The sequence below is a fragment of the Ochotona curzoniae genome, unplaced genomic scaffold (assembly GCF_017591425.1).
Source record: "Ochotona curzoniae isolate NIBS_2020 unplaced genomic scaffold, NIBS_Ocur_1.0 contig_2754, whole genome shotgun sequence".
NCBI classification, from domain to species: Eukaryota; Metazoa; Chordata; class Mammalia; order Lagomorpha; family Ochotonidae; genus Ochotona; species Ochotona curzoniae.
In genome coordinates, this window is record NW_024465582.1 from 27,623,517 (window position 1) to 27,695,272 (window position 71,756).

Here is a 71,756-nt window from a genome sequence, read left to right on the forward strand (position 1 = left end):
ATAGCAAAGCACATATTATAAATCTGAGAAGTCATGCAAGCTTACACCATGAGACTCAAAATGCAAGAAATTTTTTTTTTTATCATTCTGCTCATCAAAATCAAGATAGATTCTAGGTTTTCATACCCAGCTATTAGTGACTCAATCTTTTACAGGTGTTACCGTCATTTGTTTAACAAAGATTGAATATACCCTTGTACACATGGTCAAAGACTTGGGAAATACCCAAAAACAAATTCCTCATATTTGTTTTCTTAAAAAGAGATTTATTCTCATTTGAAAGGTAGGTTTCAAAGAGAGAGAAAAACTTCTTCCACCTGTTTCTTCATTCTCCAAATGGCTGCAACAGCCAGAGCTGAGCCAATGTGAAGGTGGGGACCTGGAGTTGCTTCTAGGTTTCCCCTGTAGGTGCAGGGGCCCAAGGGCTTGACTTACCCTCTGCTTTCTCACGCCATAAGCAAAGGGCTGGATTGGAAGCAGAGCAACCAAGATACAAAGCTCTGTCCATAAATACATTCCCCACATTTGTGGTTTCTATCCGTAAAGATGCAAAGTTTGTAACAATTATATGCAAAAATGTAAAACTAGAGCTATTTTATCTGTCCCAAATCATAAATATCAAAACATTAGCAGTCTTAAGCACTAAGCTCTCTTCACAGACCACTATTTTCCTGAAAGTGGGATAATTAAACAGAAAAAAAATAATTTGTATAATTTGTGTCTTAGGTCATTCAGAGTTCAGAATAACAGGATGAACAGCTTTACTGTACACCTGTCAAAGAATAACTCCCAACAAAAGAGAAAATCTTGTCATATCTGCCTCTTGGATGAGTTTGAAAGGTGGCACTACACCAGAGCTGGGTTCACCATGCATCAGTGAAAATAAAATGACTTATTTACAAAGTATTTCCTACCACTGGCATATTGCTCTAGGACTGCCAGCGGCAGTGGAAGTGTTTAGGCAAGTTTTAGCTGAGTAATGCATTTAGGTGGTGGTGTATTATAATGCACGGTTTTGCCCATATGAAGGTAAACTTCCTGTACTTATTCACAATAACAGAAGTATATTTACACAAGATTACTCTGGCTTTCAGCTCCAAGCCACAGGAGTTTTAATGAACTGCTCCAGAGAGAACTTTATGTCAATATCACAGGAGGCTATATACACTAGCAAGAGTGACATTTTTCTCTTAATTTTTTCTTTTCTCAAGCTAGGCTCATTCTATGATTTTAATATGGATCTAGAAGACTCCCTAGAAACTATGATTAGGAAAAATGGAAGACCTCACTTAGCATACTGCAGTACTTAATGCCATGCCAAACACCACCACGAATCCATTATCCATCATCAAAGAAGGTCATGAGGTGACAATGTGTTACATTAAAGACGGGAGACCATTGTTTCCGCTTTTTCATTCTCTTTATTGCCAACAGTTTAAAATGATCAACATAAAAAAAAGAACATTTCGATAATAAATACTGCTCTTTGGGCTGTAATAAATAAGTTTATTAACAAGGAATGCACTTTTTCCAGCCACAAATGTCTTAAAAAAAAAATGGACGACGACAATGACAAAAAAAAAAAAATTCATATATGGCCATAGTTCACAGTTAAGCAGCCAAAAGCTGCTCTGCTTACAGCCTTTAAACAACAATGGGAGCTTCCTCCCTTCTGCCTCCTCTTCAGGAAGTATATTCACAGTTCCAAGTCCTCTGGCTGAAACGCTCTCAACAGAGAGAAGAGTCAACGCGCCTTTCTGCGAAACTGCCTTGTCCAAACAGGTTATCTCAAGAAAAACTGCATTTTGGTTCACTCCTGGGATTGTCCAAAGTCGAGAACTGTGTGCCTCAGCCTGGTCTGGTTCCACTCAGCCCAGAAGGCCACAGAGCAATTGTTTTCGTACCACCACCTGTCCGTCTCCTTCAGCATGCTCTAGAGCATTCCACCGGCTTCCCTGGAGAGCTCACAGTGGCAACGAGGAGTCCCATAGGGTCCATTCACAAAGTCTTTCAGTTACATCTCTGTAACAGCATGTTCAGGGCATACTCCATCCGATGCTTCAATTCTAAGGAACAACCCGACATCAGCAGAGTTGTTAGTCTGAAAGTTGTAGATATCCTCTCCTCGTTGATGTAAGTGAGAAGGTATTCTTCATTTTGACTACAGATGATTATTTTTGTATGATCATGGTAGAAATTCACCTTTTAAAAAAAAAAAAAGACATGGATATTAGATATTCAATCTTTCTAAATACTAAGAAAGGTTCGATCAGTAATTCCACTGGCTAAATAAAAATAGTGCTTTTAGGACCTAAACTTGCATGAAAAGTCTGGTTACCTGAAAGGTGCCATCATTAAAGAGCATCATTAAGGCCTTATCAGATTTTAGCCACTGAAGGAGGTAGAGCCGAGGTCTTCGGACATCAGTAACGCTGGGGAGATCACCGCCCTGCAAGAGGTCAGGAGACAGACTCAGTGCCTATAAAGATGGTAGAGTGTGTACCCTAATAAGATGCTGCTCAAAGGCGGTAGTCATCAGAATGGCCCGCAGATCCCTGCTCCCACCTCCCATGGCGGAGCTAAAGGAGGATGTGAGAACTCTGCACTTCTAACAAGCTGCCGAGTGATGCAGACGCTGCTGGTCTGTGGACTGCACTCCACACACCAGTGCTATAAAGCCATGTCACTTACGTCCATGAGGTTCTCCTCCATGTAATGAGAGAAGTATTTCAGCACCGTCACTTGACTGATGAATTGTTCAGGGGCATCTGTTGCTGGGAAAACAGAACACTGGCCAAGCTCTGCATAATAGTGGACCGTTCTAGAAAAGAGGAATGAGAGAAGAGAGGGAAAAAATAGAGAAGGGTCAGTCATTGTGTTTACACGACTAGGCAAGCAACTCTACTGCATTCATTGAACATACTTACTTTTTGTCTGGAAGGAGGCTCATGTGGGCACCATTGTTGAAGAGCACCCCAACAGTGTGGTCTGAGAGCTGGTACCCGAAGCCGTATTTGTTAGAATAATCGACCCATTTGGTGACCCACTGAAAGGATGTGGTCAGCTGCTCCTTGGGGAGGCAGTCAGCCTCCGGCATGTTCTCCAGACATCCCCGAAGCACCCTGGCCACAGTGTCTGCAACACTTCCCATGGTACTGTCTTCAAGGCCTGGGAAGTCAGAGAGAAACGCAAACTATAAAATACAGAAATCATAAAAATGGAGGACTCAGTTTGTAGCTGTTCCATTTCCCTTCACTAATGCCAAAGACAAAAGAATTTTAGAATCGGCCCTTGTCCTTTTCCAATTCTCCTAATTTGCTTTTTCTGTATTACATGAACTACGACACAGGTGGACTCTGGTGCCCTAGTACTAGGCTAGCAGTCACTTACATTCGCTGCTGCTGCTGCAGCTGCCCAGGGTCCCTCTGACAATCATCCGGATGGCATCTCCCATCTGCTGCTTGCTATCTGTTGCAGGTGTTCCAGTTCTGGCAACCGTGGTGGCAGGTGGCTGGAGTTCCTTGGAAGGGAGAAGAGCCATGCATTGAGTGAAGTATCTCAACTCATGTAAGGTTCAAATTCCAACTTAAGGTGTGATTGTGGCAAGTGCCAGGAAAGCTTATCAAAAAGCCATGGATGGTAGCCAAGCAAAAGCCATTGCAGTAATCTAATTGCATGCATTCTTAAGCTAAAAGATGACATCGTTCCTTTCAGAGAGTTGAAAGAAAATCATTAAGAAAATACAACCAGCCTGAACCATTATAATGATAGTCCAAGTGCTACTTGACATAGAATGGAAATGATTTCAAGTGTTTATAACCGTGAACTATGTTATTGTTTCCCAACATACCTCATCTGGCCTATGTTTGCTGGGCTGTTGAGTTATTGAAGTCTTTTTCAAGTCATGCCTAAGCTTGTAAATTTCTTCATCTTCTTTAGACACTCTATCTGTAAATCAAGGGAAAGAATGAAGAGCATTAGTATCCCTCAATGAGGTAGGGATGAACTGGCCATCATTTCCTCCTTTTGCATTATTAACTAGCTTGTGAACCACCAAAGCAAAAACAGTATTTTATCACTGCCATCAGCTGCAATTATACATTTTAATGTTTATAAAGCAAAAAGCTATCCATCGCAATGTGAAGTGCAGATGATGCCATAAATGTTAAGGTCAGCCGCATGCCAATGTCCTAAAAGTTATACAGAATTCTCTATAGTTTTTTTTTTTTATCAACTTTAAGTCTGTCATGTCGGATACAGGAGGAAGGGAAGAAATCTCATGAGACTTACTATGTGTGTCAATATATCTTGCTTTGTCTTTTTTGCCACCAAAAAGAGCAGCAGCCGCCTTCTTAAAGAAATTCTTAGCTGGGCTTGATAAGTGGAAATCTGGTACTGTATGACAACAGCTGGAGGAAAGTCTGTCCGGAGTAAAGCCCTGTGGAGTACCAGCAAAGAGCTTCAGGGATCTGTCGGGTAACTGGGAACATTATGCAGTAGGAAAGACATGAGGTGCGCGAACCTGCAAGAAGAAGTCATGCCGTATGATGTCATCCAAACTGGGCCGATCCTCCGGGTTTTTGGACAACATGCTGGCTATTAAGTGCTTTGCGGGGGCCACCAAAGACGACGGCATGGTATACCTCGCTTCCCTTATACACCTGTAGGTTTCTTTCAGATTTGTAGTTTCAAACGGGGGCCTTCCTAGTAACATGGTGTACCTGTGGTGCAGAGAAAGCAACATCTTCAGGAATGGTCATTGAACTGAGCGGCTCTTTCTGAGAATCAAAGAGCCGACCAGATCTGCTTTTGAATCATTCTGGCACAGGTACTTACATTACACAGCCTAATGCCCAGATGTCTGATTCACAGCCATGCCCTTGTTTGTTGAGGACCTCAGGAGAGAGATAATTTGGGGTACCACATATTGTTCTGCAAAGACAAAAGGCCAACATCTCATTAGGCACCATTCTACTGGTTAACCTCAGCTATCTAGATGTGATTTGGGATATCAATTTTTAAAGAGATTTTATTGAATTTCTGTTGAGAAGCATTTGACTTTGGGTATTTGAACAACTGCCAATTGAGTGACTTCTGGTAGCTTTTTTTTTTTTTTTTCTTTAATGCATGTGCAATTTTTTTCCCCTTAGGTCCAGATGACATGGTGTTTTTAACCACTTGAGACCAGGGACACTGTGGCATTTTGATGCTTTTCAGGCAAATAGAAAGGGTTCTCTGACTGCCTTAATAGTCAACTTAGGGGCACCCTGTCTCATTTATGGTGGACACATAGCAAGTGTTTAACGTTGTAGAGCATAGATTTTAGCATCAAGTGGCCATCTCCAAAACATGAACTGGGGACTATTTCAAAACCCCTAGCAGGTCACATCTAGTTCTTACCTTCTTCTGTGCTCCAAGGGTTCCAGCCTGGCTGCCAACCCGAAGTCCCCCACTTTCAGTTCCATGGCCTCATTAATAAAGAAGTTGCCTAGATGAGAAACCAAACCAAACCAAAGGTAAATCCCTTTGAAGAGGCTTCCAATTATACACACAGCCACGACAGAGGCAGGCGGTCAGCTGTGCACGTCGCCCACTCAGCAGAAAGACTGTTCAAGGCCAGATGCCAAGGAAGGTTAGCAGGGTGAAAAGCAGGGTAGAGAAGCACCCCTCACCCCCAAACAGCTGGCATGCAGCCACCCAGACTCACCTAGTTTGAGATCTCTGTGCAGGATCTCTTGCTCATGAAGGTACTTGAGTCCAGACACAATCTGCCTGAGGTAGTATCGGACTTCCGGCTCCGTCAACACCTTTCTTGCTTTCAGGATGTGCGCCATCGACTAAGGAAGAGGAAAAGGGCAAAAGAGTTAGCTAAAACCATCAGTGAATTCCCTTCACAGGACAAGTACCGAAGGTTCTTGTCAAACAGTGCCGCAGCTCAGACCCCAGGGCAAGAGCCAGCCGTCTGCAGGGCACGTCCAAGTGGAGGGGACTCGGGGGGGTGGGGAGGGTGGGGGGGGCGGTTCAGTAAACGTGCTCAAATAGGAAAGAGTTAACACTCACCCTTCGGCTGCAATATTCCAGGAGAATGTAAATGTTTTCTTTGTCCTCGAAGTAGTGGTAAAACTGCACCACGTGTTTGTGATGAAGGATCCTGTGAAGCTCTATTTCTTTGTCGATCTAAAAGTGGGGGGATTTGGGGGGGAGGGAGGTGTGAGGGTTGGCGGGCTAAGGCTCATTAGCCTCATCATCTCCGAAGAGCCGGTAGGCGCTTACACACGCAGCAGACATCCTCCTCCCAGGGAAGGGCCAGCCGCGCGCACAAAGAAAATACTTTACTCAACAGTCACACACACCTTTTCCCTTTGATGAGGTTTGGCTACTCTGCTGTGAGGGATGATTTTTGCAGCGTAGACTTTGTTGTTTGTCAGATCTGTCATCTCATAACATTTTGCAAAGCCACCCTGAAAGGAACAAAGCCAAGGTAGGGACTGAGTATGGCGAGGGGGAAAAAAAAATGGATGGCTAGCTTATTACATATGATAAATGACCAAATAATTCCAAGCAAAGAATAAAACAAACCAAAAAACAAAAAAAACAAAAACAAAACCCGGGGTGGGATTGCGGGGTGGTGGGTGGGGAGGGTGAGGGGTGAGGAGGAGTGTGGACCACGGATGCCATCGTCTCAGTAAAAACACCTCGACGGCAAAGGGAGATGCATTCCTGAAAAGTCCCAAGTTCAAACGGTGTTTCTTCTCCCTTTCACAAAAGGCAGCTTGGTGACAGGGTTTTTAGGGTGGGCAGGATTCAAAAAAGCCACGTCTGAACAGATTTTTGTCAGTAACAGTCTGCAGAGCAGGTGCTAGCGGGAGCCGGGGCCAGGGTGGGAAGCCCTAGTTTCTGAATTTCGCACAAACGTCCCTGGGGTTCCCTGAGATCCCCGTGCTTTAGCTAAAGGATGGAAGACCGATCCCATCCCCTCCCCCCCACGCCCCCGACCCTTCCTCGGCGCCACCAGGGCACAGAAGCCCGTAGGTGAGGGACCCAACGCCGGTCGGACCAGCTCCCCTCCACCGAGAGGCCGAGAAGTGGATGGGAGCTGCCCGGGCAGCCCTCCCGCCCCGTCCGCTCGCCCGCCTGGACGCTCTCCCCGGCTCAGTCACCTTCCCCAGCACTTTGCCCCGGCAGTAGCGCTTCCCCGTCGTGGGATCGACGATAATCCGTGAGATCTCGGGTCCCGAGTGCGAATGGTGGTGATGGTGGTGCGGGGCCGCCGGCGGCACCTGCACCTGCGGCTCCTCGGGGGGCTGCTGCGGTCGCTTCTTCTTCGAGTCCCCGGCGCCAGCCTTGCCCAGCGCCTGCTCGCACATCTTGGTGCTGGCGGCCGGCTGGTAGGTGATAGTCCTCAAGAGTTCCATGCTCGTCGCCTCGTCCCCCCTGCCCTCCACGCGCTCTGCCTGGGCTGCCCGGCTGCAGCGCGCGTGGACACGCGTCCGTGCTCGTCCCGACCCCCCGAGCCCCAGCCACCTCCTACGCCGCCCACCCTTCGCCCGTCACCCGCTCCGCTTGTGCGAGTGCGAACGCTCTGCCCGCTCTTATATACCGGCCGGGAGGGGAGAGGGGCGGAGACTCGCTGCGGAGTGTGACGTCACGGGCGGCCCCGCCCACCGGCCGCCCGGGCGCGTGCGGGTCGGCGAGGGCGGCCCTGAGGGGCGGCCGGCGTGAAGGACGAACCGTGAGGGGCGAGACCGCGGCGGGCGCCCCCGGGACGCGCAGCTTTATCCCCCGCCATGGCCCCGCACGCTCCTCGGTCCCCTCGACGCCCGCGGGCCGACGCCCATGGCCCCCCGGCGCGCGCGAGGCCTCCACGGCCAGCCGGGCGACCGGAGCCTCGGTGAGGAGGCCGAGCTCGCGTCCGTTCCTGGTGGAGGGTGGGCCGGGGAAAGGAAGGGCCGGCGGAACCGCTTGGGAGCCGGGCGGCCCTGCGAGCGGGGACCCCAACCCCGGCCGGCCACCTTCCAGCGACCTCGGTCGGAGGTTCGGGTCCCGGGGCGCCTCCGGGCCAGAGGTGGGGGGGGGGGGACACTCGGAAGGCAACGGCGCCCTCGTGTGGAATCTTCTGGAAGTTCGGCTAACGGTTGTGGGTAACGACAACCTGGCATTTGACTGTGTTGTATCGGGGCTGGCTGAGACAGCACCACGGGCGGACGCGGTGCAGCCTGGGGTCAGGACCCCTGTGTCCCACATCTGAGGACCCCACGCCCGCTTCCTGCTGGGTGCACCCCGGGAAGGCGGCACACGGTGGCTCAGGTCAGGGGTCCCTGAGAGACCTGGTGGGGTGCCCCCCTCCTGGCTTCCCCTGGGAGTGAAACCGGGGCGTGCGCAGTGTGTCCCAGTCCACAGCTCATGTTTGCAGAAGCAATGAAGATCCATTGCTAACTCTTGTTCGTGCGCGTGTCCAGACTTAGACATATGTGATCGCTACTTTTGTGGTCTAGAAAAACATGTCATGAATTTCAGATATGTGAATTTCACGAAGCCCAAGGACACAATGATAGTGCCTCCCCCTCCCCCTCTCCTCTATTTGTTTAAAATTTGGGGGGGATAACCTACTTCCGATTTAGAATCACAGGCTCTAAATAAAGCGCTTTACAAGTGAAAGGACGCAAGGTAGCAGCTGATGTACGTTTGGGGGGGTGAGGTTTGTCTTTTTGGGTCTGGCTTAGGCCTGATGGGTTGTTCAAAATGCTTTGTCCGAGTCTTTGTATGTGGAGTGGGAGGCATTGGTGCCTCGATGGGACAAAGCTGTGTGAGCTGAAAGATGGCTCAATTTTGTATTTCCAGGCGTTAGTGTTCCGTTTGGTTCTCCTAGGAACATAGTTTTTCTGTATTCCAATGGTAGTATTGCGTGTTTAGCAACTGTTCAATAGTTTGAAATGCCTTCTTTAATACCACAACGGCTCTGAGTGGGGAAATATGATTCTTGTAGGGAATTCTTGTAAAGTTTTTTTTTTCCTGCCCTCTTAAATTCTGGCTGGAGTCTTGGAAAAAAAAAAACAGTTGGAGAGGGAACAAGAAACAAGGTGATTAAAGGAGTTACTCAAAGAAATGGATTCTACTGTGGGCCCATGTGTGAACTTTGGCTAAGCGTGGGGAAGGCAAGTGACAGGAAGGCGCCCTGGACGCTAGGAGATGGCTGGGCAGTTGTCCACTGGCCGAGTCTTGTGTCCAGAACACCCGACACAGCCCTACTGATGGATAATTCTTTTAATAACTGGAAGGGTCCCTTAATAACGAGAAACGTGTCATTTTCAGAGCTTCTCTTATATCTGCTATTGTTCAAAATAGCAACATAAAACAAACAACAACCACAAGCACGTTATCCTAGATGTATATTTGGATGAACACAATCTGGTCTCCTACAGTCAGATTTTGAGGTGTGATATTCTGGTTTCACGTTAGTATTGTCATCTACAAGGAGGAAAGGGGAGAGAGAGGGTGAGCAAATTTACATAGCTACTCTCACTATATTTTTTAGACCAAGTTATAATATTTACAACGCATGTAAATCTCTTTGGATGTGATACGATAGTTTTTTGTAACTAGGTTCACAAGATTTTTTAGAATGCCAGATCCATAAACCTCCAGCAGACAGTCAACAGTGTGAAGGGTTTGCCCCAGGCCACCAGCGGGTTTAGGGTAGGATCCCAGTTAATGAGACATTTACAAAAGTGCTTCTTCCAAATGAGTGTTCTGCAGGAAAGAGGCTTCCTCCACAAAGTCCTTTCTGTCGAAAGGGAAAGTCCTTTCTGTCACTTTCACTTGGGAGTGTTCAAGTTTCAGGCATGCCCAGGCATGTGGCTCGTTAATGATTACCGTGATTACCGCATGCCCGAGTGGCGGTGGCAAGAATTACAAAATCTTTGTAGCTGTAGGAGTGACCTTTGCCCTTCAGATTGATGCAGATCTGTTCTCCGCCCAGTGCGGAAAGGATTTGCTGGGATATTTTTTAAAAATACCTTTATACATTGTCTTTGTTGCTTTAAAAAAAAAAAACAGCGTTTGTGTGTTTATGTTAATGGCCTTCCAGGAAAGAACTGTATGTCCGGGATTTGTTCATTTTAGATATTTCTTAATTATACTATGTTATTGAATTGATTTTTAACCAAATATTGCTTTGTATTGGATAAGCTATTGAATAGCCCACGTAAATTAAGATCTATCTCCCAAATTGTAAGAGGACATTTAACAAAATATTAACTCTTAGCACATCTGTTGCTTTCAACTATGAAAATATGATTTTTCAGATTGTGGTGCCATCATGTGGACAGAGGCAGAACTGTAACATATACAGCAACAAATTAAGCAGCAGGACTGGAGTTTGTAGGAAAATAACTTATTTTGATGCAAAGAAAACTTTTGAAAGCAATGCTTAGCCTTTTCATGATGCCTGTGTTCCCTAAACTTTTCAAAGACAACTCACATCTTCAAAAGTTTTTGTACCAGGCCCCGTGTGATAGCGTAGTGGTTAAAGTCCTCACCTGGAATGCACCCCTGGAATCCCATATGGGCGCCGGTTCTAATCCCAGCAACTCTGCTTCCCATCCAGCTCCCTGCTTGTGGCCTGGGAAAGCAGTCAAGGACAGCCCAAAGCCTTGGGACACTGCACCCACGTGAGAGACCCAGAAGAAGCTCCAGGCTCCTGGCTTAGGATTGGCTCAGCTGCAGCCATTGCGGGCCGCTTTGGGAGTGAACCATCGGATGGAAGATCTTCCTCTCTGTCTCTCCTCCTCTCTGTATATCCACCTTTCCAATAAAAATGAATAGATTTCTAAAATGCTTTTGTACCAAAATTTTCTTTTTAATTTCATTTTCCATAAGCAATTTGAAATATGCCCATCAATATAATGTTCTCTATTTCTCTTGTGGGAAGTATTGCGTGGCTCAGCAGGTAAAGGATGCCCTTAGAATGCCAGCAAGTCTGCTGCCAGTCCAGCTCCCTGGCTAAGAGCCTGGAAAGGCAGCAGACGATGACCCGATGGCTCACGCTCCTGGTCCCCTGCCGTCCCTGTGGCAGACCTGTACTGAGTTCTGAACTGCTGGCTCTCACCTGGGCCAGCCCCACTGGTGGCATTTTGCAGAATGAACCAAAGACTTCTGAATGAATAAATTCTAAAGACATTTCTCTCTAAATCTATAGGGTTCATGCAAATACGGTCAAAATCCCAACGAAAATTTTAATGAAAAATAAGCAGATGACAAAATGCGTATGAGATTGCAAGGCATCAAAAATGCCAAAATTATTTTAAAGAACAAAAGAGATTTTTCTTTACCAGCCAACTGGCCTTATTATAAGCCATAGCAATGAAGAATGGCCACATTCTGACCAAAGGACTAGCATAAAGAATTAAGAAGTAGATCCGCATCTTATTGATAGGTAGATCTGTATGGAAGGAACTTTTTGCTCCATGGCAGAAGTATGGTAATTAGTATGAGAAAAGGGCTAGTTCGTGAATCAAACATTTTTCACACAAAAGCACAACACACATCACAGAGCATACTAATTTGCTGATCAAGATAACAATGTGGCTGCCTTAAATATTTTCTCATAATTATGGAGGCTGTGAATTGAAGATGAAGGTATAAATACCAATTTTTCTTCTCCAGAAATCTCTTTTCTTGGCTTGCAGGTGGCTACTGTCTCCTGTCATTACATGGTCTTGGGTGGCCATGCGCCTTAGCACTGGCGTGTCTGGATCACAGTGTATGGGGACAGCACAGGCTGTGTATGACACCCTCTAACCTCTGCAGGCCTTGTCTTCAACAGTTAAATTCTGAGTATTAGATGTTAGGGTTTTAGCATGAATATCAGAGAAACACAGTTCAGTCCATAACACACACCATCTATAATAAACACCATATACAATCTTCAGCTGGAGTAATGAATTAAATATCAAGAGTAAACCTTGAAAGTATTAATAGAAGAAACAAGCAACTAAGTTTTTTTTTTTTAGCATAAGGTAGATAAAGATTTCTTAAGCTCATAAGAAATACTAATCCTATAATAAAACAGTGCTAAATGAACTAAAAATTCAAAAGATACAAACTAAAATGACCAAAGGTCAGTGATAGGTTGGTACAAGGTATTTATGTAGTATTAAAAGATATATTAGGGCCCGGCACGATAGCGCAGTGGTTAAAGTCCTCGCCTTGAACGCACTGGGATCCCATATGGGCGCTGGTTCTAATCCCAGCAACTCTGCTTCTCATCCAGCTCCCTGCTTGTGGCCTGGGAAAGCAGTCAAGGACGGCCCAAAGCCTTGGGACCCTGCACCTGTGTGGGAGAACCAGAAGAGGCTCCTGGCTCCTGGCTTAGGATTGGCTCAGCTGCAGCCATCGCGGGCCACTTGGGGAGTAAACCATCGGATGAAAGATCTTCCTCTCTGTCTCTTCTCCTCTCTGTATAATCACCTTTCCAATAAAAATAAATAAATCTTAAAAAAAAAGATATATTAAAAGTTTAAAAAGTATATCTGAACATTCAGAAATTCCTGAGGTAGTCAGAGAGCAGCCCACCCTTCTGCTGATGGGAACAGAGAACAAACGATTGCTTGGCCTAAGTGAAAACCCATCCATTTCAGGTTGGTTGGTTTCCGACTGATAAAGGCTCCCTCTAGGAATGAGTGAAAGTTTCTGATGGGCTAGACTTAAACTTTATTGTTTGCACTGAGCTGTAGCCTATGCAGGAATCCAAAGCCCTGGAGTCAGCTCAACCTGAGGTCCTCCTGTTAAATGTTAAACCCTCTGTGTGCTCAGCAATGAGCTAACGCAAAAACATGTAAGAGGATCCTGCAAACTGGTGAGAAAAGCAACACAACAGGAAAATGATTGAAAGTATTAATATGAATTTCATATATAAGGAACTACTTCAGCCAATAAATAGCATCCTTAATAAAAGGAAGTCAAAATCATTTAAACTCATTTAATTGGTAAAATTGGGAAATCTAACCCTTAAGTGTTAGAAAAGATGCAGACTAGCTATTTTAAAAATCATACTTATTAAACGATAATTTGCATTCTACAAACCAAGCAAGAGAAAGACTTGTGCATATACACCCGGTTATGGCAACACTTTTAGCACTGCTACAACCAGACAGGCACAATATGATTGCTTGCCAGTCAACAGATACCTAAGCAAACCATGGCACACACACACGCTGGGATATTATGTAAAAATCCAGGAGTTACAGAACCCATAGCAATGTGAAAGGACAATAGCTTTGAGTTAAAAAGAAAAAGTTGTTGTTTCATAAAATTTTTAAGAGCCACATTTTAGGTATGCATGTATGTCTTATTTTAAGTACCATCTAAAGTAGCAAAATTCAGGATATTTTTGCCTGCTTTCAGGTGATATATGAGAGGAAGATCATACATGTATGTGGCTGTCAGTGACTGGTCCTGGGGCTGTGTAACAGAAGCATTCAATAGAGATGTTCATGCAGACACCAATGGCCACATGCCAAGGCTTATCCTTAGTCCAGTTATGTGTACCTTACATCTGTTTGGTTCTGTTTTTTAATGCATTACGGCGTGGTGCGTCGAGCCCCAGATGCTTTGCTTGCAGTGCTTTCTGATGAAGCATCAGGAGGATGGTCCAGGTTCTTGGGTTCCTGCCACCCGTGTGGGAGACTTAGAGTTCTGAGCTTCTGGCTTTGGCCCGGTCCAGCCCTGGCTGTGGGAGGCGTCTCACGAATGAACAGGTCCAATGAAGAACTCTTTCTGCCTTTGAGTAGGTACAAAATCAGTTTAAAAAATAATGGTTTCTGATGCACACATGATGTGAGGAACCTTGTCCAATGAGAGGAACATTGTGGTATCAGAGCAGCACCTGGAGGCTGAGGATGAGTTCAAGTATCACACATCTTGGTGTCTTTGTTGCTGCTCCAATGATAAATACATCATAGACCGGGTAACTTATAAATAACAGAAATGCAATGCCCACGCTCCTGGGCTGGGAGAGAAAGATCGAGGTGCCAGCAGATGAAGCATCTGGTCTAGACGGCGGTGTCTCTCTGAGCCTTCACCTGGCGGGGAAGGCTCACAAGCCACCTGCCCTCAGCACCATCTGTGCCTTTGGGCATTGAGATTTCATATCTAACTCTTCAAAAGCCCAATAAATATAAAATATTGGGTTAGTTTTAGGATTTAAGTATTACATGTTAAATGTTTCATGTGATGTTTATTTTAACTTACTAGCATTTTGAAAAAAAAATAGCAAATCCTGCCAGTAATCTTCGATAAAGGGTTAGATTATACATGTAGTCATGAACACATTTTACTAGGATCTTCTACTAGTTTTATCTGATTATCCAGCAGTCTAACTTTCCACTGATCTGTTTCCCAGAGTTGGTGGTAACCAAGTCCCCTTCTGCCCCATTCACCATTGAAAAAGCTGCCGGTATTGTAGTGGTCTTGGGGCTCCCTCTGCTGGTACAAACAGGTAACGCCAGTCAATCCCATGAAAGTTTTAAGGTGATTTGAATACATCTATTTCTTATATTCAAAGCCACCGTGTTACTGTGTATTCATCAGTAGCGAGACTTCATTCACTTTCTGAATATCTGCTAAAGTGCACAAAAAAATCTGAGTTTATTTAAATTCTGCAATCCCCCAAAAAAAGTATATAGTGAGTAAAATACAAAAAGAAGGTAAACGGTTTCAGCGTCTCCTTATCCTTGAACGTGGAAACCTAAGCATTAACATGAGAAACCTGTCTGACACCTTTTAAAAAGCTAGCTTTAAATAAAATCATTCCTCGCTTCCTTTTGGATTTTAATGTTTTTTTTTCTTTTTTCCAGATTTCCAGATTTCTTCTACATTTAAGATCATTTCTTCAAACGTGCGCTTTCAAAGGCAGAGGAGCCGTTTCTTCGCCGATGACGCAGTCTGCTGGAAAGTGGGTCACGGTGTTTGCCAAGAAATTCCGCTGACCTTTTGTGTGGAGGTCAGCGTCGACTTTACCACCTTCAAACTTCTTGAAAAAAGCAGTCTGTTATTTTTAATAGCTTTGTTGAGACCCTGTTTTCTTACTTGAAGACAATCGAAAGGACTGATCAATTGTTGCTCACTTACCTTACAAAATTATTTTGCTGGAAATCTCTGGGCACTTCAAATGTCAAATCAAAAACCAGGGCGGAGGACAGAGGGTGGTGACGGAGATTCGGCTGCATTTAGTTTAACCTCCTGTTAAAGCCTTTGATAGGACACAGAGCTACAAGTGGAAATCACTGTGCAGTATTGCAAGACTCAACTGCAAATACAGAACTAGAGTGTTTAAACTCACAAAATATAGCGTAATCATCAAGTTCAAGCTTGACAAAGGATAGCAAGTACACAATAAGGAAGAGTACCCGGGGCCCAGCGCGGTGGCCTAGCAGCTAAAGTCCTCACCTTGAACGTGCCAGGATCCCATATGGGCGCCGGTTCTAATCCTGGCAGTCCACTTCCCATCCAGCTCCCTGCTTGTAGCCTGGGAAAGCAGTCGAGGACGGCCCAAAGCCTTGGAACCCTGCACCCACACAGGAGACCCAGAGGAAGTTCTGGGCTCCTGGCTTCGGATCGGCACAGCTCCAGCCATTGCAGGCCGCTTGAGGAGTTTATCAGCGAATGGAAGATCTTCCTCTCTGTCTCTCCTCCTCTCTGTATATCTGACTTTCCAGTAAATCTTAAAAATAAAACACTGTGCAGTGGTGGTAAAAGAATGCTGCTTAAGACTACCGTCCGGCAGGATTGTAGGGGGCAGGCCTGCTTCTACCAAAAGGACTGGTTCAGGATGCTGGGCCATAAACCACGCATAGGCGTCTCATCTGGAAGGGACTCCACCCACTGGTTCACTCCCTCAGATGCCTGCAATGACGGGCTGGGCCAATCCCGGCCAAGTTTAGGGGCTGAAAACACAAAAACACAACCCTGGCCTCCCAGGTGGTGGCAGGAATCTAACTGGCTGAGCAGAAACAGGAAGGAAGCTATAAAAAAAGGGGGTGGGCAGAACCGGGATTTCAACCCAGTCACCCTGATCAGGGGGTTCCAAGCAGTGTCTTAAACCCGGACACCCAAATCCAGCCTCTCCTAAGACTCTTTAAGTGTAATATTCTCAATACTATCACCGGTAAGATTTCTATGCATTTTCAAGTACCTAATAGTGAACCAAAAAAAAAAAAAAAACCAAGACTTTTTTTTTAAATTCTAAAATGGAGAATTAAAAAATATCAACGGAGGTGCAGGTGAGCATTATGAGCAAGCTCTCAGCGCTGTAAGGGAAGAACTGAGACGTCCATGGGCAGCAATTCCTGTTCTGCAGTCCTTAGAAAGATGCCCTCCTCGGCGGTGGCTGGACACTCCAAGCAGCCGACGCACAGCTGAGAAAACCAGTACCACCGTCAGGGACATAACCTTGCTCAAGTCGGGCCGGCTCAGGGTATGAGGGTTTCTCATGAACAGTGGCATAGAAGGCTGTAACTGCGTTGAATAATGAAGAGGGTGGTAAACTGGGCATGGCTGCCAACATTGCCTGCGAGTTAGGAGAGGGGGGAAAAATGTTGCCAGACCAGTGTAGCCGGTAGAGGGCAGCCGTGTCCAGGTTTTCAGTTTTATAGTCTTAGCGCCGGAAACACCAGCACTTCACTGCTGGGAACGGGAAGGAGCAGGGCAAGAGAAAGCATTAACGCAAAGTGGGAGGAAACGGAACTGATCCTGATGACACCTGTCTTAAGTTTGCCAGCGCCGCTGAGTGAAGCCAGGCTCCCAGTCTCCCATAGAAGCTGAGAGGCAGGGGCTTGTCTTTTGGGGCTGGCTGAAAAAACCAAATTCCTTTGGCAATCTGAGTTTTTTGGTTTGTTTTTGTTTTTGTTTGTTTGTTTTTCCAGGGAGGGACTTTAAGAAGAGTGGCTTGGAACTGTTAGAAATTGTGTTGGTGCCCGTTCAATTCCTGTGCCTAGAGTGTTGTTGGTGGAGATGAGGAGTCACAGGAGAGAATCTTCAAGATAAGACAGGGAGTTGACACTGCCTGCTTCTAGAAGCAGGACGAGGTTGGTGCTTCTTGGTGACTTGCTGACGCTATTTTTGTCTTGAAACTGTTTTGGGGTCTTCAAAGAATTTGTAAGACAAAAACAAAATTAAAACATGTTTTCAAAACGTGCATATAGAGAAAAAAAAACTATGTATGGATTTTACTTTTTTTCTCACTAAAAAGAAGCTCATCTTTTGGCTCCATTGCCCATGAACTGTTTGGCATGCCTTATGACTGTCTTGAAGGAGCTGTTTATTCCCATCCCGTTAGAGAGTCACGTATGTTCCTCCTGCCCCGTTTTCACCCTTCTGATCGGAACCTGACGCTCTGTCACTTTGGTAACTGAGCACCACAGAGGCGGTGAGTTAGCTCATTTTTACTTCAGAGAAAAGAGGGGAAGCTTGTGCAATCTAGCCTCACTCATTGGAGCAGCACAGCCTTCTGCCACACGGGCTGCTCCAGCGGCCCTTTGGATCCTGACGTGCCCCACGGTCCATGCCGGGGCCTCTGGAACTGTAGAGCTGCCTGCTCAGCGCGTGCGGCCTGACTGCACAGGGCACGCCCGCCTGCAGACGGCCTGCAGAGGAAAGGTGCCAAATCAAGGGGAGAAACTGAGATGTGACTGTGCTTGTCCATCTCCTCTCCACCTGCCACTTCTTAAGCGGGGTGCTGAAGTCACCTGACTAGTTATTTGAGAAATATTCTACCAGCTTTGAGGTTAAAATATTATGGGCTGGGCCCGGCACGATAGCAAAGTGGTTAAGGTCCTCACCTTGTACACTCCGGCATCCCATATGGTTGCTGATTCTAATCCTGGCAGTCCTGCTTTCCATCCAGCTCTCTGCTTGTGGCCTGGGAAAGCAGTCGAGGATGACCCAAAGCCTTGGGACCCTGCACCCACGTGGTGGGAGACCTGGAAGAGCTCCTGGTTCCTGGCTTCAGATCTATGCAGCATCCGCCATTGTGGTCGCTTGGGGAGTGAATCATCGGCCGGAAGATTTTCCTTTCTGTCTCTCCTCCTCTCTGTATATTCGCCTTTCAATAAAAATAAATAAATGTTAAAAAAAGAAACAGGGTGATTTAGGGAGGTTGCCTTTAAGAGATTACATAGAAGATAGGACCTGAGTGACAGAAGAACCAGGAAATTTTAAAAAGTATTGTGTGTGGGCTGGCAGGGTAATAAGACAGGAAGGCCAACTTACAGTTGCACTTATTCCAGGAAGGGGATGATAAGAGTAGGAACATGTCCTTCTATACATTGGAAATGGGGCGGCTCATTGCCATCAGAGCAGGAAGTGAGGTCATCCCCGCATTTCTGCAGCATGGAACAAGGGTGGACACACCCCGGGCCGTTCCAAGTACATCAGTCTCCACCCAGGAACGGGACTCAGGGCGTCTTCATGCGCATCGCCGCTTACTCTCTTGCTTTGCTTTCCCTCTGCTTATTTGTTGAAACCCTTCATACTTCCTGAAAACCCACCAACTTTCCACCATCCAGACCATGATCTCGCACTTGACATCAACCAGGATTCAGCGTTGCCCGGGAAGAATAAAGACGTCATCGTAGATAGTTGGGTACACATAGAGTGTAAATCAAAGCATCGTGCTGTTTAAAAGCATGAACTGCAGATTCAAGTGAGTGCGTTCTGTGTTTGAGTTCAGGCTCCAAGCTCCGCTGTGCGGCATTGCGTGGGCAATTCACCTTGCTTAAGCCCGTTTCTACATCTTCAAACGAATATACGCCATCAGTGGGGTTTAAAAAACAAAACCCACCTCAAGAAATTAAGACATGTCTGACGCACGCTCAAGCCCTCAGGAGATCTGAGTTACCAGGGCATCCTCAGGCAGCATGCCTGTCCCTGGGGCCTTTTAGCAGCACAAGCTACTCCCGGTAAACCCTGAGCACTTTGCACATCACGGGCTGCTCTTGCCACACTGTCTCCTGAGTTCCCTCTTCGTAGTGAAGAAAATCGAGGTAAAGATGAAGGCGTTTACTTACGATGGGCCCACGCCCCGGCACAGGGGATGAGTTCAGCAAGACTCCGAGCGTCCATGATCCACCTGTAGGGGACTTTTAAGATCGCTGGGAAACTTCTGAAAACACACTCACGCGAGAAGGAGCCTCTCAGAGAGCTGACTTCAATTTTTTTGTGGCCGGAACCTAAGCATCGATATTTTTTAAAATCTCTTCAGGAAACATTAACAAAACCACTAGAGTCAAAAATCTGCCCCGATGAAAACCCAATGTACAGATGGAAAATTGAGGTGCTGGGTGATTGAATGACCCAAATTAGTTAATGTACAGATTCTGAGGGCAATGAACAGATTTACGGCAATCTTGAAAAATTGGCTAATAAAAGCATTATATCTGGTCTGTTAGAAGAAAGAATGACGTGACTTTAGCCTAATCTACTGCTAGTCTTGTTTCCAGGGAAAGTGGTGATGCCCAGGGAAGCACAGACATGGGCTTAGCAGGAGCTAGCCTGGCTCACCTGGCACCATGCCCCTTACGTATCCACACTCATACCTTTGAGTTCTGATTTTATGTTCACCAGTGTGCACCTGAAGGGGAATGGGTTTCCAAGGTATGCCTCCCACAGAGGGAAAAAAAAGGAAGCCTGCTTTTCAGGGCCCACTCAGACAGGACCCCGGCCCCACTCGCCCTGTTCAGGTCTGGTTTTGCTGTGTCCTTCACTTTCCTCTGCTCCTTGTGGAGGTGGAGTTAGTCGGGGCGCCACCCTGGTTGGTAGGAGAAGGCCAACAGCAGTTGCTACCTGGTGCCTGCCTGAAGTTGTCCCTGAGCACCTGCAGGGCCTTGGAGGAGGAGCCCTGCGGAGCCTTTCAATGCACTAGCTTCCGCCGGGTTTGAACTGGTTATAACGACTGACAACGGTGCGTGGGGGCATCAAACCCGTGAGTGCAGCACATCTCACACCCAACCACGTGCGACGTTCGCAATCTGCCCATTTTCTTGTTATGATATGTCATACGGTGCTTCTTAACATCAACAGAAGAAGCTGACGGATCAAGCAATGAAGGATTGGAAGCTTCTAGCAAACACTAGCCTCCTCCTCAAATGAGCGCTGTATCTGTTAAGATAGTTGCTAACTTCTCTGACTTGTGAAATTGCATGTGCAGTCTGAAGATGAATACCCTGATGAATTCTTGGGGCCAGCGCTGTGGCATAGCAGCCCAAGCCTCTACCTGTGGTACCAACATCCCATACAGGTGCCAGTTCAAATCCTGCCTGCTCTACTTCCATTCCAGCTCCCTGCTAATGGCCTGAGAAAAGAGCAGAAATTGGCTCAAGTCCTTGGGCCCCTGAACTCACGTGAGAGGTCTGGAAGAAGCTCTGGTTTCAGATTTTCACTGCTCTGGTCTGCGCAGCTATTTGAGGAGTGAACCAGAGGATGGAAGATCTTTCTCATTCCCTGTCTCTCCTTCCCTCTGTATAACTCTGCCTTTCAGATAAAAATAAGTCTTTTTAAAAAATGCCGAATTGTGCAGCATTATTTGATTCATAGAAAAAAAAAACCAAAAAAATTGACCTCTTTACACATTCGGTGGTTACTCAAATTATATAAGTTTTATCTAAAAACTATATTTCTGTCAAAAAATAATAAAATGGGGAAGGATGAGGGCAGACAAGGGAGTGTGGCTCCACTTACACTGAAGCAAGCTTTGTACCATGTTATCTGATCTGTATAGTAATTAGGAAAGACTAATGATGAAGAAAGGAAGTTGAACTAAAAGGAAGTAAAGCTAAACAGAAACACTGACTTCAAGCAGCCTCTTCTGCCTGTGATAATGGCCATTTTCATTGCGATCTTTAGTATCTAGTAGGCAAAAAGAAGCAAATTCAGAATCTTCAAGATGCTAAACAAAATTAAGTTCAGTTGCTTCAACTCTATGCATTCTTAGGTTGCACATGATTTTGTTGGAAACACAGCTCCTGAATAAGTGTGTATACCTCACGTGTGTCAATGTGAAACAGTATTCATGATCTCAGACAGTTGAAAAATCCCCACTTAGGCTGAAGCTTGGGATAGATGAATAATTCTATTTTCCTTGTTGGAATTAGCTCACCGATCTCCAGGCTCAGAAAACCAGACAAAATTAAAATTGTCTTGCTCAAAATCTACCAGCAATTTAGCAAAATATTCCTCTGTCCAAATACTTTAGCTTACCAAGGATGATAAACTTAACAGATAAAATATAGCTAATTGTCTTGATTTTTATGACTTTACTTCTCACTATTTATTTCAAAAATATTTTAAAGTAAATTCGGGTTGGTATTTTGAGCCAACAACTTGAGACACTAAAATGCCTGTGACCCATACTGAAAAATTTTGGGGTTGAACTCCAATTCCTAGCTGACCATGGATGCAGACCATGCAAGTCCCAGTGAAGGCTCAAATTACTGGTTCTTGCCAACCCCTGTGGGAGATCCATATTAAGTTTCCAGCTTCCAGTTGAATTCCAGCCAAGCCCTGGCTGTTGTGGGCATTTGAGAAATCAGTGAATGAGTGTGCTCTTGCTCTAATACTAACAATAACAATAGTACAGGCTACATCAAACACATACATCATTGGTGTTTCACTTCATGAATAGTTCAATGTAAATGCATTTTATAACCTCCACATTGATCAAGATATACAACACACTCTTCCAAACACTTCCATCATAGATTCATAAGTGTGCTTGACGTGATTTTTATCTTGTACAAATGGAATCATACCATATCATATGCAGTCTTTTGTATGTGGCTTTTTAATTCTACATCATGTGTGTGAGATTCATACAGAATCCCATACATATTATAGTTTGCCCTTTTTCGTTGTTGTATAATGTTGCTTTGTGTTACTTCACCATACTTTATTTAGCACTTCCTTGCTGATAGACCTTTGGATTATTTCAAGAGCCTTGGGACATTTTCACTAAGCTAGTGTTTTTATTAGAAGTAGCACTCATTTCTAGTGAGTATCTAACTGGGAGTGGAATCCCGAGATCTTTCATTTTGTTTTCCTTTTGGTAGCCTCTTCTCTTTCAGCACTGGTCCATAATCTAAATTTCCTACATTGTTAGAAGAACTACAGAAACATGTGTTGTTTCAGTTCCAGGAAGGACGAAGTAGGTAATAGATTTCATAACTTAAATGACTTGCCTAAAAGGTAGCATCTTTCTTGGTGTAACCCTCATAGCACTTCTGATGGATTTTGCTCTTTCTTTTTGTTTTCCATTATATCGATAGCCAGAGTATAGATACAGATATGGATACAGAAATAGATACAGATATAAATATAGACATAGATATAGATGGGTATGGATATGGATATAAATGACATTCTGACAATGAGGTAGAGGGGGACAAAAATGATCAAGTGTTGGAAGGGACAGCTGAGGACTGCCTTCCCCTCTGTCCCTCTGGGGCAGTGCTGTGGGTACAGTGCACATCAGCTTCTGGATACGAAGTTGTGGTTGGAGCAGCAAACAGTCAACAATTGTAGCTGGCTGGAGGGCCGGGACACCCACGACAACAACCTGACCACCTCCAAGGGCCCCTGAGGTGGCAGATTCTTGGGCTTTGCTCTCCTGGGCAGCAGGGGAGTGTTCCTTATCTTGGGCTCGTCTCTTGACTTGCCAATAATATTTTATGCTCCTCTCCATCCCCACGAAAAGAAGGGGACATAGAAGGGCATTTCAAATGTGCCTTGCTCAGTCAACAACTGGGAAGCAGGAAAACATTGAATTCCACGTAATAATTCTGTTTTAAATATATCCAACATTTCTCTGATTAAAGATTTCCTTTTTAAGGAAAATTTTCAGGAATGACACTCTATTTCATTCGTTTGTAGTAGACCTACTGAAGTGTAAGGGGTTAAAAAACTTTTCCTTGTTACGTATACCCAGTTGTCCTGACTTCTAGAGTAGACCGCCCCAGTTTACACAAATAGTCTCCCTGTTACTTTATGTACAGGTCCGGTGCATGCACGTATTTGAATAGAGACACGTGCACCTGATATCAGAAGAAGTGATATCATTGTCATGAGACCGTGGAGCACATTGTATTTGTGGTTTTAAAACTTCATAATCTCCTTTACTGTGGGGTCTTAGTCGAAAGCAGTGCTATTTTGCCCTCCTGTTGCATAAGACATAACACCTCCCTACCACTCTGGACTGTGTAGCTCTTTTCCTTAGACCCACTTTATTGACTCTTTATCACCTTGATATGAAATGATTGCAGATATAGCAACGTTTCCCACTAGGCTTCATGCATTAGAGGGCGTTCATTCATGATTTCAGTCCCATTATTTAGCTCACTATTAATCATCTTCATAGTCAGTATACACACACACTAATGTCAGGGGCAGACCAACACGGAGCACAGAGCCAGGACCTTGCTTTTTGTCTCACAAGCAAAGGAAACTTTCCACGTGGATGATTTCAGGCAACAAATTTAGATTTAGTAAAGATAGAAACTTTCTGCCCCTGCACCAAGAGGGAGCTTCGAGTGAAGAAAGACTTAAGCAAATGTTGGAAGTGGAGTCTTGTAAGCACGATGTAGGTGACCAGAGCCATTAGCAAGAAGGTGGGGACAAAATGCAGCAGACGGCTAGATTCCTGTCTACCTTGCTCATGATAAAGCAAAATCTATCAAAATCTTATGACTTCATAGGATAAGCTGAAAACTCAGAAGAGCTAGCACTTCTGTCTTGTTAAAAGCACCTTCTGGGCAAAAGCAAGCATCTTGTAAAAAAATTTTTTTTAAGATTTGTTTTTATCGGAAAGTCAGATACACAGAGTGAGGAAAGACAGAGAGGAAGATCGTCCATCAGCTGGTTCACTCACCAAGTGGCTGCAAAAGGCCAGATCTGAGCCGATTGAAAGCCAGGAGCCAAGAACCTCTTCCGGGTGTCCCATGTGGGTTCAGGGTCCCAAGACATTGGGCCATCCTCTGCTGCTTTCCCAGGCCACATGTAGGAAGTTGGATGGGAAGTGGGACTGTTGGCACACAAACCAGTGCCCGTATGGGATCGCAGTGCATGCAACGCAAAGACTTTTGGCCAATAGGACCCATCTTGTACACGTTTTTTTCTTTTCTTATTCCAACAGGGATGGGACCCCAATCTTCCATTAGCCCATCTAACTGCCACATTATGAAAAATAATCTTTACATGGATTTCAAAATTTCTTGTACCAAGATAAACTTTTTTTTTTTAAGATTTATTTTTGTTGCTAAGTCAGATATATAGAGAAGAGGATCTTCTGACCATCAATTCACTCCCCAAGTGACCGCAATGTCTGGAGCTGAGCCAATCCGAAGCCAGGAACCAGGGGTTTCTTCTGGGTTTCCCACGCGGGTGCAGGGTCCCAAAGCTTTAGGCCATCCTTGACTGCTTTCCCAGGCCACAAGCAGGGAGCTGGATGGGAAACAGGGTTGCTGGGGTCAAAATTGGCACCCATATGGGATCCCGGTGCGTTCAAGATGAGGACTTTAGGTGCTAGGCCACCGCACCGGGCCCAGATAAACTTATTTTTAAATTCCATTTCCCCATGAATTTTTTGGATGTACTCTTCCATTTAGGGAAGTTCCTATTTCACAAAAATAAAAGAACATTAACACTTTCCACTAAAATTGGGACATGTTTGACAATTGATTTTAGTTTGGGGCATTGGGCATAGCATTTGAAACAAAAAAGGTTGCAAGGTGGGATAGAGAGGGAGGTTGGCTAGGATCAACTCTTACGTCTAAGTCTGGATGGCAAAAGATAAAAAATGTACTCGTTTTATGTAATGTCAAAAAAACAAATTGAGAACTGTTCTAACAATTACACAATCAAGCCAACGAAACTTATGTTGCTACGCTTAGAAACCTTTCTGTTTTGAAAAATATTGTCATGCAAATAAATGTAAATGATTTTCGTTGCTTCTAAACCAGGGAGTGTGCACATCAGTCAATAAAAAATGATTGTTTTCTGATGCAGTTGCTAAAGATGACTTCCTTCTTTCCAAGGCCGATGATTTATCTTCATTCTAATGTAACTGATAAGAACTTCCTCTAGAATCAGGAAACTTTGCAAGAATTAAATAACCAGACAGGAGGAGGTAAAGAAGGAAGTAGCTGACCAAAGTGAAAAAGAGGAAGGGGTTGGAAACCAAAGGAGGCTTCAGACACAACCAGAAAGAATAACAAGAGAGCGAGCACACCAACACCTGAGGTAAGAACCTGAGTTAAAGCGTGTGGATGCTGAAAGATTATAAGAAAAACCGTTGACTTTTATTTATCAAATGATTTCTATGCTATCATCACAGTGGTTAGAGAAGTCCAGTAGCCATGGGGAAAGACTCGCTTCCAAACCTGAAAGCAATGTGAACGCTGCTAAGTGGGCATGCGTGCTCCCGAGCACAGGACTGCGCCTCGCTGGCGGTTTGCTTTCAACCAGCACTCTGGCTGCAAAGCCCAGAACTTTATCATGAATTTGTCCTTATTTTTTTCTTCAAAGAAAAGGATAGGTATCAGGTAGCCTGTTGGAACAGCTTTCAAAAGGTGACAGTCTTCTTTCAGACTGGGCAAAGTGGAAGCTATGTAGGTTTGGGGTTAAACCATATTTGAAAAGCTCTTAAAATACCACTTTCATAGCAGTCGGTCTTCAGGGATGTAACACAGGGGATTTCCTATGGAGTTATTTGGAACAAAGGAAAGCAACGCTTTCCTGTAGAAATTCCTGTTTTTAATCTCAGGGAATATCTTGTATACTTCTTTTTTAAAGATTTGTTTGTTTTTATTGGAAAGACGATATGGAATAATGTAGGTGGCAAAAATAAAATCTCCCCTTAGAAAGTGAGGGCAATTGATTGATTGCTCTTATTGAAGACACAGCAATTAACTTTCCTGAAACCCCGCCCAGACTTTACTGGCAGGCCTTCTCCCTTTTTAAAAGCTTATTAATTTAATCACATGCTTAAAATTGATTCATTTGAACCAATAGCTGAAATTTATCTTGTAAATTTCTTTCAATAGATTGTTAAATAGATGGATAACAAAGAGCTATTTAAATAAGTAATAATTTACAAAATATCTCACATTAGATTGGCTCACATCTGTTTTAGAGATGAAATGGGCTCCTTAGAGTCAGTCGTTTTTCAAACTTTAACCCTTTAACACAAGGGTTATGGGTCCCTGTAGATTGTAATTTTATAAGATCTGTCGTATGGTTGAATTTCAACATATTCCCCAAAGTTCCAAGGAGATTCAAAGATGAGGCTTCTGCCCCTACAAATATTTTGTTCTTAGATTTTTACCAAAAAAAAAAAAATCTCAAAAGTTAACCACATATCATATTCAATTTTATTATATAAAATGATATTTTGAAAATGTGTACACGAATATATTCTAAACTTGAAAATTTTATAAAACTTCTCTATAGCACCTGGGGACTTTCCACGATCAGAGCATTGTTACACTGTAAGCTTTTTGTCTTGTTCACTATTGTTATTATTCCATAAGAAGGTTGTTCCAGGCTTTGGTAAATATTAATAAATTATCTGGTCTGTGACCAGCGCTTCTGATAACAGTTGTAATGGTGAATAAGAAAGAGATGGTTCCCACCCTTAAAGGAACTCAGCGCTAACCAAACCCTACAAATGTGACGATGGGAACATTTGAGAACCATGGAAGAACATTTGATAAGAATAATGCCTGGAAGAAAATTCCACTTAAATCCAGATCCAATCACTTCTTAGTTATTCATGGAGTTAGTCAATGGTTTAATTCTTGCTTTTCTTATATATAAAATAGGGATAAAAATAGTATCCACTTTAGTGTTTACAGCCTTTGACTATATTTTTGAGAAACAGAGTTTTTTCCCTTCTACCTGCTATTTGTTGAATTCCTTACCTAATGGAGTGTTAAGCCCATGACTGTGAACCCTAGTGCCCACCGAAAGAGGAGTAAAGAAACTGTGGTGTATCTATTCCATGGGATAGTATAGGATCAAGATGGTCCCAACTGGAGACCATTATGCTCAGTGACATTAGCCAAGCCAGTAGCAAAAGAGCAAATATCATATGTTCTTTCTGATATAAGACCACCTTCATGCAAACCACAAAACAGAAACATAGGTAAACACATATATACATATATTCTCATAGAGGAACTGCACAATGGAAACTAGCGTCTTGGGGGTGAAGATACGCTGCAGTATGCATCTTCTGAATAAAAGGAAGGACTCCCAGTGAAACTGTTAAATATACCTTAATAATAGGACGCTGGATTTTCTACCTTTGCCTATACCTATCATGTCACGATACACTTAAATAGCAGAATGCCGGACTTGTAACTGTTGCTGAAGGACTATAATATTGCAATAATATGAAAGAAAATGGGGAGGTGGTGGAGATGGGGAGGGAAGAAAGGGAAGTGGAGGGGTGGAAACCTATTCCCACAAAACTATATCATGGGGAAAAAAAGGAATAAGGAGGGATGAGGTTCGGTGAGGAGCATGGCGGGGGGTGGGTGGAGTGTGGTTGTCTTCCTGGACTTGTAAAATGTACAATATTTTGTTCAACTTATATAAATAAAATACATTTTTAGGAACCTATAGTATCCACCTTTATGGTAGCTGAAAAATTAAATGAGATAATGCATGTCAAAGTATTTAAAAAGGTACCCAAAATAAGCTCTCAAATATTGTGGATGATGACAATCAATAAATGATGGTTATGATCCTCAAGTGTTCTTAAAAATACTGAAAAGTATTACTTCCGGTAGGCAGAAGACTAACATTAGTAAAGGTCTCTAGATAAAATTAAAAACACAGCTCAGTTCAACATTTCCCATTCCTCTCTGTAACCAAAGCAACAACCTTCCAAAACGATCTTGATTGTAAGGAGTTATTCGAATGTCCCACCCTGCGCCCGGCGCCATTTCCTCTTCCTCACAGCTCACGCAATTCGCGCCAGTCCAGCCGTCCACCCATCAGCCATTTCACCTGAGAATCCCACCCCCCCAGCTCCCAGCGCCCTCCCCAACTCTGCCCACTGACCAATCATTCCTAGGCAATCACCTGTGACAGTCTCAGGCACCAATCGCCTGGGGCCCTCAGTCCCTCCCAATCCCCGCCCCGCACCTTGCAGGCTCACCTGAGTGACCGCCTCCACCCCGTTCCTGCCCCGCTGGAATAAACCTCCTTAGATACCCCGTTGGGTCTGGTGTTTTCGGCTCACGGTAAAGAACCAGGCTGCGGGAATTAGCTGCGTGTAATAACATAAAACTAGAACATTCGTTGTTTTAAATAACTAACATTAATAGAATAAAATTTACTTGTGAGAAGATATAAGGATGCTGGTGATAGGTGAAATTTCAAAAATATTTTCTCTTACCTGAAAAGCTCCCTTTGTATGTTTTATGTATGACTCTTTGGGAGAAATACCTTGAGTTTTAAACCATCAGCTCAAGCCATTAGATGATGGAATCTGGAATGATTTTTAATGTGATCCTTCATTCAATAAATACTGATTGAATGTGTTTTCTACTCTGGGTGTTCTGCCATTTTCTGAGAACATACACGTGAAAAGAACTGATGCCTGCCCAGCATTCCGCCACTTGGGGGAGTACACCGCAGTTCCTTGCTAGCTGGGTTATGTCCCAGTTTGGACTCATCAGTGTGGGATTACAGGAAGAGAATGAAGAATGATTTGGGGAAAGACTCGGCCCCTGCTTGCTTTAAAGGGTCAGGCTTCACGCAGGAGGTGGTGTTGTACCCAGATTTTGAGATCCCCAGAAAATCATCCGAAGTCTAAAATCCATGCAAACGCATAAGGGCAGTTTATTCAAACTGACCTGGGCTCCCAGCCAGCCCAGCAGGACTGAGGAAGGGGTGGCACCTGAAGCAGCAGCAGAAAGGGTAGAAGAAGGGGCAGGAAAAAGGGATCGAGGTTGAATAGCATAGTGTTTTTGTGCATTTCAGGCCAAATCCACACAATTATACAGTCATGATTGGTCAGTTTGTTAACTTGTAAAAAGTTGGTGGGATTGAAGCAAGCAACTTTCGAAAAGTACAAACTGGTGGGCCATAGGGCAGTGAGGAGTCTTATCTAACAGCAGGGGCCTCCTTGAGGAGTGCTCTGCCTACGTGACCTGCCGGGTGGGTGTCCCATAGACTGCCAGGCCTGGAGTTCACAGAGTTCCCCAGCCAGGCAGGTAAGGCAGAATCACAAAGGCAGAAAACACTTAGGTTCTTCAGTGGTAGAGAACGGACTAATTTCAACAGAATGTTCTCGTGTCTTTTTAAATTTGTAACAGGCTTGTTCAGCTTTTGTTGAGTTTTTGATACCCTGTGATTATTTGCACTCATTTATGCTTCAATTTTGTGATTTATTGACAGAAAAGAAAGAGGAATGGAATAAGATCTGCCTGATACGGCGCAATGGCTTATCAGCTCTTGCAATGCGAGGGGCATTATTGACAACCAAAGCTGTCTTCCAAAACTAAGCTAGCTTCACCTCTCTCATCATCGCATCAGGCGTTTTGACAGAGGGAGGTGCTTCACAACCGATGAAGAAACGCTGGAAAAAGTCTAGGAAGCCATCAGTGAACAACACCAGGCTACAAAAAAAGATCTCATCAGGCTGTTCCTGTGAAATCATTAAGGACGCAGAACTGCCCAACGATACCGTGCAGAAATGCTGCGATGTTGTGGGAATCCTTCGGTGGCCATTTCTGTTGGAATTGCTCTGCTTTTACTCCTGGTGGTCTGTGGAATTGGCTGTGTCTGGCACTGGAAACCCGCAGGATTTACCTTACCCAAGTTTCTGCAAAGGAGAAGCAGCAGAAAAAAAGACCGTAAGAAAAAGTTTTCCTTGAGTCCCCACATTGTGACTGCATGGCATAAAATCTCAGGTGAAATTCAAGACCACAAATCTGCTGATAGGAGAACCAACCCGCACAGTAACTACGAAAATGTGGAAGCGAGTTGTTCCAACCCGAGGAAAGACACCGGCAATGAACTCTACGAAAATACACGGCGGTGTGATTTTGAGGAACATGTCTACAAAAATGAGAACTTCCCTGAGTATTGTAACTTCCAGAAGCCTGCTGCTTCCAAAGTAACTCAAGAGGAAGACATATATATCCTCCCAGATTAATGTTAGCTTTTCAAAATCCTGAGTTGCATTCCTGGAAGATAAACAATCCCTGGGACTTTTATTGTACTGATATCATTGTTAATCAAGTTCTGATGAAACGCAGTGGTCTCGCCTCTCTCTCCATCTGGAATCCACCCTTTGTATCACTGTAGATAAATTCCAGCTAGCTTGTTTGCCCTTCTTGTCCCGCATTAAGTCTTTATTACTTGCTACTGAATCTAGTTTTCCACATGAGCCCATGCTATCTCTACTTCTCCCTGTTTCAAGTTTTTCTGGCTTATAGTTATTGTCATGGTTGGTCTTTCTAAGTTTATACCCTGACATAATTTATCATCTGGAGCTTTTTCCCGTGGGCCCATAATTCCTTTGTTTAAAATTACTTAATGCCCCATCTTCGCAAAAGACACACTCCACATCATCCCCAAAACACACGCTCTTCCACAGTTCATTCCAATCAGTTTGTCCATTGACTTCTTACGACTCAGCATCAGCTGCTCTACTTCTATCAGAATTCTCCCAAACCTGTCCTACCCTGTCCCCAACAGTCCTGCCCATCTATGCTGCTGCTAAAGCCTAACTCAGCTCACAACTTCTCCACAGGCTTCTCTTTGGTTTTCATTTTTATTTTTGAAATTTGTCATACAATTCTGTATGGTCTGGGATTTCCCATCCCCCCCTCCAATTGATTTTTCCCATCGTGTCACACTCTTCGTAAGGAGTTACAAGTCCTTCAGTCTGCTATTTCAGAGTGCCCCGACATTGCTGGTACAGGCAATGTCAGACAGTCCAGCATCCCACTGTCTAGATATGTCCAACACTTTCACTGGGAGTCCATCTTTCCTTTGGAAGCAGAGATGCATGTTGCATTGTGTCTTTGCTTCTGGATATGGTAGTCTCCATTATTCCACCACTAGAATTATTATTGCAACTTGCATTATCTCCAAAGGCTCCTGAATCATTCCAAAACCACATTTAACTTTGGTCTAACACTCAGGACGTTTTACTTCCTATTTAATTCTCTGAATATTGGAATGTATGAGTATCTGCTATGGCATTTCATAACTTAAAGTCAAATGAAAATATTTCACACTTCAAGGTAAATTGAGAGGAACTGCATCATTCATGTGTTTAGCCCCAGCAGCTAGATGACCGTGTGAGGCACTGTATATAACGCATGTCCAACTGGCAAGAATTGGGTTGTACATTTGCTAAGTAGTTTGAGACAAATGCAATAAATGAGTTCATTTTTCATCTATCCAAGGACTTTAGTGTTTTCTCCCTACTTATTATTGTCAGCACATGGAAAACAAGGAAGAAGTTGTTGCACCATTACAAGGAGGATCATGAGTCATAGTTGGAAATAAAAGGCATTAAACAAATGAAAACTACATTCATTAAAGCTATCATATCCCATTTCAGGTTTGTTTGGTTTTTTTTTTTTTTTAGATTTATTTCTTTTTATTGGAAAGGCAGATGTACAGAGAGGAGGAGAGAGAGAGAGGAAGATCTTCCATCTGATGATTCACTCCCCAAGTGGCCGCAACGGCTGGTGCTGCACCGTTCCGAAGCCAGGAACCAAGAGCTTCCTCCAGGTCTCCGACGCGGATGCAGGATCCCAAGGCTTTGGGCCATCCTGGACTGCTTTCCCAGGCCACAAGCAGGGAGCTGGATGGGAAATGGAGCTGCTGGGATTAGAACCAGCGCCCATATAGGATCCCAGAGAGCTCAAGGCAAGAACCTTAACCACTACGCTCTTGCACCGGGCCCATATCTCATTTCTTAAGACTTATTTATTTGGAACCCAGAGTTAGAAAGACATCTTCAACATGCTGGTTCACTCCCCAATTAATTACTACAGCCAAGTCTGGGCTAAGCCAATACAAATATCTTTTTCCAGGTCTCCCATGTGGATGCAGAGGCCCAAGCACTTGGACCATCTTCTGCTGCTTTAGCAGGAACATTAGTAAGGAACTGGATCTGAAGTGGAGCAGCTGGGATTCAAACCATCACCCATATTGGATGCCAGCAATGGCTTGACCCTTTATGCCACAAGGCTGGCTCCAGCGGTATCTCATTTCTAAACACACTTTTTATATATCACTCTGCATGTCTTTGTTTCACGGGAAAAGGCTAAAACCGAGAATGGAAAGAAATAGAAAAATCTAGAATTGTTACTTTTTTAAAAACTGGAGCAACTGGTCAATTGTAAAATGTTTTACCGAGAAGAGGAACATGTAGACAAAAATTGGGTTTAATGTTTTATTATTTAGGAGTAAGTTTGGTTTTCTCTACTGGAAAGCCAAACACTGGCTTATGTACTGATGGTTTCCTGTATTTCGCACACCAAGTAGAATGCGGCTGGCATTCAGTGCCTCACATATCAGCTCAGTGTTGTTATAGAGACCTAGACACTCTTCATATAGCATTTTCTCTTTACCATCTTTAGTATTTTGTGTATTGTTTTTATAATTCTTGCCTCATGGTACCACAGGGCAGCTAAACCTGGAGGCATTTTATTTGTATTTGAGCCATAGGGAAAGAATAAGGGAGAAAAATAAAATCATAAATTATCTATCACCTCCTAATCCACAACTGTGTCAGGCAGATATCTCCCGACACAGGCGTGTTTGGAAAATTAAGCTTTGGCCTCCCACACGAGGAAGAAAGTAGGATTTAAATTGATTTACTCACAACACTTGTCAGTGGTGCAAAACTGTTTGAGACATGTTTATTATGATATCTTGAGACTCAAAGGGGGATATATCCCAGCTGAAGGCACCCATTTAGATTTTTACGGAGCAGTTATAGCTGAAATACAAACCTGGGAGTTTAAGTATTTAAATGGTATTTATAAGAGTAGCAATGGGTGTGATCACACGGGAAGAGACTGCACAAAACAAAACAGGGTATCAAGAAAAGAAGAAAGGAGGAATCCAGAAGTTTCTCCCAAATTCCAACAGTTTGAGTTGCAGGCAAACGAGACCAGAAAAGAAGGAGGCAAATTCCCAGGAATGATGGCCAGATGGACACTTATCCATAACAACTAATATCCCAAAGACAAAATTTCCACTGAGTTGAAAGATCTGATTGACTTGTGTTAGCAACACATGCATTTAGAAAGAAACCTTGTAAAGATGCAGACCGGTATTCTGCTGGGCCTGGCGGGACAAGTCTGTTTTTCGTTGTTGTTCGTTTCTTTAGTTTTTAAAGCAGCTAGAATAGGAAGGAGGAAATCATGCAATACAAAAAAAGAAGAGTGGTTAACAGTGAGTTCCTTAGAAGAGTTTAAAAGGGAGACCTCATTCTCCTGCTGGTGGTTTAGAGAAAGTTGATCTGCATGTATCAACAGGAGCAGTTTGTATTTATATCGTTTTATTAACAAAAAATACCACATGCCCCACGGCTAAAAGAGGAAGGATGTCATTGGGTGGGGACAGAGGGGCGGTAGCATTTTACACCATCAATCTGACTTTGTTCTGTGCTCACAGCACTTTAGGTATGCTCACTTCCTTTTACGTAGTGCTAGCATTTGTATCACTCTGTGGCCAGCATTCAATAACAATGAGAGCCTGGTGCTGGGCTTTGCTGTCAGCTTGCAGCTTCAAATATTTTACTGCAATTTGCTTTACACTTCATTTTGCAGTGTGTTATTGATCTCATGGAGTCTTAGCGTTGCTTAACAAACTCCCAGCTGCTGCTCAGGCTGGTTGGGATAAGCACAGTTCAGCAGAGAGATTAGGACATTGGGCTCCATGGAGGGGAGATCAGAGGAAGAGATCACGAAGGTGGTGAAGCCTCTGGCCACACTACGTGGACCAGATGTTTACGGCTTATTCCTCCCCAGTGGCTTATGTTGAAGCTCTTCTCAGTATGCTAGTGCTTGGAGATGAACAACTTTAGAGAAGATCATGCAATTCGGCTCATCCTGATACAACTGTACCCTTAATGAGGATAGAATGAAAGTTCCCTAGAACAGCAGCACCACCCTCTTGTGAGGATGCAATCAGAACGTGATCATCTGCAAGCCAGAAGGAGACTTCTCACCGAGAACGAATCCATTAACACCTTGATCTTAAGCTTCTCAGCCTCAAGAAGTGTGAAAAACAAATGTTTGTTGTTTTTGCCCCCCGTGTCTACAGAATCTTGTGATAATAGCTCAAGCAGACACATTTTTAGCTGCTATAGAATCTTGTTATAATAGCCCAAGCAGACACATTTTTAGCTGCTATAGAATCTTGTTATAATAGCCCAAGCAGACACATTTTTAGCTGCTATTCGAAGCCAAAACAACTGGCTGGTTTTCAAACTCAAGGGTGTTGAGTCTCACATCTAGCGTTCATTGTTTGCCTTGTATGAACGCCTGGTTGCTTTGCACTCTTGGTCCCTCTTCCCTTAGCAGTCCTGAAACTCCCTCCCCTCTGGCACAGTCACCAGAGTAGCAATTCTCCGTGACCTTTTCCTATCACTCTTTGCGTGACCTGGATATTTCTATGTGAACTCTCTTGATCCAATATTTTTTGAAGCATTTGACCATAGAGCTTAGCTCCTACTGATAATCTCTGCCTGATGTCCTTCAGACACCTACGTTCAGCAGGGGCCAAACTAATGGATTGGGGTCACGTCGGGCTATCATTCAGCAACAGAAATGGAGTTAGTGGTAGCGTATGAGACAGAGATGAAGGGGAGGAAACGCTGGCACAGGTTACTTGCTAATAATGTTTAAAGCTAGTGATTCAAAATGTCTCAAGAGTATTTCAGGAACTGGAGCAATAGCTCTGTTGGCTAATCCTTCACCTCTGAGCACCAGCATCCCATATGCATGATGATTCATGTGCCAGCTGTTCCACTTTCCATCCACATCCCTGATTGTGGCCTTGGAATGCAGTTGAGGATGATCCATATCCTTGGGATCCTGCACCCACATGGAAGAACAAGGAGAGGCTCCTGATCCTAGCTTTGGATTGGTTTAGCTCCAGTCAGTGGCTGGAGGAGATTTCTCTCTGTCTCTCCTCTATAAATTTGTCTTTCCAATGTATGCCTGGCTCAGGTTGTCCCTATAATCCCCTTTGAAACCAGGTGGTGTTACACTCATAAAGCAGGATCCCTCTCATGCCCTTCCTTGCTTTATGAAGGATGATCTCAGACGCAACACAATCTGAACCAGCAAACACGAGCCCAGAACATGCCAGGCAGAAGACTACAGAATCAACATGGTAACTACAGGCAGTTGGTTTAGTGGAACACTTATTTAATTCAACGCTTTTTAAAAAAACATTCTGATTTACTTTAAAGCAGAGAATGATAGCAGAAAATGACATTGAATAAGACCTGAAGGATAATTAGAATACAGGGAGATAGAGAACAAGGTATTGAAGTCTCAAAAAGAGAAGACAGCAAGTGAAGGTCCAGAGGGTATGAAATGTTCAAGAATCTGAAAGAAGAGAAATACTGTTTCAGTCTAGATTATAACAGGAGAGGAAAGCAGTATCTGGAACAAGTCAAATGACGCGCAGGGCTTTGCACGATCAATTTGTACCTTATCTCAACTTTTAATGTCATTGTATAAGAATTTAGTTCTAGAAGATAGAACTATAGGAAATGAATTTTAAGCTGCAAGAGAATATAGGAAGAAGATTACAGAGTTGAAGATCCGGGACTTGAGTTCAAGAAGCACATGATCAGTTATGAGACAAACAGTGCTTCCTCGCATTTTACCAAAGTCTCCTCAGCTTTTAATCTAAATTCAGCTCCTGTAGCTTTGCATCCTTCCCACGGAGACAGGAGTTAAGCAAATGAGAGCGGCTCAGACAAAAGGAAGCACAGAAGATGGTAAATTACCGAACACAATCAAAGCTGTTGAAGGTGTGAGCACAGCTATTGACCTGTGCTGTTGCTATGGAAACCAAAGCTCAGAGGTTCTGGAAGACTTTCCCTTTTGAAGGACAGATTGGCTGACACGGATGCTTAAAGGGGCAAACTGTGGAAGTTGTATGATTTGTTACCACATAGATTCTAAATTCTTGTCAGTAAAGAGACAATGGCTTCCTGGGTCTGAGACAAACTCCTTTGAAAGGCCAGGGGATGTCATAGCCACCAGATGCTTGGAAAAAGGCAGAGTTTAGCTGCTTACGTCATCTGCCCAGTTTCATTGTTTCCCTGACTGCCCTATGAACTGTTAGGATCGGAATTGGGAAGGAAAAATGGCATTAACTGGATTCTATCTGTTAACATAGGATTTTTAGAAATATTGTTTTAGGACATATGAAATCCCTTTTAAAGGGAAGCAAATGCTTGGGTTTGTTCCCCAGGTATTTCTCAGAAGATAATGGCCTGCCACAAGTGCCCAGTGCTGGAGTGCTAGTGTGAGTTCCAACAACCATGTTGAAGCCATAAGTGAGATAGCCATGACAGCTCTTTGGGGGAGTGAATCAGTGGGTAGAAGACTTCTTTACGTCTCTCCTTCTTTCTCTCTTTGCTGCTCTCTGTTAATCTGCCCTTCAAGTAAATAAAATATTTTAAAAATACACGAATGAATAGAAACAGTATTTGAATTCAGTCATTCTGAAGGAAGCAGTTGGCTCAAGTTATTTTATATAAAATTGTTCATGGGTAATAATATCTTCGAGCTTTGTGTCTTAGAACTTAGACCTAGAAAATAATTGGCTGCTTTGCTCATTTTTTAAATGAGAAGCAATGAACTTCCCAAATTGTATGTAACTTCCTTTGGGTCTCACAATGAATTTAAAGGACCAAAATACAGGGCTCCTGGGTCCCTGGTAAATGATACCATGACTTTCTGCCTGTCTATTGACTGTAAAATAGGATATTTTGGGGTTTTTTTTTGGGGGGGGGCGTGGAGGGCTTTTTAAATCCCAGCCTTTTTCATAGCGTCCTGCTAAGCCTTCTCTTGGGATCTTTGCTTTTATTTATTTCTTTATTTTGCACTCTATTTTAGTCAGACATTCTCTTCTCTGCTTGTAGAAATTATGCAAATAGAAGCTGTGATTAGTCCTAAAAGAGCAAGATATACAGAATTCTCCATGTATGTGTTTTTTGTATAGTTGGAGCAATGTAATGAAGACAGTCAGGAGTGGCACGGTATACAATATGTCCCCTTCCGGTCATTGTTTGTTAGAATGGACTCTTTTATTATCTCATATGGCAGAATTTGTCTAGACTACATGCACTTTTAACTCAATTATCTGATAAGAGAAAAATATAGGCAACTAAAGAAAAGCTTTGTGGGTGAGAGGAAGGGGCCATGAGTCTACCTGTGATGAGGGCATTGCGATGTGCAGTCTGAGCACGTATTTGAATCAATAGCTAATGATGAAGTAGATGCCCTCTCTGGGTTGGCATGCACACATGGCCAGGAGCTCTCTGATCTTTTTGTTGCAGCACAAGGTCTAGGAGAATATTGTGAAGCACCCAGAAGAGGAAAATCCCAACATGATATTTAAGAGAGAGTCTCCTTTAAAAATCAAAAGATGCAAAAGAAATAGCAAAGCTTGAGATGATGACATTTTATTTGCTAGGTCAGCCAATTAATGCATGTAGCAGAAGTTTGTAAATTGGGGGAACAACATAGCAAGTAAAACTGCTGGTTGGTGTCTCACTTGCTCTATTGCCCATCTACCTTCTAGCTAACGGTTTGGGAAAAGTAGTGGAAGATGGCCAAGTGTCTGGGCTCCTGGTATCCATGTGCGAGACCCAGATGAAGCTCCTTTTTCCTGCCTTCCCCCTTGCTCGGCTCTTTGCCACGGCAGCCATTTGCAGAGGGAACCACTGAATGGATGGTCTCTTTCTGTTCCTCTTGGTCTCTCCCTTTCTTTTGGTTCTCCCATTCTCTGTAATTCTGATTTTCAAATAAATAAATAAATAAATAGATAAATAAATACATCTTTTTTAAAAATAGAAAGTTTGATAAAGGACCAAAAAATGCATGAGAGGGAACAAATTTAGAAAAAAACAAGGAATAAAGGGATGAATCAAGAAAGATTTGATGGAATTAAAACGGAAAGCTTCAGTGTCGACAATGGCAAGCAGGGGGTTGCAGGTGTGAATCAAGCCCACATGGGAAGGTAGAGGCGATGATTCCTATATGCTGTGAAATAAAACAGCTGTCCAGATTTTATTTTATTTTTTTTCATTTTGGATATTAGAGCCAAATGGTACTGAAACAAAGAAAGATGTCTCTTAGTTCTAATTCAAGGTGTAATTTTCTGCATTATGCAAGTGTGCAGAAACAATAAACAGGACCTTCAATTTACCTTTTACCGAAAGTCATTTCTTAAGAAACTAGAAATAGGTGTTCCAGGATATGTAAAATGAAGGGAAAGCAGAAGGGAAGGGAAACAGTTCATTGAAGAATATTTTTCATTTCCTCTTAATTAACTTTGTTGCTTATTTTACCGAGACCATCTTCTCCCATGTATGTGCTGAGAACGACTGTGAGATTTAATGTAAGATGTATTTTCTTGATTACACGTGGGAAAAAATAGAAACCGCAATCAAGGTTTGATGTTTTCAACGTGCGAAATGGAATCTCACTCTTGCCTCCACCTCGAAGAGTGGATTCTGTCCCACCCTGTTTATGAAGGCTTGCTCAGCAACAGCAGTTTCTAGACAGCTTGTCGCTCACTCTTTATCCATCCGTCTATCTAACCCACCACTCAACTACTAACTACAAGTGCTTACTCACTGTCGGACATTATAATTGGAACTGAGGACTCGATGCTTAATAAAGACATAAAATCATGCTTGCCTTCTAGATGAAATTACAACAACAAAGCCACTCTCTCCCACACACAAATAAATGCATAGAGGCTAAATGAATGCGTTGATAAAAAATACATGATGGTAGAAAACTCTTAGCATAAGCACTTGAACTTGAGTTATTCCAGCAGTCAGGGCAGGTTGTTTATTCTGAATTGCTAAGGTATTAATTATATAAGCAGAGTTTACCAAGAAAGAAAACGTGAATTAGTGACGGCCTTGTTACAAAGGATCCTCATTATTATCGAACACAATCATTTGTGTAGCTCATTTGCTGAAAAGAAAGGGCAAAATGTGAAATTACTTGGAAGGGTTTATAAACTGCTACTAAAAACAATTTCAAACATTTTTTGGTTTTTGTTTTTTGCAAAGTGAGAAATATAGAGAGGAGGAGAGACAGAGAGGAAGATCTTCCATCCAGTGATTCACTCCGCAGGTGACCGCAATGTCCGGTGCTGTGCCGATCTGAAGCCAGGAGCCAGGAAGCTCCTCCAGGTCTTCTACATGGGTGCAGGGTCCCAAGGCTTTGGACCGTCCTCTATTTCTTTCCCAGGCCACAAGCAGGGAGCTGGATGGGAAGTGGAGCTGTCGGGATTAGACCCGGCACCCATATGGGATCCTAGCACATCCAAGGCGAGGACTTTAGCTGCTAGGCCATGGTGCTAGGCCCTAGTAAAAACAAATTTAAAACAACCTGAAAATATTGGTTGAGAAATTTTTCTATATTTTTCTAAATTTTTCTCTCTGTAGAGATTTTGCATGAAAATAGTCATTTCTAGGCAATTGAATAGAATGGAAAATGCTAAACCTAGTAAGCACACACAGTTTTGGATCTTAGCTCTGATAAATATTAGCTATGTGGCCTTATAAAAGTAATTTACCCTCTCTGAACCAGGAAATACACAATTGAGAAATAGCAATAACAAGAATTCTTCAAGTTGACTGTGAAAATCAAATGAGAGAGTATGTGAAAATGCCGCTGACATTAAAGTTATTCAGCAACTAAGACACACAAAAGGCACGGAATCCCCTGAATCCCTTGTACCCATTGCGTTACCTACCTAGTGTTGGATTTTTTTCACCAGTGTCCCTGTCTCTCACAATCTTATTCTTCAAAGACCTCTTGATTTCGAATATGTTGCTCCCATTAAACAAACCTGAATTTTTATATAATAATTTCCTTCAAAATTTTCAACAATAATCCATTTGTAATTAAAAGTCAGGACTTTTCATCAGCACATGGTACAGACTTTCAAATTAAAAATAAAAGCTACCAGGCCTGGTGCCGTGGCCTAGTGGTTAAAGTCCTCACCTTGAACACACCAGGATCCCATATGGGTACCGGTTCTAATCCCGGCAGCTCTGCTTCCCATCCACCTCCCTGGGAAAGCAGTTCTAGGATGGCTCAAAGCCTCGGGCCCTGCAACCGCGTGGGAGACCTGGAGGAAGTTCCTGGCTCCTGGCTTCAGCTCAGCTCAGCTCAGCTCTGCCCGTTGCGCTCACTTGGGGAGTGAATCATCAAACAGAAGATCTTCCTCTCTGTCTCTCCTCTCTGTATATCTATCTGACTTTGCAATAAAAGTGAATAATCTTTAAAAAATAATTTAAAAATATGGCCTACTTGCACTGTTTTGTTTTGTTTTGTTTTTATGAATCATTCCTTCAAAGCAATGCATGTATAAATGTCTCTCCAGGAAAATCAGGACCATGAATGCTGAACCAAGAGAAAAGTGAAGGGATTGGAAAGGTGAAAGGATTTGGGGCTGTAGTAGATGAGCCACGTGTTCTTCCAGCAGCTTCCAGGGCTTTTGTTGGGTTCCAGCACATGCAAATAGAGACCTAGCTAAATCCCTAGTTTCAAATTTGTCTCAAGGAAGCAAGTAATGTATATGTGAACTCAAAACCAAATTCTTGGGCCTAGAGCAATAGCCTACTGCCTAAATTCTCACCTTGAATCTGCCAGGTTCCCATATTGGTGCTGGTTCATGTCCTGGCTGCTCCACTTCTCAACTGTCACCTGGGAAAGGAGTGGAGGATGGTTTGGGGCTCTGCACTCACTTGGGAGACCCGAAAGAAGCTCCTTCTTCCTGTCTCCAGGTCAGTTCAGCTCCAGCCACTTGTGGCCACTTGGGGAGTGAACCAGCAGACAGAAGATCTTTCTCTCTGTTTCTCCTTTCTGTTTATCTGCCTTTCCAATAAAAATAAATAAATCCTTTAAAAAAGCATATTCTTTATTACTTTTCAGGTTTCTGCTGTTGTTTTTATTCTGGTTGATTAAACTGGTCAGAATCTCTTTTAGTAGCAAGATCAGAGATTCTGGAACTTGGTGTACATTGCTTAATGAATTCTAATACCAAAAAAAAAAAAAAAAAGAGAGAGAGAGAGAGAAGGAGAGAGAAAGAAAGAAAGAAAGAAACAAAGGAAGAAAGAAACCCACAGTCCACCCTACATTTCTACCCAAATGCCTCTGACTTGCTTTCCTTACCTAAAACATTTGGCGAGCTGATTTCCTTTAAGCTCTGCAGTGCCTCAGATTCTCATGGTGGATACAAAAGTCCTATATAAAGAGCAAATGAGCTTAAACATCGTCTGCCCTCGTTTAAGCTGCACCTGAAGTTATTTCCCTCACCCCGTCTTTCTCGGGTGTGCACTTGCCTGTGGATAAGTCTGGCATAGCAGGTTGATACCTGAATGTAGATAATTTAATGTCAGAAGCCCCGCAAACCCATTCCTCCCGATTGTTACAGGGTCTGAAACTGACACCACCGTGGAACTGCCCCTGCTGCTGTACATTTCTAGGAATTCTTGGTCTAGATAGACTTGTCCTTATAGGATTTTTTTTTAAATAATATGCTTGTAAACAACTTTCCAATCCTTAATTATTTTAAGAACTAACATTTCAGGGGCAGATGACTGCCATAGTAGCAAAAACACCCTTGGGATGCCAACATCTCATGCAGAAGTCAGCTTCCTGCTTCCCCGAGAGGCAGCAGGTCATTGCTTAGAGATGTGGGGTCCCTGTCAATAACGCGAGAGACCTGGGTTAGGTTCCTAGCTCCCAGTGTCAGCTTGTTACAGCTCTGGATTTTATGGACATTTTGGTGGTATACTAGTGGGTGGAAAGTTTCTCTCTTTCCCTCTCTCTCTATGTGTGTCTTTCTCTGCCTTTTAAATCAACATTAAATTTTAAGTGCTTACAAAAGGATTTAATGCTTCAGTTAAGTGGTGGGGATTAGCGTTAGAGACGCCAAACATGCAAGTTACTTATGACATGCTTTCTTCTAGCTAAGTGATAACGTCCTGCGGATTCCAGTAGTCCAAGGTAGAAGGATCTTAAGCCGGTTCAAATAGCTTTGTGTAAAAAGACTCCATTGAGGGAATGTCAAAAAATGTGCTCATATTGCTTTTATATCCCTACCTGGTTTTCTTTGTCCTCTCTAACGTCTGACCATGCCTACTTAATAGGCAGCATTCACTTTGATGTTTCCAGGAATTAGCTCTTGAAATACCTCCACACAACATTAAGCTGAGAATACAGATGTGACAAGGTCAAGGCTGTGCCCTTGAGGGTTTTGCAGTTGACTGAACTTCAACAAGTTCTACCTTTAGCAGAAGTGCAAATCTGTAGCTGTGGGAGTGAAGATGAGGAAGTCCAAGTCCTGCCGCCAAGGTAAACTGTGTCTTACAAAGAAAGTCCTATTATGCTGGATTTAGAGGACGGTGTAATACTTTATCATCTTGGGAGTCCTTGGAAATATTGGACACAAGATAAATATATTTTGGAATGAGAGGTGACCTAGGGAACCTCATGAATAAGTTCTGAGCAACCAGAGATCAGAGAAGGTTTCAATGTTTGGAGAACACTAAAAGGGAGAGAAAGAGACTCCAGAGGGAGAAGTGGAAAAGAGAATGAAACCTCACTTAGTAGCTTGTAGAAAATGTACGTGGGAGTATACGTGAGCACTTGACGCAGAGGGGTTTTAATCAAGGCATCATTACAGAGGTGTTAGAAAACTCAGGCCACAAAACAGAAAATGTACGCTGACTCAAAAGGTCAGTGACTGGGGGGACTCACTCCCTCTGGACAGCTGGGGTGATTCAGGCAGGATGGAATCGCATGGAGCCCCAGGATCATCACCCTGACTGCTGCTGCTGACATCCAGCCGTGTGAGCAGAAAGCCAGCAGGCCACCCTCAGCCACCACGGCACGAGATGCCACCAAAATGCAGAACTTGTGGCTGCTGACTTCATGCCACCTTCCACTCTAACCAAAAGCAACCGGCAAGGAGTTTGAGAAAGAGCCTGTAGGCCACATCGCCAGGGCTCTCACTCCTAGCTGGGTGGTAAGACACATTAGCTAGGGCCCAGTGCGATGGCTCAGTGGTTAAGGTCTTCGCCTTGCACGCCCGGGATCCCATATGGGCGCCGGTTCTAATCCTGGCAGCCCCGCTTCCCATCCAGCTCCCAATTTGTGGCCCGGGAAAGCAGTCAAGGACGGCCCAAAGCTTTGGGACCCTGCACCCCTGGTGGGAGACCCGGAAGAGACTCCTGGCTTCAGATTGGCTCAGCTCCAGCCATTGCGGCAGCCTGAGGAGTGAATCATCGGACGGAAGATCTTCCTCTCTGTCTCTCCTCTCTGTATATCCACCTTTCCAATAAAAATAAAATAAATCTTGAAAAAGAAAAGACACATTCGCTAGCAATCATTTATCATAGCAAATGGGTCCCATCCTGCTCCTCCCCATTCCTCCTCCAACTCCTCCTCGCCCACAGATCTATCCACAAAGAATGAAAGATTGATATCATACACATATATTTGTTTTCATTCTCATGATGACCTACACACATATATCATATCTGCTGGTGAGAAAAAGGAATTCGGTTTGAATATGTACTGGAATACGTGAGAGTAGGCTTGAACATATAAGACAAATACAGATTAAGTAGTAAACCTTTGAGAGAGAGAGAGAAATGGCTATGGGCCCAAGGCAGTAGCCTAGCAGCTGAAGTCCTCACCTTAAACACGCCGGTATCCCATATGGGTACCGGTTGTATCTTGGTAGCCCCGCTTCTCATCCAGCTCCCTGCTTGTGGCCTGGGAAAGCAATAAAGGGTGGCCCAAATCCTTGGGACCCTGCACCCACGTGGGAGACCCGGAAGAGACTCCTGGCTTCGGATTGGCTCAGCTCCAGCTGTTGCGGCCACCTGGGGAGTGAACCATAGGATGGAAGATCTTCCTGTCTCTCCTCCTCTCTGTATATTTGACTTTGCAATAAAAATAAATAAATCTCTTAAAAAAGAGAGAGATGGCTGGCAAAAATTCTCTCAGAAAAATGATAATCTCTTCCATTCCCCATCTCATCTTCATCTACATGAAATTAAAAAAAAACCTGTTCACTTATAATTGTATGCTCACTCAATTTTTAGCTCATCATATGTGCATAAATCGCTTCACAAAATGTTTACATAGAAAATAACTTTGCATTTTTCCAACCAAATAGTCCCTGTTAATGAAATGTGACAAGCTCAACCTTAATCATTGGCTATTCAGGATATTCAAATAGGCTCTATTGTGTATATCTGAGTAGAAAAATAAAATGTCTGTTTCTAAATAAGATTAAATGGCTAAAGATTAGATAACAATAAGAGCTCTAAATCAGTTGAGGAACAAAAGTAGTTATATAGTTCATGAAGGAAATTGTGGCTTTCAATTCATTCTGTGAGCCAATTGCATTTAAGAATAAATAATTGCATTTATTGCTCTTTAAGTGATAAAAAAAAGTAAAAATAAATTGCAACTTTGATTTTTACAGTCTATTTACTTGTCATGGCCTTATTCATGGATTAATCCATTTTTATTTAAAATATATACATATAGACAGAAATAGATGGTTACAGAGAGCAGTTTCTGATTTGCTGGGTTACATCCCAAAGGGCCGGTTCAAGACCAGTAGCCAGAAACCTAATCTTGATGTTGCATGTGGGTGACAAAGACCTATATTACTTGAGCCTTTAATCTTTTTTAAAGATTTATTATTTTTTTAATTGGAAAGTCAAATTGACAGAGGGAAGAAGAGACAGAGAGAAAGATCTTCCGTCCGCTGGTTCACTCTCCAAGTAGCCACTATAGCTGGGGCTGAGCCTATCTGAAGCCAGGAGCCAGGAACTTCTGGGTCTGTCAAGTGGGTGCCAAGGCCTTGGGCCATCTTCCACTGCTTTTCCATGCCACAAGCAGGGAGCTGGATGAGAAGTGGAGCAGCCAGGATATGAACCAGTGCCCATATGGGATCCCAGCGCATGCAAGTTGAGGACTTTAGCCAGCAGGCTACCGTGTCTGCCTGGGCCATTAATATTTTAAAGGCAGAGCGTTGGTGCCACTCAATGGAAAGCTTATTTTGAAAATTCAGGTAATTGAAAGGGTTTAGAGCATAAAGTGAAATTGTCTTCCTTACAAGCACTTTGCAATGCTATAAAAGCATTCTACAACTACAAGACCTGCAAAGCAGCCACATTTCAGCAGTACTAGGAACCTCTCCACAATTCCATCTCTAACTGTGACTTCACACCTGAAGAATCGTGTCTTTCTGACCTGCTCTTTAGTTCTTTTCCATTTCTGGAGTACTCTGTCCCTAATTAGATGATTCCATTACTTCCATCAAGGCCAGTGGCCAATTAATTGTCTTCAGTATCTTACTTTTACGTAACTGACTCTTCATATAACAGCATGAGTCATAAGGCATCAGCTAACAGATGTACTTCTAATAGAATTTTCAAAGTTTAATTGTTGTATGTTTATTTGGCTCAAAATTAAAATATTACAAGAGAGTGCATGGTAGAGCTCTTTATAGAATCATCTCACACTCCACATATTTACCTCTTGGCATCAGCAAAGTCAGGAAATTCGGAGAATGTAGCTTTCACATTAATGAGCATAACAATAGTAGGAGATTAAGTTTACAGGTCGTTCTCTTACAAAAATACGAAGGGTTCATATTATTATTATGTGCTTCTATGACATGTTATGCAAATTAATGGACTGTGATATTTCATTTTCTCTGTCATAAGTCTAATTCTATCAAAGAAATCTCAGTAACACCAACATGTTTCATTGTGATGGAGCAGAAGCATTGTCGTTTCGGGAAATGGTGATTGATAGTATGTTTTGAAAGGATAAAAGAGAGACTACAGACAGAACCCTCATCAGTTGCTTCACTGATCCAATACACTCAATGGCCAGGCAGTGAGGCGCCAGGGATTCAGTGTAGGTCTGTCACGTGGTGGCGTTAACACAATTACTCACATCATTACTGCTCTCTTAGAATCAGGAGCCAGAGGCAGGGCGATCACCCAGGCACTCCGCTCTGGGGTGCAGGCAAGCCCATCAACGCGTTCATTGCTACACGATGCATTCCCCCACCTCTCACCCTGATCAATCCCTTAATATCTGAGGAGCGCACCCAACAGAAAGGAATACTAATGGCCATTTGTATCTGGTTGGCTGGTCAGTTTATGAAATTTACACATGTAAGAATTTTCATCAATGTTTAAGCATAAATCATACTTAAATACTTTCGCTTTCTTTCCAATTAGGTGGAAAATGTAAGTGTACTAGGACTACTTATTCCTTGTACTTCAATCCCCTAAGAAGATAAAATTCACACATGTACTCACACACATACACACACCAAGTGAACACGATTAATCTATTTGGCGTGGCATTAGTAATTCATTGAATTTCCTAGCAAACCTTGTTCACATTAATTGCATTGTACGGTTATTATACTAGCTATTAAGATTTCTCTGGCTACAACCTAATCAATAAAATCCCTTTAAGGATTATTTTCCTGTCTATACTGACCTGTGTTGCGGTTTTTAAAGAACTGGGTGCTAGGACTACAAGAGGGGTGGGTGGTGGATGGGATTATTTCTTCCAATGATTCACTTTCATCAGTTACACAGGTAAAATGTGTGTGTGGATGTATGTATGTGTATGTGGCTCCGTGTGTGTGCATACATCCATTTTTGACTTCACACTGGTTTTTCCAATGTAAACATATCCTATTCCACCACCGACAGTTTCTTTTCCATACATGAAAAGGGAATTTTGGTGACCCTTATAATTGGTGGAGGAAATTCTTAGACTAAAAATAATGCTCAACATTTCGCACTGTGTCTTCTAAGTGATTAAGTCTGACCTGAGTCCCTGAAGCAATTCAATTTTTGAAGCTGATGACTTCATTGACAAAAGAATGTCATTGACTGGGAGATCGTAGATTCCCCTGGTACAGCTGAGCCAGGTGTTTAGCTCAAAAGAGCCCTGCACTTGTTTTAAAACTGACTTTCGCTGTTCTGAAAGTCTTAATTATTTTTGAGCAAGTGGTTCTACACATTACACCCCCGTTTTTCCCATGGAACCTGAGTTCTTAGATTAGAATGCAAGGTCTTTTTTTCCCCTTCATCCTTTTATTCTTTTATTTTTTAAGATTTATTTTATTTTTATTGCAAAGTTAGATATATCAGAGGAGAGAGACAGAGAGGAAGGTCTTCCGTCAGATGATTCACTCCCTAAGTGAGCGCAATTGCTCATGCTGCATTAGTCCAAAGCCAGGAGCCAGGAGCCAGGAGCCAGGAGCTCTTCCAGGTCTCCCAAGTGGGGGCAGGGTCCCAAGGCTTTGGCCTGTCCTCAACTGCTTTCCCAGGCCACAGGCAGAGAGCTGGATGGGAAGTGGAGCATCTGGGATTAGAACAAGCGTCCATATGGGATCCTGGTGCATTGAAGGCAAGGACTTTAGCCATTAGGTTATGGTGTCCCGCCCCACCTTTTTTTTTTTTAAGATTTATTTATTTTTATTGTTATTAACATTGTATTATGTGATACAGTTTTATAGGCACTGGGGATTCTCCCCACCCCTCCTATACCCCTCCCCCCATAGTGGATTCCTCCACCTTGCTGCATAACCACAGTTCAAGTTCAGTTGAGATTCCTTCATTGCAAGCATATACCTTTTTGTTGGAAAGGCAGATATGCAGGGAGAAGAGACAGATAGGAAGATCTTCCGTTTGAAGAATCACTCCCCAAGCGGCCACAATGGGCTGGAGCTGAGCCAATCCTTAGCAGGGTCCCAAAGATTTGGGGTCCTCCTTGACTGCCCTCCCAGGCCACAGGCAGGGAGCTGGATGGGAAGCAAGGCCTCCGGGATTAGAACCGGCGCCCATATGGGATCCCTTCGCGTTCATTCTCCATGTGTGAATCACATCCTGTACAAAATATCCCACCAGAGACCGAGGCACAGCACAATGAATAAATATTTGGCAGGCCAAATGACTTGACATCACTGGGATACCTTAAACCATTGACTTTCTCAGGCCAAATTCTAATCTTTAGGGCTGGAACAGAAAAATCTGCATCTTCAAAAAGCTCTAGTTTTGCATGTTTTTCACTGTTTTTAGACCATGAAGCACAAGACTCCACAAGGCTACTGAAATTCATGAAGTAATACATTTGTGTTATTAAATTTAGGTGCCTATTATGTATAAATCTGATCAAATTTCTGCCTGTTTGAAATCCGCTCGTAGCCTACCCAGTGGGAGGTGACTAACAGCCTCTATGCTTCTGACCGTCCCAATCATGCTTCGCTAACACTTCTAGGAAACTATTGCCCCAACCAGTCTTTTCTCGTTTCTCCTTTTATACCCACCCGCCACCCCCCGCCCCGGCTCGGTTTGTTTCTGTGTGCTGTGTGGTAACCACGAGGGCTCTTCTCCTTGTGTCTTATTCCCCTTTCTCCTTCCTGATTCTGTTGAGGATGACAGCTGTTGCTTCCTTCAGCTGAGCCAGGGCATTTCTGTGGGAGGAGGAGGGCAGCAGACAGAGACACCAGAAGCACCTGTGTTGTCGTCATGGCAACACCTGGGCGGGGCGGTTGCTGGGGTCTCTACAGACATGGGCCGTGCATCCTCACCACAAAAGGGTGGCATCCTTTTCCTCTTGCACTTTTACTTAGGGCCTGAGAACTTTTAAAGGAACCAGGAAAAGAAGATGTAGACTACAACATCGAAATTAGCACTTACCAAATGTCGTAGTTACTTAAATATTATTTTTAACAATTGCAAAAAAAGTCTGTTGCATTTGAAAATAACTTGAAGGTTAACTTTTCCTCACTTTACAAGAATTCCTGATAGACAGGGATGGTTGCTGAGAAGTTATAGCCAAATGTCAACTAAAGACATTACCCACAATTTCAAAGAGAAAATTATTACAATTTCATTAAAAATTTTTTTAAAAATATATTTGTTCTATTTGAAAGGCAGAATGGCAGAAAGACAGAAAAACTGGTAGCTCTCCAACCTTTGAATTTTTTAATGCAGAAAATATGTTTATGACACATGTAGCTGCTGACCAAAAAACTCTTAATGGCCCCAACTGGAATAATTTGAGCAAAAACATTAAGTAGTATTATATTATAACCTAAAGTATAAAAAAAAATCTACATGTCTATGCCAATGTCAATAACTGGATTAAAAACTTCAACATCTCTAATGTGACATGAGGATAATTTTCATCTATTTAGGATAATATATGAACACCCTCAAAATTATGATTGCTAGAAGTCCACTAAGATCTGAGAACAAGCCCATTGGCTCATACAGCTTGCAGGTGTTATCAGCACCTTAACACATGTTTGGAAATTCCTATTACTGGTATTCTAGGAATCAATTAGCACACCTACTTATGCTGTAATAATTTCAAACTTTTACTGAATCATATTCCTATTCAGGACTCCGATACTAAATATATGTAAGTGGATGGATAGATCAATAGATAGAAGGGAGAAGTGAGGAAGGAAAGGAAGGAAGGTAGGAAAGGAAGGAAGGAAGGAAGGAAGGAAGGAAGGAAGGGAGGGGGGAGGAAGAAAGGAGTGAAGAGAGGGAGGGAGTAGAGAGAGGAAGGGAGGTGAGGAGAGGGAAGAAGAGAGATGAGGAAAGGAAAGGAATTGGAAAATTGATACAGGGAGAAGAGGAGGGAAGGAGGGAAGAAAGCAGAACTTCTGTTTTAACCATGTCAGCAGCCCTAGGCAGCTCTTCAAAAACTCTGATGCCCTGGGAAACTCAGTATGTAATTTTTTGATACAGAGAGAAATGCTACACTTTTGAAGGCAAAGCTACCGAGTTGGAGAAAATAATTGCAAAACATCTGTCTGAAACAGGGCAGTATCTAGAATTTGTCATGAGCCCTTAGGATTCAGTCAGAAGATAAATATCTCAACAGTAAAATAGCAAAAGATGGGAGAAATGTTCGTCAGAGGAGATATAAAAATAATAAATAGGCAAATGAAAAGTTTGTTAATATTATTAGTCACTTAAGAAATGCAAGTTAAAATGAATATCACTAGGCACCAATCAGCATAGATAACATCTAAAATGACTGCCAGGACAGTCATTTAGCCTACTGGTGAAGTTGTTACTTAACAAGCCCCTGCACCCTCCAGCTTCCTGCTCGTGCACACCCTGGGATACAGCAGTCAAGGCTCTAATATTTGGGTTCCTGTCATTCACAGCAAAGCCTTGGATTGCACGCCCAGCTCTCGGCATCAGACTTGACCCAGTATAAATAGTTAGCAGGCAGTTGGAGAGGTGAGCCAGTGTATGGGAGTTCTCCTTGTCACTTTTCCCAACACACTCTCAAACAAGTGAAGTGAAATAAAATAAACCAAAAAAGATGATCTTATTAAAGAGGGTAAGGAGTGGTCCTAAGTGCTGGTCAGAGTGCTGAACCATCGGAGCCCTCCTACGCTGCAGAGATGCCAGTGGTACAGAAGACAGCTTGGGACAGAAGACGTTAGAAGACAGGCTGGCAGTTCTCAGGAAGCAAAACATTGTTTCATGAATACATGTGTACCCAAAGACTCGTATGTGAGCCCTGACAGCAGCTGCGTGACATCCCAAGTCAAGCACTGCAGACATCCCAAACAGCCAAACTGCGATGTGTCCATCTCAGGATACTATTCAGCAACAACATGGAACAAATTGTTGGCTCATCCAACAGGGATGGATCTCGAAAGCATTATGTGACATGTGAAAAAAAAAAAACCTCATTGTTCCTGACCACATATATGATGCCCTGAAAAGCAAAAACAAATAAATAAAAAGAAACAGAAATGATTCCAGGGGTTGAGAGGACCCAGGACAGGCGCAAGGAATTTGCTGCCAAGAAAAACAAAAACTTTAAAATGTAACAAAACCGGAGCGCGTTCCGCCCGGAGGGCTAGAGCGGCCGGGCCGGGAAGCGCAGCCGCGAGCAGAACGGGCGGAAGTGACGTCATGCCGGAGCCTGGGAGCGGGCGGAAGTGACGCCATGGCAGAGGCCTGCGGGGCGGGCATGGCAGCAAAGACGCCTGACATCACAACCCCCAGGAAGCCTGTCTTATCGGTCAGCGCAAGGAGGCTGAAAGACAATGCAGACGACTGGCACAGCCTGATCCTGAAATGGGAAAGCCCCAGTGACGCTGGCTTTGCAACCGCCAGCAGCATCGCCAACCTGAGACTCGGCTTGCTGAATAAAGATAAGATAGAACTGAAGAGCAGCAGCCCAGCACGGAGTGAGGATGAAAACAAGGTGCATGTGGAATATAACAAGGAACTTGAGAGTCTCTGTGAGGACCTACAGGCTATCCTGGATGGCTTGACCAAAGTACACATGAAAATGGAAACGTCTTCAACTACCAAAGGAATTTGTGAACTAGCAAATTACCATTATGGGGAAGAGTCAGCGGCCTCCTCTGTTTCACACATGGCCTACAGCCCATTTCTACGAAGTCTCCCGCAGGCTGGCCGACCTGCTCTTGAAGCGCACCGTGGCACAGGAGCTGGCACACAGCGCTGACCGTGACCTCTCCCTGAGCTACTGGTCCATGTGGCTGCACCAGGCCTACGTGGAGAGGGACAGCAAGCTGCTTCTGGAAAGCATCCTGCTTGAAACGGGGCACCGAGCACTGTGACCTCCTGGCATGGTGGCGTGGTGTCAGTGAACGCCGCCTCCGGGCCTGGGTAGAGCCTGACCATGCCCGCGACTGTGGTGCAGCACCTCCCTGCTTTCCTCCGTGGGCCTTCCTGGGAACCCGTCCCATGTGAGTGCTTCCAAGTTCCTAAACACAATGCCTGGCCTGGTTGTGTAAATTAGATGTCCTTTACGTATTACATGTGCATAGCAAATCCCTGGTTTCATATTTGTATCTTATACCTAAAAAAAAAAAAAAAAAAGAAGTAACAAAACTGCTCAACATCTTTATTTTGTTGAGGGTTGGTAACGATGTTAAACTGCACAATTGATAATGAAAGGTGACAAGTACTAAGTATAAATTGCACCTCAATATATCTGACCCTATCCATGTGAGAGAATGCCTAAGAAATTTTCATTTCTCATAAGAACATTTTAAATAAATCTTTCTAAACTAGCATAGTTTTATGTAAATGAAGAGTCCTACTTTATTCTTGTTATCAGTTTGTTTCTAGCTTCCCCCTTTGTACATTTACTTCGAGATAGAATCATAAATTTAAAATCTATTATTATGTATTTATTAGTAGGAAAAATCCAGTTTATTCTTGGGGGGAGATCAGATTCTAATTTTGTATTTTTGACAAAAGAAAACAGGCAAAACTCTCTCTGAATGTTTATTTAATTCCTTAGAGGAATATACACTTAAAAGTAAATAGCAAAATTAGACTCAAAATTCTGAATTGACTATAGAACGTTGCCTAAAAATCAAATACTTCTGGGTCCCGGCGCAGTGGCCTAGCAGCTAAAGTCCTCGCCTTGAATGTGCCAGGATCCCATATGGGCGCTGGTTCTAATCCTGGGGGTTCTGCTTCCCATCCCGCTCCCTTCTTGTAGCCTGGGAAAGCAGTCGAGGACAGTCCAAAGCCTTGGATTCCTACACCCGTATGGGAGACCCAGATGAAGCTCCTGGCTCCTGGCTTTGGCTTGGCTCAGCTCTGGCTGTTGCAGTTGCTTGGGGAGTGAATCATCTGATGGAAAACCTTCCTCTCTGTCTCTCCTCCTCTCTGTATATCTAACTTTGAATAAATAATAAAATAAATCTTTTAAAAAATCAAATACTTCTTTGGAAAAAGTCATTCTTACATGCGCCTTAGGCTTTTTTTTTTTTTTTTTAAAGATTTTATTTCTTTTTATTGAAAGGTCAGATATACAGAGAGGAAGATCTTCCATCCGATGGTTCACTCCCCAAGTGGCCACAATCAGCGCCCATATGGGATCTCGGCACATGCAAAGCAACTTAGGCTTTTAAGCGTCACAGATTTATGGATTAACGTGTTCCGGGAGCTAAGTAATGATGGCTGATTCGATGTATATTTTCTTAAAACACATAGATGCTGGAACTTATTTCTTCAAATTTCATTAATTCTAGATCTATCTGGAGCTGTACAAGAATACATATTTTAATACTTTTTACTGCTTTTTTCAGATTGTTGCATTTATATTGATAAATGACTACATGAGCTATGTGTTAAAGGATAATGGATTTCTGCCTACCCTTGACACCAAGAGAGAACGATAGTGCATAGCCTTTAAGAGATAGTTTTCTAACAAAATTTATATTTAAACTCTCTATGTAGAGAGTCCCTGTTAGCATTTTCTTACAGTGGAATTGCTAAATCATTTGCTACACACTCATATTTTCTGCCCTCTACATCCTCTGCTGGAATAAGAAATACTTCCATGGTTCCTTTGGGATGCATACTTTTGCATCTTTGAATTGAGATATGGAAATCATTTAGTTATGAAAGTTGCTTGATAGTCCTCTAGAAATCTTAATTGAACCACTCGACGTCTGTAAGCTTGCATTCCAGCATTGCTGCCCTCATTCTCCCCACTGTGTGTTGTATATTTCTCCCACCTAGCTCTGTGATGGTCAATGTTTCCAATCCCTTATCAGTGCCTTTAAAGTGATTAAGAAGAGGGAATGCCCGCTCTTTCACAGCTGCATCCAGACACACAGGCCAAAATCATGAAAGGAAGCAAGCAATTTTCTATATAACATTGCTCTTCTTTGCTCAACGCTGCCACTTTTCCCTGCCTCAGCGCTTGTGTTGGTACCGTATCCCATTGCTTTTTCTAATTCTTTGGTGCAGTGGCCAATTCCTGCTTGTAAGTAAATGTGTTTGCTTACCATCAACAGAAAGAAAAAAAAAATCTGCGTCAACAGGAATTCAGCCATTAATTACAGAATGTGAACGTTTGGTGTTTTTACAAGGACCTAAGGGATGAGAAAAGGAAAAAAAAAAATTTATACTTTCTATCCCAGTTAAACTTTATAGATGAGCTGATTAACCAATGCATTAGGCTTGACTTACGCCTTGCTAGATTCACCAGAGAAGCCATTATGGTCATTAGCATCATAAGAAGGTGGCTAGAGCACAGTATCAAAAGGTTTAATGTAAAAGCTCATCATTTAATTCAAATAATGCTAAAAAATCTTGCTTGGAAAAAGTTGATGACACTGTGTTGTTATCATGATTTGTTTCTTGTAGGTTTCTTTTACTTTTCAGAGTAAACTCAAACTAGAAATATTTTTATATTGCCACTGGGTTCCTTCTACACTTGCAAAGTTCCATAAGAGGAAATTGCCACCTCAAAAATTTTGTGAAAAATGTTATTGAAAAATAAATTTATTTTGGTGCAAAAAGATTTGAAACGGTTGCCTTAAAGGAGTCTGCAAGAAGTTTGTGAAAATTGATGCTGTGAGAAAAAAGCTGTATACTCATTTAAAATCATTTGTCACCCAAAGAAGTTTAATTTTGAATTCAATTTCCATAAACTTTCTGAAGTATCTCATACCTCTCTCTGTATTTTCTTCTAATCCATGCTGTTTTTACTTGTGTCCTAAGATTCTGGTATAATAAATTAAACGTGGGGCAATGAGGTGGTACAGAGAGTTAAGCTGATGACTGTGATGCCAGCATCCTATATGAACACCAGTTTAAATCCTGCCTTCTCCTTTTCTGGTCCAGCTCACGGCTAAAACTTGGGACCCCATTAGGCATTGGCCCTTAGCACCTATAAAGGAGGGCCAGATATAGAGTCCAGGTTCCAGGCTTCACCCTGGCTCAGCCCTGGCCATTGCTGAAGTTTGTGGAGTGAACCATTGGGTGACAAAATTCTCTTTCTCTCCCTCTGTCTGCATTGTTCTGACTTTAAATAATAAATAATTTTAAAAAATAAATTAAGCTCTTTTTTTCACAATAATAAAAAATGAGTTGAATATTTAAGTGCACTTGTCTGCATTCCCATCAACAGTGCAGCAGGGAAGCTTTGCCCCACATCCTCATCAGCAGTTGGTGTTAGTTGATTTTTGCATGTAGGCCATTCTCACTGGAGTTACATATCACCTCAGTGTGCTTTTTAGTTGCATTTCGCTAATAGCTAGGAAGCCTGAGTACTTTTTCATAAGTCTATTAGCCATGTGAATTTGTTCCTTTGAAAAATGCCTGCTCATTCCCTTTGACTGTTTACTAACAGTGTTGTTTGTTTTGCTGTTGTTGAGTTTCTGAAGCTCTTTGTAAATCACTTATCTGTTGTGAACCGTGCAAAGATTTTCTCCCATTCTTATGGTTGCCTCTTCACCTTGTTAATCATTTCCTTTGCTGTACAGAAGCTTCTTTTCGACTCCATAGCTGAGAAAAATCCAGTAAGAACAGTCCCATGCAAAATTGCAGAGAGGAACCTTAAATACCGTAGAAAACACCCAACCAAAGACGTGGAAGACCTGTATAATGAAAATTACAAAAGACTAAAAAAGGAAATATAAGACATTAACAGGTGGAGAAATTTACCATGTTGCTTTATCAGTAAAATCAGTACCATCAGAATGTTTACATTATTGAAAGTAATATACAGATTCAAGGCAATCCCAATCAAAACCACAACGACATTCTTTTCATAAACAGAAGAAGTGATAGAAAAATTCATCTGGAAACACAAGAGACCATGAATAGTCAAAGCTATTTTGAAGACTAAAAACGAAGCTGGAGGAATCACGATTCCAGATTTCAAGTATGTGGCAAAGCAGTGGTGCTCAACACCATCTGATGCTGGTACGAAAGCAGAGAAGAACAGTGGAACAGAAGAGAAATCCCATGAGGGAGCCCACACACCTAAACCAACTAAGCTTCGACAAGAGAACTGAAAGGAATCCAGGGAACAAGTCTGGTCTCTTCAACAAGTGCCGTTGGGACAATTGACTAAACACTTGCAGAAGTAAGAAACAAGACCCATCACCTTTCACCTTACAGAAATCAGCTCTAAATGGACCAAGGACCTAAACCTGCACCCAGAAACCATCAAACTATTAGAGAAAAGCACAGGAAGCACTCTGCAAGAAAGAAGTCTAGAAAAGTCACCTTAGGCACTATGGTCAATGCCTTACTTCATCTCACTATGTGATTTTTTTTTTTAACCTCATTAAGCCTTGGTTTTCTCTTCTGTAGATCTACGCAGTACCATCATTCTCACAAGTTCATAATTGTTGGCTATGATAGTTTTCAGCAATGCCAAGACAATTTCAAATCACTAACTAAATCTCAAGAATCTTCCTGAGGGCAGGAGTCCCTCTGATCTTCTCAGTGCCTAGTTGTCTCCAAATCTCCAGACTTCTCCTTCTCGTCTTTACAACGTGTGGATTTTCTGTCTAGGATTCTTATGGCCACAAAAAGGCAATAGCAGAAATGGCAGATGAACGGTGTGAATGACAGGGAGTTCTGGGGCCTAAAAGTGAATAAAACAAGGTTGACACTGTTTAAATATTTTTAATTGTGGTTGTTGAATGATGTGGTAAATATGTGTGTGTATATGTGTCCACATACACCAGAATATCTCAAATAAAGAACACAATAACATGTATGCATATGTATGTATGTGCACAGAAACATATATTTTATGTGTCTGTATGGTTGGTTGCATGTGTACCCATCAGTAGAGGCAGTACAGAATTAGGACAAATTAGATCATCTCTTAATGGACAACCAGTCTTTAGCTAATTCTACAGTTAGCACAACCTTGATGCCTGAAGGTGCCAATCATGCTGCTTCATCTTGTTTGCCTTTGGAGAGAGATGGCTGGTGTGTTTTGAGGGGGCCAAGTAAATACCAGTGTCTTTCATTGTCCAAGTTCTGAATTGATTTTAAGTCAGGAGAATAAGGAAGATGGAAAGCAAGGCTGATCATTTATAACTTGATATTGATCAGCTGAGAGAAGTGATTTCAGGTTTACTAGGCAAGTGGGTTTATGGATATTGAACTCATAAATTAGAAGATTTATATACCCAGTCACAAGCACAACCAACTTCATATTTACCACCCTTCTTTGTAGGAGCTCACCCTCTAAATAATGATCTTATAGCAAAGTAAAATGTGTTAGTCCCAGTGAACATAAGGGTCTCCAAAGAGTAAAGATAAAGAAAGGGCTTAAAAATTTCATGCCTAGTTTCTCTGTTCCCACATATCAGTATCTCTGGAGGAGAGAAAGGAAGGTTGGTTGGAAGGCGCTAAAGAGTGTCCACAACACGGAAACAAACATGAGAGGGATATGAGCACCTGGATTTGTGAGCAATAGCAAATGTTACTAAGAAGGTCCATAAAAAGTAACTGCTACAGCTCCACATAGTAGTTAGGCATTGGGTTTATTATAGCTATTTTTGAAAACTTGTCTCTTAATTCCAAGAAAGATGCCTTGAATACCAAGGTTTTGTTTAATATCACAATTGCACTCTGTGGCTTACAGAAACTGTTAGATTTGAAAAATGAAGATGCCACTGCAATATATTTTTCTTGGACCTGATTAGAAACCAGATTCAATATTTGGTTCAAAAAGAATGACTTGATGCTTTAGATGAAAATTGTTTCTATTATATTGATCGTGTTTTTTTTCAAAGAGTACTTGTAGTTCCAAAAGATATTCCTGGCATGGGATTTTTTTTTCTTTATTTTTGACATTCTTGACATAGTTAATTAGAGCAAAAAGGTTCAAGGGCTACAGGAAAGTGGGTAACACTAATATTTCCACATTGATTTTGTCATGTATCTGGGATAAAGCGAGAGATAAAGGGAGAAGCCCCACCCAGTCTCCCACCCATCCCAGGTCCCGGATGTGGGGCATGCTCTGAGGATCTTGCTGAAGTGGTTTTGATAGTTCAACAGTTATAAATTGGTGCCAATCTTGCCACTTCAAGCACGATGAGGTCGCTGAAGAATCCACTGATTGACATAGTCCATCTTAGAGTATCCTTTTGCTCAGTTTTTCACTGTCAACACATGGCTTAGGTTGTTGACTGACTTGTTCTGTACTGTCTTTTCCTGGTTAGGATTCTGAGTCTGGCAGTTCTATTGGCAAGATCCCCAAAGAAAGTTTGTCTGGGTGTTCCCAGACCAGATTCTTGTATGTACTCGCAAGTACAGGGCCTGGTACAGTCCAGCGCCCCGATCAGCTGGTGATTGCGATTGCTGGGTCGGTTCTGTTTCCGGCCCTGTCTTCCTCATGAACCAACGGGTGTTGCTGGTTTTGCTCAGCACACACTCGGCCCTCACATAAACCAGTGGGAGCTGCAGCCTAGTAGGAGCAACCCACAAGTATCCCCACCAGGCCTGCCTTCTATCCTGGTTTGCCAGTATGTGCAGCAGGACTAATCCAGTCTGACCCACATCCCATTCAGCTCTCATACATGTCAATGGGCACTGAAGCCTAGTTCAACCCAACCAGCCCGATTATCCAGTCCACACACATGCTGTTGGGTACCTTTCTGTCTAGCCACTCCAGTCCCAGTCCTGGTTTTCATGCCCTCCAGTGGGAGTGGTAACCCAGGAGTTGGGGGAGCCCACTATTTCCCTCCCAGGCCACTCCCACTCCTGGAGTATGCACTCTCCAGGTGGTTCTGCAATGTAACTTGACAGAAATTAGCCCCCAGTGCCAACTTCTGCCAGCTGATGCTGCGGCTAAGCCCAACCAACCCTCACCCACTCTAATTTTTGTTTGCACCAGTAGGAACAATCAGCCCAGTCTAGCTTTTCCCTGATCTAGTCCACATGAGACCCACAGGTGTGGTATCCCTGCTTAGTCAGATCTGCCCCCATCCTAGCTCAAGCTCTCCAGTGGGAGTAGCTGACCAGCTGGGCCCCCTACACATACATTCCCCCTGCTGACTGCGCCCCCTTCCTCCCTGTTTCTTTTCAAAATGATTTATCATATTGGTATTTGACTTTAAAATTCCTTCAATTATTCTATAGCCACAGTTAAAAACTGATGAATACACTTTTTTTTTTTTTACCCAGATGCCTGACCATTATATACCTATATTGTTCTGTGATGTCTGCTTGAGTTTAGAACCTCAGTCATGTTGAATGCTCATCACAGGAGGTGATATTTTTCTTTGAACTCTTATAGTCCTGTATCTGTACCTCTTGTAATGTTTATTCCATACAGAGCCCCATTCTTATTAATTATGCAAAATAGCAAATTCCTAAAGAGCTGAGATTATGTGTAGATAAAGCTTTTATCATCATGGATCCTGGAACAAAGAACTTCATAAATGTTTCTGGATATGTTGGTAACAAATAGAATTTCTTAACTTTTTTCCATGTATATTTTTGCTGTTTGCCTCATACTAGTCTTTCCTATACAAATACCTGGGCCAAAGAAGGTTCTTTGTTTTTTTTTGTTTTTTTGTTTTTTGTTTTTAAAGATTTATTTTTATTATTTTTTCACTGGAAAGGCGGATATACAGAGAGGAGAGACAGAGAGGAAGATCTTCCGTCCGATGATTCACTCCCTAAGTGAGCGCAACGGGCCAATACTATGCCGATCTGAAGCCAGGAGCCTCTTCCGGGTCTCCCACGTGGGTGCAGGGTCCCAAAGCTTTGGGCCATCCTCGACTGCTTTCCCAGGCCACAGGCAGGGAGCTGGAAGGGAAGCGGGGCTGCTGGGATTAGAACCGGCGGCCATATGGGATCCCGGGCGTGCAAGGCGAGGACCTTTTAACCACTTGCGCCACCGCGCCGGGCCCGGTTCTTTGTTTTTTGAGTGTTTATTTTGTATGACATGAGCTTTGGTGGCTAGTGTGTGCTCTTGCTCCACCTATTTACAGCCCCTAAGCTCCAGATTTTCCAGGCTTGTCATACAGGTGCCAGTTCATGTCCCAGCTATTCCACTTCCCGTCCAGGTTCCTGCCATAGCCTAGGAAAGCAGAAGATGGCTCAAAGCCTTGGAACCCTGATCTGTGGGGAAGACCCAGGACAGGCTCCTATCTCCTGTCTTTGGATTGGTTTAACTCCAGCCATTGCAATTACTTGGGGAGTGAACCAGCAAATGAAAGATCTTTCTCCTCTTCTCTATAAAAACCTTCCCTTTCCAATAACTAAAAATAAAGATAGCAACAACGAGACCAGGAAACCAGAGAGAACAGAATGTTTAAAATGTTCTTTTTGTATTGCTTTGAAGCACCTGCTTTGGCAAAATAATGGATGCACAGCAGTTTAAAAGACAATTGTATAAAAGAGATTATAGTGAAACAACATAAATAATTTATGGTACATGCTACCAGCCCCATTTCTTCTTTCTGCTTGCAATGACTTTGAATAGTTTTCAGATTATCCAATACAAACTATCTCCTTTATACAAAATATACTTATCCCACGCCTACTGGTTTTTCATTCTGTCGATAAGGTGCTGCCATACTTGAATTACCACTGTAATCTATCCTCCACCTCTCACATTGTACTCATGGATATGGTTTTTATTGATCATCTTTACGGCATTAAAGAATATACCTTAGCCTTTTATTCTATCACCTATGAGGAGTTTCTCTTAATATTTTAAATTATCCCTACTATTACTTTTACTTAAGGCTGCCTATGAGTACTCAGAGAATATTTATGTCCATTAGGAAAATATACTTTCCCAAGTGGATACAGGAGAGCATGGCTGATATACCCCTGCTCCCCCAAACAAACCTCTTCTTGCAGGTGTCAGCTTGCAGCCCTCACTATACCACCAGCTGTTTTTCTTTGTGCAGTGTACAAGCTGCGACTCCTGTTCCTGACTTGGCACCTCTTTCTCCATTTCCCCTTCCATTTCCCACTATTACCAAATGTACTTTAATTTTCAACCTTTACATTCCATTTTGAAACCATAATCATCTGTGCTTTAAATATAGGTTGACTACAAATATAGAGCATTTGCATTATGTACCGAATTACTGTAGGAAAATATAGCCACACTTCCTTTCTGTATTATACAGCATCCTGTTTCCCTGAAATTGCCATTTTCATTTTTATTCTCTTCCTTGCTCCTCCTTGGGAGCCCTCAGGCCTGACTTTGGGCTAGACTAATTGATCTTGGCATCTGCTGCATGCGGGTTTTTTTGGTTTCCTAATTGCTTCATTGGACTTAAGCCATCGTTCTCTGGACCCTGTGTCCTCTTTTTGTTTTGTAATTTACTGTCTGGCTTTGTTAGGTTGAGGCCGAGTCTCGGGGAACTACTTACAGGAGGAGAAAGTTTCTTATTTCTTATGCATCCCAATTGTCTCCCCTCCCCCAAGTCTTTAAATTCCATTGACAATTTTACTAAGAACAAATTCTACATTGAGCTCTATTCTTCTTAACATTTTAAGTCATTGTTCTATTATCTCCTACTGCAAGCCTGATAGATATTTCTCCTCAGTCAAATCTCCTTTTACCTCTTTTTTCCCCTCTTCCTTGCTCATCTGTGTAACCCATAGGAGTTCCTAATCCTTGATTGTGCTGTTTTCTCACCAAGAAACTGATCAAGGACTAATGGCAAGGACAACTGCTGGCGTTGTTCTGAGGACTAAATGAGTTGATGCATCTATCACAGTCATTAAGTAAGCACTTACTAAATGGTAGCTATGATTACTGGAAATTGTATAGAAGTTAAGTTCATGGACATTAGAGCAACACTAAATGGATTTTAATCTTAGCTTCTTAGATAAATAACATTAAGCAATTGATTTAATCTCTGTACCTCGGATGTAAAAATATGTGCCTCATTATCATCACTGTCTGTAAAGCACTAATTGCAGATTCCTTCTACCTGGAAAAAAAAAAGACTTTTGGAAAAAGTCTTTGTTTTTCAAACCTGACAATAATGCTTCTAATTTTAGTCACATTTTAAATTTCCCCATTTTTTTGCATCTTCTCTGATGGTTTCTTTCTCATAGCATCCTATTCATGCTTTGCAGATATGGCAGCCTCTCAAATTCCTCCAAAGATACTAACTTAACATTCTGAGCCTAAGATAATCTTACTTTCTTTCTGAAATTTTCTTTAAAATGTTTATTGCTTACTCATACCTTCATTTTGCAAAGTTCTTAAAAATGCCTGGCAGGCTTTGATGTATTTCAGAACAAGGTCATGCAGTCTCCCTGGGGTCTGTCAACTGTAATGGTGCTTATTCTTGGTCACTATTGCTTTTGAGGGTGAAGGCAAAAAAATTGGGTTTACTTTAGGGATCTCCCAAATGCCAGGAAGCAGTGAACTTTGCTTGGATATCAAAATTTTCGCAAAGGCTGTCTGATCTTTCCAGAATTTTTGTTGTTGTTGCTCAATTTCTTTAGTAAGGAAACTTCATCTCTCTTCTCCAGGGCAAATGCTTATTTTGAGCTAGCAGGATTGATATGAAAGGGGAATCGGCTGTTCCGATTCCATAATTCCCCTCCTTGCCCCTCCCTCCATCAGGCTTCACCGTGCCAATACTCAGCAGGACACACGGTGCCTGTACAGCCCACATTATCCCTATCTTATCGCCTTCCAGGAACTTATCAGAATCTCTTTCCAGTTAATAACCTCTCTCACATTCCATCGTTGTGGTTGACTGCATCCTTCTCCATAGCGTTTCACTGGGAGTTTGGGAAGAAGGGAGATCTACACAGACATGTATTCTGCTGCTTTTAATGCGCATTGTTGGGGATGTATTTTGGAAGGACCGCTTGGCTGCCCTCAGCCTCATTTAGGCACACTTTGATTGCAATTAGTTATTATTAGTTAGCTATTATTAGCTAGTTATACTCTGATAATACTGAGTATTTTTAAGAGGCAAATCCAACTGGAAAGGCATCTGTTCTGAGTTTGTAAACGTTGAGAAGCACAGTGGCACCACTCTGTCTCATAAGGGCTTGTTGTGCTTCTGGGAATCACAAGCTTACCCCTGTTGGCTTCACATCTTATCCAGTATCTTTTTGATTGCTGTAGTTTTCCCAAGAGGCTATCATTCCATGAATTATTAAGATTCAAATTTCTCTTGTTAGCCAACATTTGTTCTCCTCTCCCTCAAAGCCATCTCTAACCTCTTACTCTGGTATCTTTTTTTTTTTTTTTTTTAATAAGGGCTGTTTAATAAGGAACATTCCCCACATCAGGGAACAGAGTTATCCCTAAAAACGCACTATATATATATATATATATATAATATATATAATATATATTTCTTTTTAAATATATATAATATATATATTTCTTTTTAAAAATGTATTTATTTTATAATGCAGTTTCATTTCTTCTCCTAACTTCCCTCACTGATTTCCCCTGTATTATTACAAGCCACTTAATACATTTTTAAATTATCTTACTGAAAAAGTATGTTTTGAATAGGTTTTTAAATTTTTCAGTATGGGGGGCAAGGAAATAGGGTACAGGAAAGGATACACAAGGTCCCTTCTCATTATATACTTTGTTCCATAGGATACCTATTGGTCTAGGCCCACTTAGTTCATACTCCTTTCAGCAGAAAGCACTTCCAGTCCCACCTACATCTATTAGTGAAAGAGGAAATAGATCTGGTAAGAACCAAGGAGAGGAATGCTTGGGTGTGTCTGGTGATTCCCACACAAAGTTGTTATTTGTTTTTTTCCACCTTCTGGGGCCATCTGGGTGAGTGGGTGATGAGGGGTAAGCAGAGTAAACAAGCAACGGACCAAATGTGTTTAAAAGCTTTTTAAACACCCACTTGTCATTTACATTGGGCATGGGAGGAAGATAGAATTGCATTTTCTGATATAATGTACATTGAGCATCTCCATTATGTTCATCAAGGAATCTATTGTACGGATACAATAACACCTGCAAATAAAAGTAAGAAGTACAAACATGACTGTTTCTCAGTTATAAACTTTATTCACACTTTATTCATTCCAAACTTCCACAATGGTCACAAAATAGGCCAACCTTAAAACTGTGAAATTTAAAATTCAGGGTATAAAACGTTTCCAATGACTTAGCAGTTGTTTCATGTTTTCCTAATGAGACTGACAGCCACTAGAGGCCCTCCAAGTCCAGAATTCAGCGACAGAACTGGAATGCTAACCAGCTCACCCTAGCAACCAGCTCAGAGGTAACCGTGGGTGTGCTGCTTGATTTGAAGGCCTAGAGTTGTCAGTCATGTCCACATCTGGCATGGGAAATATCTACAGCAGTCTATAGAGGCTTCTTTTGTGTAATGTGGTATCTAAAGCTAACAGTCATATCTAGACTCATCTGTTCATTTTTTTTTATTCCTTTTCCTGAAGTATCTTTTGCTAATATTCTTCTACTCCAGAACAAACTTTCATGCTTATTGTCTCTTGCAATGGAGATCACATGCAGGAAAAGGTAACTGTCCCGTGTGGATAATACTCACTGCCTGCCACAAAGGACTGGCAGAAGATGCTTCATTCCTTCCCACTGGTAGTGATGCCAGGCCTTTGTATTCACAGTGTCAGATGAGTGGTTTGGGGTTGAACAGTTTGAGTCTATCCAGCAAGTGTCTGGGTCTCCAGAGATTTAGTTATGGGATACTCAGGGTAAAATTAAATAGTCTGCCTTGAACTCCATGCAGCCTGGCAGTACCAGCTTTGTTTTTCTAAATGTAAATGCCTGAGGCATCTACAGTATAAAGAGGAAAGATATATTTAGCTCATAGCTCTGGAAATTCAGGTTGCAAGATTGGGTGGTTCCATTGGTTCAACCTCTGATGACAGTGATGCTGCTGACGGAGTCTGTAGGAGGCTTAGAGCATCACATGACCAGAGGAAGGGTGCTTTGTGTGTCTGTGTCTATGTGGGCTCCCATAAACACTAGGATCCACTCAATGTGGCTCTATCATAAAGATCCAAATCACCCTAATCCGGTCAATCCCCAAAGCCCCAACTCCACTCCAACTCTTTTTTTTTTTAAAGATTTATTTTTATTATTTTTCATTGGAAAGGCGGATATACAGAGAGGAAGATCTTCCGTCCGATGGTTCAATCCCTAAGTGAGCGCAATGGGCCGATACTATGCCGATCCGAAGCCAGGAGCCTCTTCCAGGTCTCCCACGCGGGTGCAGGTTCCCAAAGCTTTGGGCCGTCCTCGACTGCTTTCCCAGGCCACAGGCAGGGAGCTGGAAGGGAAGCGGGGCTGCTGGGATTAGAACTGGCGGCCATATGGGATCCCGGGCGTGCAAGGCAAGGACCTTTAACCACTTGCGCCACCGCGCCGGGCCCCTCCACTCCCACTTTTACCAGTAGACTTTGAGGACCATTCCCTGAATAAGAGAGCACACGTTCAAACTGTGCCAAGGAGAAGATGGCAATTTTCACAGGCCTGTTCCCACTAATGTTGGGAGGCAAGCAACTAGCTGAACATGCTGTGCAAAAGAGAAACATCCTTGACCCACATTTTTAAAAAGATTAATTTATTTTTATTTAGAAGGCAGAGTTGTAGAGAGAATGGGAAACAGAGAAAGAGAAAGATCTTCCATCTGCTGACTCACTTCCCAAATGGCCACAAAGGCCAGAGCTGGGCCGATCCAAAATCAGGTAACTTCTGTGTCACTCACAAAGGTGCAGAAGCCATGTTCCACTGCTTTCCCAGGACACAAGCAGGGAGTTGAATGGAAAGTGGACAGGAAATGGTGCCCAGATGAAGTGCGGGTGCTGTAGATACAAGCTTAGCCTCAGTGCTGGCCCCTTTTAACCCACATTTTTGAGGCCAGAATTCAGGGAGGCCAAAGACCTTCCTCCAACACACCAGGACAGTATTGAATGTCGTGGTAATTCATTCCTCATTAACATTCACCCCATCTCAGAGACGTTTATAGCAGACAGATCTCTCTAGATCTCTGTAGGTCAACTTTCATTTAATGACTCTCCTTCAGACACCACATTATCTTCCTTAAGACTTCCCATATCTGCTGAAGCACTTTACCATTAAATAAAATCCAACCTTTTCCATCATCTGTGTCATCCCATTGCTATTTCCCCAATCAAAACTTTCCAAGTATATTTTTCACTTTTTGACATCACTCTTTCTATCCATTGCTCCTCTTTGCTGATATGGCTCACCTATTTGATATTCTCTAATGGGTTTCAGTAACAAAGATAGTTTAGTTATCAGGAATTTGATGTTGGCCAAGTTCTGTGAGTCTGTCTTGGAGTACAAGTAAACTTATGCAAGGGGGTATAATTTCTTGTCTTTGAAAGTGATTCTATCTTTAAACAGCTTCTGTCATGAGGCTCTTAGCTTCTCAGAACTTGTCTAATCCACCTGCTTTCCAGTGATGTAGACTGCCACATGTAGTTAAGGTTATTTGCCCCTTGCTAGATACTCCGGAGCACTGAGGCATTTCACTTTGTCTCATCACAGTGGAACTGAGGAGGACAGCATGCAGCTCCTACTGTTTAGAAAGTCCATTGACAGCAGTTTAATTTCCCTGAACAGCCACGCAATGTAATGTGGCAGTTATCTGCTTCTTTGCCATCGGTTAGAGATATTGATTCTTTGATTAAACACATTGTTCATGCTGTATTTTCAGTTTGCCCCATTAGCTCAGTTGTTTAGAAGAATATGTCCAGAACTCTTCAGGAGAAAGATTTTTTAATTTTATGTTGTTTTTAGACTTTTTTATCAGCTAAGTCGAATCCATAAAAATATAATAAGCCATCAAGATTTTGAGCTTAAACAAATGGCCATTCTATTTTTCTCTCTTAATTAAAGCGTACCTTAAGCCCTCTGTTTCTGACACGATACTTTACATATTCAAAGGAATGTGGAAGATGGCATTGTGGCCCAGCTTATTAAGCTGCCTGTGACACCAACCTCCCCCTTGGGAAGACCAGCTCTGTTGTCTCTGATACTCCACATCTGATCCAGCTCCAGCTCCCTGCTAATGCATTCTGGGAAGATGGCCCAACTACTTAGGCCCATGCCACCCATGTGGGAGACTTGGGAGGAGCCCTTGACTGTATTTGGTGAGTGAACCAGTGGATGGAGGGATGGAAAATCTTCATTGAAACAAACAACAACAACAACAAAACCAAAGAAAGGAAAGCAATTGTCAAGATTTGTGGCCTGGATTGGTATAGAATTGATCTAACCATGACTTCCTACATCATAAAGAAAATGTGTTGTGCATGTATTTTGATGAGATGCTTTTTGTAGCTGATTCCTTGTGCCCTGATTCAGTGATCCGTTGGTTCTTTTATTTTTTATTCTAGAGATGATGTCACATTCAGACACGATGATTTTAAGAGGGCACGTGGTCTGCTTTTGCAGACTCTGATGTTGCACATAGAACTCTAGATCACTGAAAAGCCACCAAGAATATATGTTATTTTGGTTAAACTGGGTTGCTGTTATGGTGAGGTGGTACTTGCCATTGCTGGGAAAGTGAGTGGAAGAGAATAAGAAAAAAGAAAACCAAGTATTTTATATTTGCAGATCTAACGCATGTGCAGTGAAGATTGATTATAAGGGCTTGATTCTGTTTAGCTTGATTTGATTTAGGCCATCATTGGACAAGCTAGTTCTAAACAATGCTAGCAACATTTGGAGATCTTTAGGTGAAGATGTGTATTTGGAGTTAATCTCAGAATGCATTAGGAAAACACACACACATACACACACACTCACATACACACACACTCACATATACCCACGCACACACATACACATGCACTCACACACACACCATCACACACGCACACACATACACACATACTCACATACACATGCACACACACGCACACATACTCACATGCACTCACATACACACACACACACATACACACATACTCACATACAGTGTGTGATCTATAAAACATGCAGTATTTTTTTAAAAAGCAATGAAACAGAGCTCTAATTCAATAAAATCACATGAGCTTCAAATACTGGGTAATTCTCATGAAAAGATCACTTTTGAAAGCAGAGGGACCCTTATAAATCAAAAGAAGCCCAGAAGCAGTCAAATGGTTTATGACAAATGTTGTTTTCTCCGGCACAAGTGATTTTTTTTTTCTCTCATTCATTACCTCTTCAAGCCTTTCAGCCCAGAGCCCAAATATTTTATTGTTTGGTGAGAGGCATTATGAATCTGCTAAGTCATTAGCAAAAGTAGTAATAATAATAATAATAATAATAATAAGAATAGATCATAGCTGTCATCTTTAATTTACACTTAAAGACTACCTGCATTGTTCCATTGTTTCTGCCTCCCCAGTGCAGGAACCTTTCCCTGCCCTTGAACTACAACCCATTTAGAGTCCAAGGTAAAATTTGCAGGCTCTTATTGTACAGTTCAGAATTGTTAAAATGATGAATGTTATGTTATACACATTTTACCACAATAACAAAAAAAAAAGTTTCAAAAACCACCCAGAGAGCATCAAACCAGCTAAAACAAAAGCATCCTGCACTTGGCTCCAGAAAATGAGCTTCAGCCGCTCCTGCGTGCACGGCGCAAGAGTGCTTGAATCACTGCAGATGACTGCTGTGTCTCCATGGTCACTAACATTTAATCCAGATGGTTCCATTCTCTACCAGCCACCTGCTCTTACAGGTTACCCCCACACACTGATGGCCTTTTCGTGTACCAAACGCTTTTTAAAAAATATTTTATTTTTATTGGGAAGTCAGATATACAGAGAGAAGGAGAGACAGAGAGGAAGATCTCCCGTCCAATGATTCACTCCCCAAGTGGCTGCAACGGCTAGAGCTGAGCCGAGCTGAAGCCAGGAGCCTCTTCTGGGTCACCCACACAGGTGCAAGGTCCCAAGGCTTTGGACCATCCTCAACTGCTTTTCCAGGCCACATGCAGGGAACTGGATGGGAAGCAGAGCTGACAGAATTAAAACCAGCATCTGTATGGAGTGCAGAGCATGAAAGGCAAAGACTTTAGCCCCTAGGCTACTGTGCTGAACCCCCACTTTTCCATCACATCCTTCTTTCGCTTGTGCTTGCTAGTGGACCATTACCAACTGTTAAAATAATAACTTTCATGGATGTATTTCCATAGTAAGTGTTTAGAGTTAATTTTAATTCTGGCAAAATCTTAAAACTAATCTTAAAAACCACTACACAGCATAATACGTCATGCTGAATTTCCCCATCTGCAATAAAAAAAATTCCCTTACTTGATGGTTCATTTCTTTGAGTGAGAGAAGAGGATGATATGAAAATGATTGTGTTTCTAGCTGGCCCAGTGACTGGAAGGATGACTGGATGTGGGATTGGTTGGCTGAAGAAAGCTGCACGTACCTCGGGACTCACAGAAAGAAAATATGTGATGGGAGTGCTGAAAATCAACTCTCTTTGCTTAACAATTTTCCCCTGTGTAAAAGTAAGCTGCTTGTTTATTTGCTAGAGTTACAAACACAGAGAGACAGTCAGAGATCATCTAATCACTGGTTCAGATGATAGCAAGGGCCAGGCCTAGGCCAGGCCGAAGTCATGAGCCAGTGGAATTGATGCAGTAAAAATGAAGCAGAAAATGTCATGCAGGTGTGGGAACTATAGGTTCCACAGCAAGAATAATGTGGTCACTATTTCAGGCTCAAAGAGGTCAGGAAAGAGTGGAAATGATTCTAGGCCTATAATTCCTTTTCTGGAACAATGCAACAGAGATTGAAAATGGGGGTGGCATCACACAGAGGGTGGTATAAGGTATCCACAGGAGCTGACTGAGCTGAGAGCCCACCCAAGGGTTAAGGCACAGTATTTTCCAGGAAGGCCCGAGCTTCCACTGCACAGGGTACTGTATAAATCAGATAAATGCCAACCCCGTAATTCACACAGACACAGCTTTTACACCAGCCAGGTCAATCCAATTATCGCAGAGCAGGAACAATGGGAGGAGTGGAGAAGGACAAATTAGGCAGCTTTCCACTGGCAAAATGAGGTGAAGAAATACAGAAACTCCTTGTAACCACCCTCAGGGTGACCAGACAGCTTTTAACTGAACAGAGCGTCTCATTGTACCTGCAGCTGAAATCCACTTTGCCAGGACAGCGGGAACACTCTCCTCCAATGGCCAGTCCTTTAGACTATCTCTGCATATGGTACATATTTACTCCTAATAAGGACCTTTCATGGGTGCCGGTGGCTCCAAATAGTAACAGCCAGTACGTATAAGGATGAAAACATGCCAGGCACTGTGCTAGGCCGTTTAAAGTTATGAGCTTATCTGATACGCATAACCCAAGGCTGTAAATACTGTTTATAATCTCCACTCCACAAATAAAGAAATATAGGCACAGAGAGATGAGGCAATGTGCTTAGGATTGCACAATCAGTAAATAGCAAAGCTTGGATACTTGTCTTCTCTGTCCTTCTTAGTCTATAGCACTGTGGTTTGAAAGAAAAATTTGGCTTAATATAAACTTACTGTTATTCACAAGGCCCCAACCATACGATAGGATCAAGTAATTATAACTTCCCCTCCTTAATAATGCAGATGGAGATGAGCAGAAAAAGAAAATAAGAAAGGGCTGAAGAAGAATTAGAACAATAATGAAATACTTTGTCCTAGAAATAAAAGAAAGAACAGAGAAATAAACGGATACATCCATCCAACAGAGTATCAGACAGCAAGAAAAACATGGCCGTGGCATTGCAACATGTCTGACCTAGGCAATGCATTGCACTCAACCACGTGATAGAATACAGACACGAACCATCTGCAATCTGCATAATGTGACTTCCATGACGTTCTGAGCAAAGAGGAACCTTAGGAATGAGAAAATATGTTTTCCCAGGAGATGGGGAATTGTAGCAGAAAGTCAATAATCACTGGTATGTATTTGTGTTCTCAGCAGTTAATGCTAAGAAAAGGGTACCATCTGAACCCAAATTTTAATTTTATTTTTTAAAACTGTATAATCACACAACACCAAAAAACAGCTACAGAAACACTTGCTTCAGTCATTTGGCTTTCAATGACCATTTAGCCTTGGTACAGCATGTTCCCCATGACTGCAGTCCTGCTGGTCAGAACAGGTGCGTTGAGTTCTTCTGGTCTGACACTGGAATTGTTTGCAATTTAGTTTGGAATCTGTGTCCTTCAAAATCGATTCTGTGTCTAGGAATGGCAAGGTAAATGATACATTACGATTCATTAAATTAAATAAGAATACTAAGTATATATCAAGTAAGTATCTAAGGGGGTAGAGAAAAAAGCATTTCCTTATATTAGAAATCAACTAAAATGTAGATGTCATGAAAAAGTGTTTAAAATTATCATTTTGAAAACATTTCCACTTTGTTTCTACTGTAGTAATAACTGATGTAGCACAAGTCATTAGTAGATTTTAAACACAGTAATAAACAAGATATTACACATATACTCCCAGAGCGTACTGCCACATATTTCTTGCTAATTACAAAAAATAGACTTGTAACTATGCAACAACTTTGACTTATGGTAAAAGTTAATTATCTCCAATATTGAGACTGGCTGAC

General features: G+C 42.6%; 2 protein-coding genes and 1 pseudogene across 4 annotated transcripts; 2 read left to right on the top strand and 1 right to left on the bottom strand.

Annotated features, from left to right (window-relative positions):
- Positions 1 to 1,408: 1,408 nt before the first annotated feature.
- On the bottom strand, positions 1,409 to 7,469 carry PLK2 (polo like kinase 2). Of its 2 annotated transcripts, XM_040977566.1 has the most exons (15): positions 7,269 to 7,469; positions 7,161 to 7,226; positions 6,354 to 6,461; positions 6,061 to 6,177; positions 5,708 to 5,837; positions 5,401 to 5,488; positions 4,837 to 4,932; positions 4,523 to 4,721; positions 4,291 to 4,438; positions 3,851 to 3,948; positions 3,391 to 3,520; positions 2,928 to 3,168; positions 2,692 to 2,821; positions 2,339 to 2,449; positions 1,409 to 2,202 (listed from the first exon to the last, which is right to left on the bottom strand). In XM_040977566.1, the coding sequence occupies exons 1-15, from the start codon at positions 7,413 to 7,415 to the stop codon at positions 2,011 to 2,013; spliced, it is 2,001 nt and encodes a 666-aa protein (XP_040833500.1). In that variant the 5' UTR covers positions 7,416 to 7,469; the 3' UTR covers positions 1,409 to 2,010. The 2 variants fall into 2 exon arrangements, with proteins under 2 accessions (XP_040833500.1, XP_040833499.1); XM_040977565.1 differs by having other exon boundaries at positions 7,161 to 7,469.
- Positions 7,470 to 25,205: 17,736 nt separating this feature from the next.
- On the top strand, positions 25,206 to 31,466 carry GAPT (GRB2 binding adaptor protein, transmembrane). Of its 2 annotated transcripts, none has more exons than XM_040977567.1 (2): positions 25,206 to 25,284; positions 29,452 to 31,466. In XM_040977567.1, the coding sequence occupies exon 2, from the start codon at positions 29,750 to 29,752 to the stop codon at positions 30,209 to 30,211; it is 462 nt and encodes a 153-aa protein (XP_040833501.1). In that variant the 5' UTR covers positions 25,206 to 25,284; positions 29,452 to 29,749; the 3' UTR covers positions 30,212 to 31,466. The 2 variants fall into 2 exon arrangements, with proteins under 2 accessions (XP_040833501.1, XP_040833502.1); XM_040977568.1 differs by having other exon boundaries at positions 25,213 to 25,284; positions 29,590 to 31,466.
- A 19,894-nt stretch (positions 31,467 to 51,360) lies between these two features.
- On the top strand, positions 51,361 to 52,144 carry LOC121154669 (annotated as a pseudogene).
- Positions 52,145 to 71,756: the final 19,612 nt, after the last annotated feature.

Bases quoted from the DNA above. Each gene is read 5' to 3' on its own strand.
- PLK2 (XM_040977565.1), bottom strand. From the start codon at position 7,415: ATGGAACTCTTGAGGACTATCACCTACCAGCCGGCCGCCAGCACCAAG. The intron at 3,949-4,290 runs GTAAGTCTCATG...CTTGATTTACAG, and splicing joins AAGATATATTGACACACATA to ATAGAGTGTCTAAAGAAGAT. The intron at 2,450-2,691 runs GTAAGTGACATG...GACCTCTTGCAG, and splicing joins TGGAGGAGAACCTCATGGAC to GGCGGTGATCTCCCCAGCGT.
- GAPT (XM_040977567.1), top strand. From the start codon at position 29,750: ATGCTGCGATGTTGTGGGAATCCTTCGGTGGCCATTTCTGTTGGAATT.